Source organism: Nycticebus coucang, chromosome 14 (assembly GCF_027406575.1).
Source record: "Nycticebus coucang isolate mNycCou1 chromosome 14, mNycCou1.pri, whole genome shotgun sequence".
In the NCBI taxonomy this organism is placed as follows: domain Eukaryota; kingdom Metazoa; phylum Chordata; class Mammalia; order Primates; family Lorisidae; genus Nycticebus; species Nycticebus coucang.
Genome location: NC_069793.1, coordinates 63,559,724 through 63,631,812, shown reverse-complemented (window position 1 = coordinate 63,631,812; position 72,089 = coordinate 63,559,724). Strand labels below are relative to the sequence as shown.

Sequence of the window (72,089 nt, the reverse complement as noted above, 5' to 3'; positions counted from 1 at the left end):
TTTAATGAAGTCCCATTTGTTTATTTTTGTTGTTGTTGTAATTGTCATGGAAGTCTTCTTCATAAAGTCTTTCCCCAGGTTGATATCTTCCAGTGTTTTCCTTATGCTTTCTTTGAAGATTTTTATCGTTTCATGCCTTAAATTTATGTCCTTTATCCGTCTTGAATCAATTTTTGTGAGTGGAGAAAGGTGCAGGTCCAGTTTCAGTCTTTTACATGTGGATATCCAGTTCTCCCAGCACCATTTATCGAACAGGGAGTCTTTTCCTCAAGCTATGCTCTTGTTTGGTTTATTGAAGATTTTGTGGTTGTAAGATGTTAGTTTCATTTCCTGGTTTTCTATTGGATTCCAAATGTCTATGTCTCTACTTTTGTGCCTGTACCATGCAATCTTAACCACTATGGCTTTGTAGTATGGCCTAAAGTCTGGTATCGTGATGCCCCCAGCTTTGTTTTTATTACTTCTAACTGCCTTAGCTGTATGTGTTTTTTTTTTCTGGTTCAATACAAAACAAAGAATCATTTTTTCAAAGTCTTGAAAGTACGATGTTGGTATTTTAATAGGGATGGTGTTGAATCTGTAGATTGCTTTGGGAAGTATAGATTTTAACAATGTTGATTCTTCTCAGCCATGAGTGTGGTATGTTCTTCCATTTTTCAAGGTATCTGTGGACACTGTTAGCACATTCAAATATATCTCTGTGGACATTTTCCATACATGACTCCATTGTCTTTGTGTCCTTTATTGTATTAGGTACAAGCTATTCTCGTATTATCTTATGTGTCCCTGCTTCATACTTAGAAATACCCATTCTTTAAGAATCTCAGGTTATATGTAGAGAGTAACAGGATTCCAAAACCAATAGATGGTGGCAGCTCTACTTATTGCCAGTGTTAGTGTTATCGTTTCTGGATGGTTTCAATGAATAAAGGTTAGAAATGTGGAGATATAATAAAAAAGGTATTTTTTCCAGTCATAGTGACAAAGAATTAATTTTACTATCCATTTTTTTCCTAGACAGTTCCAACAACTTGACTTTTACTTTTCTAATCTTTAGTACAGTTAAGCCTACACCACATTCTGCAATGTAACAGTCTGATGTGGTTCATTTTTAAGCAAAGATGGAAGTAAAATTTATTAATTAGGTCTGAAAGACCCCAGGAGATCTTTCCACTGCTAGTCATTTCTTGATCATCTCCCCTTGTCCTCCCTCCAGCACAGACGTACACAGATTGTGCTAAACCTCAGCTGACAACTTCCCTTTCCACAAGTACACCCAATTATTTCTCACTTCTATTTTTTAGCATTCTGTTTCCTTTTGTAGGTGTGCCCCCTTCTCTGCTTGACAGATCCCTATTCACCTTTCATCTTCTTTCTTAGGTGAAACCCTTCTCATTTCCTCTTGCAGGGCAAGTAAACCCTTTCCTGAGTCCATATAACACTTTGTGTGTGCCTATCACAGTTTCATTATACTGTAATCATGTACTTATAGGCCTTTGTCCTCCAAAAGATTATATATAGTCCATTTTAGTATTGTGGACACAGATTCTTATACAAGGAAACACTGAACAAAATGCCTTGAGTTAGCAAGTGCATGGAAGAATCAAGAAAGTACTTCTTCTATCAGTCTGAGGGTATTTATTTTCTTGTCATATTCTTGATAATGTGCCTGGGTCAGAGGTCTGAGTAAGTGCTTTCTGGGCAAGATATATGTACAACTGTGTGGCCACATTTTTCTCACAGATGCTTTTTTTGTTTTGCTATTTCATCAGCCTTGCTTCTTCCCTGTCAGCACTCTTAGCATGGCCTCCATGATGGGCTTGGATTTCACACTGTAGATGATGGGGTTGAGCACAGGAAGCACCACCAGGTGCACATAGGTGACAAGGGCATGTACAATGTGGGGCAAGTGCCTTCCAAAACAGTGGATCATAGTTATGGTGATAACTGGAATAAAGAAGACAAATACAGTCATAATGTGGGAAACACAGGTGTTGAGGGCCCAGACTCTCTCCTGGGAGAGGTGAGACCCAGGACTGTGTGCAGGATGAAAGTATAGGACAGGATTATAAGCAGGGAGTCTATGGCACCTGTGGACCCTCCACATAGAGCCCATAGCGTATTTTGATGGTGATGTCATCACAGGCCCTTCTCATCACATCAGGGTGGAAACAGAAGGAATGGGACAGGAAGTTCTTGCTGAGCCAGAAGTTTAATCGCTTAATCAGAAATGGTACAGAGAAGAGGCACAAGGTAGCATGGGCCATGAATAGCCAGCCCAATCCTTCACATTATTTGTGAAGACAGCTGCATAGTGCAGGGGATTGGAGATGGCCACAAAGCAGTCAAATGACATGGCCAGGAGCATCGAGGACTCCAGCACAGAGAAGGAGTGCAGGAAGAACATCTGGACAAGGCAGGTGTTGAAGCCAATGGTCAAACCAGAGCATAGCCAGGTTGGTGGGAAGTGTGGACAAGGTGAGGCCCATATCGGTGAGGGCCAGCATGGACAGGAAGAAGTACATGGGCTGGTGTAGCCTGGGGGTCCTCCTCACAGCCAGGAGGATTAGGAATTTCCCTGTGAGAGCCACAGGGAAATGGAGGAGAAAGGGATGGAGATCCAGCCATGAATGGCCTCCAGGCCTGGGATGCCAATCATGAAGAAAGCAGGTGGCTGGAAGAAGGAGATGTTGGCATAGGACTGGGGAGAGAGTATCCTGCAAAGGCAGCTGAGAGCTCCAGAGAGATGTAAGGTGTGCAACCTGGGTACAAAAATAAGGACAAAAGACAAATATATTGGAACAACACCATCTCTAATATTAGGTGGCATGTCACACACAATAGCAAATATGATACGTGAAGAAGATTTAAAAATTACTGGAATGTTTTATAGCAGCACAATTCACAATTATAAAGGTGTGGAAAGAATCCAAGTGCTCTTCAACAGAGGAATGAATTAATGAATTGTGGTATATATATACCATGTAATACCACTCAGTCATAAAAAGATGAATTTTTTTTTTTATCTTTTGTAAAAAGGTGGATGAATTTGGAGAACAGTCTCCTAAGCAAAGTATTACAAGAATGGAAAAATGAGCATTATATGTGCTCAGCACTGAATTGAAACTAATAGATTAACAACTACATGCTTACATGAGAGAGATACTCAGTTAAATTCAGGTAGGGTGAGGGAGGAAAAGGGTTGTGTATGTTCCCACCCAATGAGTACATTTTATGGGCATATGGCACACTTAGTGGGTAAAAGGTACAACTACAACTCAGATTTTAACCTTACAAAAGCAAACTATGTAACCTCATATAAGCTGAAAGAAAAAATATAAATAAAAATAAATAAATAAGTCAAAAATGATTTCCATTTAAATGAAAAATGGAAAATAGTTGTAACTTTTTATTGAAAGCAGAAGTTTTGATTATGACAAGACTATTATCGTCAGAAATTGAATAAAGCAATTCTCTCTTTCAAAACAATAAATGAAGTGATTCTGAAAAGATTAACAAAAGTGCGATATTTTAAAGAAGGAACAATAGCTTCATAAAAATAAATTGCAAATATATTAGAGAAATCTGAAAGGTAGACAGCATGGGTTTGTTAGTTTTCTTTTCTTGGATTCAGATTCTACATCTCAAAACAAAGACACAAACAAATAAGAAAACAGAAAAAAATAAAGGTAGATCAATGAAAGAACATATGGAAAACAGCCACCCAAATCTCTTTAGCAGAGATTTAAAAACCCACTAAAAATAGTTATGTGTGTGAAAGTAAAGTTTATGATGATAGCCAGTTCTATCTATAATTGTGCCATAGGAAGGTAACATAATCAGTTCACACTGAAGTTAAGAATGGCCAAGAGCAGAAGGGGAATTGACAAGTATTGTTCCCACAGGACAGAAGATTCTGCCTATTTTGGTAGAAGATTTTAAAAAAATATGTAGTAAATTAAAGTTGCTGATGGTGTCAACTCAGCCATTTTCTGTTGTCTCTTATACAATACTTTTCAATATATATCGATGGAACTCACACCATTTATAAATGAATAAAAAACAAATAAATTCTAATATAGAATTTGTGCAGACATATTTGGTAAAAATTAAAAGGGATGAAGCAAATTAAATTTACATTGAATACCCTTTCAGATAAGGAATTACTAGAGGAAAGAAAATAATACTGTATGTTTTTCTAAATACTTTTCTTTCCTTTCTTTGCTTTTTCTTTTCTTTCTCCCTCCCTCTCTCCCTTTCTCTCTCTCTCTCCCTTTCTTTCTTTTTTTTCTTTCTTACCTTTCTTTCAACAGAGTCTCACTCTGGCACCCTGACTAGAGGGGTGTGGCATTATAGCTCACAGCAACCTCAAATTCTTTAGTAGAGACAAGCTCTTGCTCAGGCTGGTTTCTAACTCCTGAGTTCAAGTGATCCACCTACCTCAGCCTCCCAGAGTTCTAGGATTAAAGGAATGAGCCACCATGCCTGGATAAATACTTTAAAAAATTAAAACATAGGTCAAATTAAAATTTGTAATATTAGAATATAAAAATGAGTTGATAACAAAGAGAGGAAATGAAAATCTAAACAGTAGACCAAGGAAAATAACATGAGGCAAAAAATAGAAGCCATACCACAGCAGTTATGGTTCCAGCTGCATAAACCAAGGCTGATGGGTTAGAAACAGGCCTGGGCCAGCTAAACAACAATGACAACTGCAACAAACAAAAGCCAGGTGTTGTGGTGGAAAACTGTAGTCCCATCTACTTGGGAGGCTGAGGCAAGAGAATTGCTTAAGTCCAAGAGATTGAGGTTGCTGTGAGCTATGATGCCATGGCACTCTACCAAGGGTGACATAGTGAGACTTTGTCTCAGGAAAGAAAACAAACAAACAAACAAACAAGAAAGGAAGCCATGTTAACATTGAAAATATTCTTATTACAAGAAGTCTTACTATTTAAAGCACTCAGAGATATGGAGAATAGAACTAAGAATAATCAAACAAAATTAAATTTAAATGATGATAAAAGTAACTAGAAAGAATGCAATAGATATGCAGAATAAAAAGGGTTTTTTTACTTTATGCCTGAAGAGGCATAAAATAAAAATGAAAAGTAGAAGAAAAATATTTAAACATAAATTTTTTTTCTGAAAAGGAAAACAAAACAAAACAAACTGACTCTATATAGCAAAGTGCTATCTATCAGAAAAAGAAAAGAACTCTACTGAAGAGGCAAATATAGATATACAGTAGAACCTCTGTAGGTTGACCAGCCAAGGGACTTTAACAAACTGGTCAACCTACAGAGGTGGTCAACATAAGGAATGAGGTTTACTCATATGTACAAGTGGTGCATGTCTGGTCTATGAAAATTAGGTCAACTTAAGGAGGTGGTCAATGCAGGGAGGTGGTCAACTATGGAGGTTCTATTGTATTTAAGTGTGTTTATTATATTATAAGGATTCTCCCTGTAGGATAATATTTAGAAATAAACATATCCTATATCAAGCACACAAAGTGAACTCAGTGTGAGTTTAAAATGGCTTGCTTTTTTCCAGAGGCTTAAGGGACCTGGGCCCCCCTGGGACACACGCAGAGTTGGCTTGCCTGGAGTTAAAAATTCCACAAGCCCATTCTCTGAAGCTGTGCACCCTGTGAAGCCTGAGATCAAAGGGCATGCCGCCCTTCCTCAGAGATACGGGCCAGAGGGTTGACGTATGTTAACAACATATTGTCAGAGGTCTATAGGTGCTCTGCCCTGAGGAAAAGACACAGTCGTTACTTCATACTGAGTAAACTGAGTGAATGCTTGAAGATATTCTTCCATTAACTCTGTTCCCCCGTGACTACTTTCTTCTTTATGATTTTGTTTAGACCCCTGCCCAGAGATTAGTCAGTGTCTAGAAGAAGATGTTTACTGCAAAATTGATTGTGTTGATGTGGTAACAGGATATTTCCTTTCAAGTTGATTTCAGATAGGTAAATTGAGGTAATGGTGAAACTAACAGATAAAAGATTAAGTGTGTATGTGACTAGAAAGGTATAAAATCAAATCCCTAAATAAAGAACTTCGCTACACGCCATCTCATCCCGTGTCTGTTTCTTGACTTAATAATTACAGGAGTGAGTTTACACCCACGGCAAAGCTGCTGTTTGTTTGCGTCTCCAGTCACGCAAGACTCCCACAAGCATTGTGATGGAAACAACAAATATGAAAATCAGAAAGTTTCAGACTTATCCCAGAGACCTCTTAAGACCAAGAGACCACACATATACACAAGATCAATGTGTACAGAGAGTTGTGAAAAATGAGTGTAATGTAATCATTCTTAAATTAGAATGTTGTCTAGGCAGAAAGTAACATGCATCAAAGTTAGTATTTTTATTATTATTCATAATGTGGAATACTTGTTGAATACTTTTTTGAGTAATGATACTCAAAAGGAACCTTTTCAGAATGCCTTTGGGAACCAAGATGTTCAAGGTAAGAGCAAATGAATACAGATCTAAAATCAAATGAATTAATTAAAATGCTGCAATAATAAACCTAAATTTGGAGTATCAGAATAAGCTCAAGAAATATTTCTCTTTTAAATAGTATATTTTTCTCAGCTTATCTACAGAAAACGACTATAAATAAGAACAAATCAGTAGCAAGGAGAAGCCCTGATGCTTCTGTATGATCTCTAAAAACCATCTTTCCTTTATTTTTATTTATTATTAAATCATAGCTGTGTACATTAATGCAATCATGGGGCACCATACACTGGTTTTATATACCATTTGACATATTTTCATCACACTGTTTAACATAGCATTCCTAGCATTTTCTTAGTTATTATGTTGAGACATTTACATTCTATATTTAGTAAGTTTCACATGTACCCTTGTAAGATGCACTGTAGGTGTGGTCCCACCAATCACCCTCCCTCTGCCCATCCTCCCCTGAAACCATCTTTCCTTAAAAGGAGTCACATATCTTTAGAGGAATGACCAATTTGTATATTTAGGGAGCCAAACAAAGACAACCTGAGTCATTCCAAAAAGACAAAGAAGTCAATTTGAAGGGGCTACCTCTTTCCAAATATGGGTCAATTGAGGATAAATGAGAATGATGACTGAAAAGGATCTAAGCATAGTAAATGTGTGTTTGTGTGTGTGTGTGTGTGTGTGTGTGTGTGTGTAAGATAGATAGATAGATTGATAGATAGATATACATATGTAACCATATACACAAAATTCCTCCTTGGTCAGTGATGCTAGATACTCATTCAGTGTTTTGAAAACTGGTAAATAATCTGCATGGTGTAAACAAAAAATTGACAAGGGGAAGTTTTTCTTTATAGAAACATTACAGCTAATAAATAATAGTATCAATTTTTTATAAAGCTGGTGAAATAATGGGAAAAAATCATCAGGAAAAATCTCAATAAATGAGAGAAAATTGGGTATTTTACCAAAATAATGAGGTTAAGTCATATCCAACTTCCAATTTATAGAAAATAGTGGAGACAGCATGCAAGCAGCCATGCTAAGATACCAAGAGATGAGGTCAGAAGAAAATAAGTTGAAATGACAAAATTTTGGTTTCTTCCACAAATAAATTACAATAAAATAAAACAATATGGAAAATGTAAGGACAGAGAAATAATTTCAGTAAAGCTGTAGGATACAAAATCAACATACAAAAGTCAATAGCATTTCTGTGTGCTAATGCAATCAATCTGAAAGGAAAATCAACAAACCAATTTCATTTACAACAGCCACAACCCCACCCCAAATGAACAAATTAACCTTGTATAATGAAATAAAATTTACTAAACAAGTGAAAGACATCTACAAGGAAAACTATAACACACTGATAAAAGAAATTGAAGTGGACATACACACACAAACAGACAGATATTCTGTTTTCATGGATTGAAAGAATTAATATCATTAAATATCATCGTACTCAAAGCAATACGCATATTCAGTGTAATATCTGTCAAAATGGGGATTTCTATTCTTCACAGAAAGAGAAGAAGATAATTCTCAAATTGGTATGGAACCAGAAAAGACCCTGAATAGCTAAAGCAATCATGAGCAAAAATAACAAAGCTGGAGACATCACACTTCCTAACTTTAAATTATTCTACAAATCTATATAGAAAACCAAACATGATACTGACATATAACAGACACATAGACCAATGAAACAGAATAGAGAAGATAGAAACAAATTCATAAATTTATAGTCAGCTCAATTTTTGAGAAATGTGCCAAGAACATACATTAAGAAAGGTCAATCTCTTTAATAAATATTGCTGGGTATACATATGCAAAAAAAACAACAACAAAAAACAAAAAACAAATCCTTTCCTTTACCATACAGAAAAAAAATCAATGCAAAATGAATTTAAAACATAAATGTAAGACCTGAAAGTATGACACTTCTGGGAGAAAACATTGCAGAGATGCTCCAGGACACTTTTCTGGGCAAAGAATTTTGGGTAAGATCTCACAAACATAGGCAAAAGAAAGAGAAATAGACAAGTAGAATTACATCAAACTCAAATGATTTTGCACAGTAAACAATCAACAAAGTAAAGACACAACTTACAGAATGGGAGAAAATATTTGTCAACTGCCCATCTGACAAGGGATTAATAACCAGAATATACCATACAATAGTATTCAGCCATAAAAAAATTGAGACTTTATATCTTTTGTATTTACCCAGATGGAGTTGAAGAGCATTCCTTTTTAGTAAAGTATCACATAAATGGAAAAGCAAGTATTCAGTGTATGCAATACTAATATGAAACCAATAGATAAACAACTACATCCCCACATGGGAGAAAAACATAATTAAATTCAAGTTTGGGGAGAAGAAAGCGAGAAGAAGGGATAGGAAAGGAGGGAGGGAAATCATTAAGCTCTCACCTAATGGGCACAATGTAAGGATATACAGTGCACCTGCTGGGTGAAGGGTTCAAATACAGCTTGAACTTTACCTAACAAATGCAAACAATGTAACCTAATCATTTCTACCCTCATATTAATCTGAAATAAAAAAATAACCAGAATATATAAGAAATTCAAACAGCTCATTATCAAAACACTAAGTAATCTAAAAATATGGGCAAAAAACCTGAATATATATTTCACAAAAGAAGACCTACAAATGGCCCACAGGTATATGAAAAAATGTTTGAGATCACCATTCATCAGAGAAATGCAACTCACATTTGGGACAACATCTCACTTCAGTTAAAATGAATTTTATACAAACAGACAAAAATAAAGGGTGCAGAGAATGGGGACCACTTCTTTAGTATTGGTAGGAATGTAAATTAGCACAGCCACTATAGAGAACAGTAATGAAGGAGGTACCCCAAAACTGAAAACAGAACTACCTATCATCTAGCCATCCTACTGCTAGGAAATATAATATATCCAAAAGAAAAAAATCATCATATTAAAAAGATGTATTCACTTCCATTTTTATTGAGCACTAGTCGTAATAGCCAAAATACATATAGAATCAACCTAAGTGTCCATCAGCAAATGAATGATTAAAAATATGTGCCACATATATGCACAAGAGAATACTATTCAAGCATTAAAAAAAGAAATATTGTTATTTGAATATTTATTGGAACTGGAGGCCAATATGTTAAGTGAAACAAGCCAAGCACAGAAAAACAAATATTGCATAACCTGCAATATTTGAGCTCTCACTCATATGTGGGAGCTAAGAAAGTGGGCCTTACAAAGGCAGAGAGCAGAATGGTGTTTACCAGAGGCTAGAAAGTATAGGGGACATAGGGGAGAAGAGACAGTAGTTAATGGGGACAATCACAGTTGGATAGAAGGAACATGGTCTAGTATTTGTATTTGATAGTACAGAAGGGAGACTATAGTTAACAAAAATTTAATGTATATTTTAAAATGGCTAGAAGAAAAGAACTGGAATGTTTCCAACACAAAGAAAAGATAAATGAATATATGAGGAGATGGATATCCCAATTACCTTGATTTGATCATTACACATTGCAAACACATACCAAAATATCACAATAACACATACCAAAATATATGCAGCTATTATATTTATAAAGATATGTGAGACTGTGTATCTTTATCTATATCTATAAAATACTTGACTCTTGTCGACCAAAAGAAATGTGTGGACCTTGTGAGTATCTCATTTTGAGCAAATCAAATGTAAAAAGATGTAAAAAGTGAGCAGAGTAGTGAACAAAGTATTTTTATAGAATAATTGGAGGAATGTGAAAACTGATTTAATTGTTGATGACATTATTTTATTTTGGTGTGATTATAATATTGTGGCTGTGTTTAATATCTGAACATATTTGTAAAATATATAAGGTCTGACAATGAAATTTGAGAACTCATCCTAGAAAAAGTGCTACACACCTCATTGCTGAATATTACCATAGTCACCTGCAAAGTACTCCCCTTGGCCACCTGGTGACTGGTGATTGTAGTGATATTCAGCAATATCCTCTTTTTCTAGGATGAGTTCTCAAACTTCATTGTCAGACCCTGTATAGTGACATCTCTGATGGCCATTCAGAAAAATAGGTTCCAGAATTGCTCTGAAGAATGGACTAGGTGCTGGTGTCAGTACATAGCTTTCTCAGGGGAGTACCTCAAAGGTGACTGCAGTGATATTCAGCAATGAGGTATGTGACATTTTTCTAGGATGACTTTGCAAACTTAATTATCCAACCTCGTAGTACAACACAATGACTTAGAATGACTTCACAATAATTGAGGGGTAGGATACGTGTGGTGGGAATTATATGGTGCTACAGCTATGAGAATTGCTGTGAGCTGATAATTACGGCAGCTGGATGGGGTATGCACAGAGCCACTTTATCTTCTTTTTAATTATGAGTATTCAAAATTTTTTCATAATAAAATATTGGAAAAATCAAAAGTTTTCTTTTAGAAGAGGTAACAACATTAATGAAAAGAGTTTTCTAGTTAAATATGGTGATTTGCACAAAACATTTATCTCTACTCTCTCCAAAATCCCATTGAAGTTACAGCAAAAAATGAGAAATTGTTAACTCATAATGGCAGAAGAACAGGATGGGCTATGTGTATAAGGGATGCGCACAATATTGTGGTCTATGGATAAAAATAGGAAGAGTGGTAGGAGACTGGTAGATATGGAACATTAAGTCTTTGCAGAGAGGTTATACTCCAGATCCACATCAAAAGGACTAAGAAGTTAGAAATGATAAAGGCAAGAGGAAAGGGGCGGTGCCTATGGCTCAAAGGAGTAGGGTGCTGGCCCCATATGCCAGAGGTGGTGGGGTCAAACCCAGCCCCAGCCAAAAACTGCAAAAAAAAAAAAAAAAAAAAAAAAAAAAAAGCAAGAGGGAGGACTGGAATTGAGAAGATTAGGATTTTGTGAAGAGCAGCTATAAGATCCCCTCTCTTGGCTGTTCCTTCACTCTTGTAAAAGGCAAATTATTCTCTGGAGACATTCTACCAGCAAGGTTCTGGGTACACAGATGTGAGACAGAAACAAAAGTTGCATAGGTGAGACTGCCCAGCCTTCTTTTCCTCCCTATCTGTTTTATTCTGCATCACCCCATGGTCACCTTGGGGGCCCTCCGAGCAGGAAATGTGACAAAAGTGCCTGTGGAGAAAAGCAGGTTTAGAGAAGGAAAGTGGGGATGCTGAAATGGTGCTCAAATGATCTCAGAATGCCAGATGGAAAGAGAACTGGACACACTCACATCTACTCCCTCTCTTGAGAGATTGTAAAGGGAATATCTTCTTGGAAATACAGTTGTATGTTTCTGTTCATCTCTGACCTATAAACTCCAGGATGTCACAAAAGCAGTCTCGGTCAGCATTTCTTTTTTTTTTTTTTTTATTGTTGGGGATTCATTGAGGGTACAATAAGCCAGGTTACACTGATTGCAATCGTTAGGTAAAGTCCCTCTTGCAATCATGTCTTGCCCCCATAAAGTGTGACACACACCAAGGCCCCACCCACCTCCCTCCTTCCCTCTTTCTGTTCCCCCCCCATAACCATAATTGTCATTAATTGTCCTCATATCAAAATTGAGTACATAGGATTCATGCTTCTCCATTCTTGTGATGCTTTACTAAGAATAATGTCTTCCACGTCCATCCAGTTTAATACGAAGGATGTAAAGTCTCCATTTTTTTTTAATGGCTCAATAGTATTCCATGGTATACATATACCACAACTTGTTAATCCATTCCTGGGTTGGTGGGCATTTAGGCTATTTCCACATTTTGGCGATTGTAAATTGAGCTGCAATAAACAGTCTAGTACAAGTGTCCTTATGATAAAAGGATTTCTTTCCTTCTGGGTAGATGCCCATTAATGGGATTGCAGGATCAAATGGGAGGTCTAGCTTGAGTGCTTTGAGGTTTCTCCATACTTCCTTCCAGAAAGGTTGTGCTAGTTTGCAGTCCCACCAGCAGTGTAAAAGTGTTCCCTTCTCTCCACATCCATGCCAGCATCTGCAGTTTTGAGCTTTTGTGATGTAGGCCATTATCACTGGGGTTAGATGATATCTCAGGGTTGTTTTGATTTGCATTTCTCTAATATATAGAGATGATGAACATTTTTTCATGTGTTTGTTAGCCATTCGTCTGTCATCTTTAGAGAACATTCTATTCATGTCTCTTGCCCATTGATGTATGGGATTGTTGGCTTTTTTCATGTGGATTAATTTGAGTTCTCTATAGATCCTAGTTATCAAGCTTTTGTCTGATTGAAAATATGCAAATATCCTTTCCCATTGTGTAGGTCATCTCTTTGCTTTGGTTATTGTCTCCTTAGCTGTACAGAAGCTTTTCAGTTTAATGAAGTCCCATTTGTTTATTTTTGTTGTTGTTGCAATTGCCATGGCAGTCTTCTTCATGAAGTCTTTCCCCAGGCCAATATCTTCCAGTGTTTTTCCTATGCTTTCTTGGAGGATTTTTATTGTTTCATGCCTTAAGTTTAAGTCCTTTATCCATCTTGAGTCAATTTTTGTGAGTGGGGAAAGGTGTGGGTCCAGTTTCAGTCTTTTACATGTAGACATCCAGTTCTCCCAACACCATTTATTGAATAGGGAGTCTTTCCCGCAAGGTAAGTTCTTGTTTGGTTTATCGAAGATTAGGTGGTTGTAAGATGTTAGTTTCATTTCTTGGTGTTCAATTCGATTCCAAGTGTCTATGTCTCTGTTTTTGTGCCAGTACCATGCTGTCTTGAGCACTATGGCTTTGTAGTACAGACTAAAATCTGGTATGCTGATGCCCCCAGCTTTATTTTTGTTACTAAGAACTGCCTTAGCTATACGGGTTTTTTTCCGGTTCCATACAAAACGCAGAATCATTTTTTCCAAATCTTGAAAGTATGATGTAGGTACTTTGATAGGAATGGCATTGAATAGGTAGATTGCTTTGGGAAGTATAGACATTTTAACAATGTTGATTCTTCCAATCCATGAGCATGGTATGTTCTTCCATTTGTTAATATCCTCTGCTATTTCCTTTCTGAGGAGTTCATAGTTTTCTTTATAGAGGTCCTTCACCTCCTTCGTTAGGTATATTCCTAGGTATTTCATTTTCTTTGAGACTATGGTGAAGGGAGTTGTGTCCTTAATTAGCTTCTCATCTTGACTGTTATTGGTGTACACAAAGGCTACTGACTTGTGGACATTGATTTTATATCCTGAAACATTACTGTATTTTTGGATGACTTCTAGGAGTCTTGTGGTTGAGTCTTTGGGGTTCTCTAAGTATAAGATCATGTCGTCAGCAAAGAGGGAGAGTTTGACCTCCTCTGCTCCCATTTGGATTCCCTTTATTTCCTTGTCTTGCCTAATTGTATTGGCTAGAACTTCCAGCACTATGTTGAATAGTAAAGGTGACAGAGGACAACCTTGTCTGGTTCCAGTTCTAAGAAGAAAAGCTTTCAGTTTTACTCCATTCAGTAAAATATTGGCTGTGGGTTTGTCATAGATAGCTTCAATCAGTTTTAGAAATGTGCCACCTATGCCTATACTCTTCAGTGTTCTAATTAGAAAAGGATGCTGGATTTTATCAAATGCTTTTTCTGCATCTATTGAGAGGATCATGTGATCTTTATTTTTGCCTCTGTTAATATGGTGGATAACATTTATAGACTTGCATATGTTAAACCAGCCTTGCATCCCTGGGATGAAGCCTACTTGATCATGATGAATGACTTTTTTGATGATAAGCTATAATCTATTGGCTAGGATTTTGTTGAGAATTTTTGCATCTAAGTTCATGAGTGAGATTGGTCTGAAATTCTCCTTTTTGTTTGGGTCTTTTCCTGGTTTTGGTATCAGGGTGATGTTTGCTTCATAGAAGGTGTTGGGGAAGATTCCTTCTTCCTCAATTTTTTGGAATAATTTCTGCAGTAGAGGAATAAGCTCTTCCTTGAAGGTTTGATAGAATTCTGGAGTGAAGCCATCTGGACCAGGGCATTTTTTGGTTGGAAGATTTTTTTATAGTTTCTTTGATCTCAGTGCTTAAAATTGGTCTGTTCAGGAGCTCTATTTCTTCCTGGCTGAGTCTAGGGAGAGGGTGTGATTCCAAACATTGATCCATTTCTTTCACATTGTCAAATTTCTGGGCATAGAGTTTCTGGTAGTATTCAGAGATGATCTCTTGTATCTCTGTGGGATCAGTTGTTATTTCCCCTTTGTCATTTCTGATTGAGGTTACTAGAGATTTTACTTTTCTATTCCTCATTAGTCTGGCCAATGGTTTATCTATTTTATTTATTTTTTCAAAAAACCATCTTCTTGTTTCATGAATTTTCTGAATGATTCTTTTGTTTTCAATTTCATTGATCTCTGATTTGATTTTGGATATTTCTTTTCTTCTACTGAGTTTAGGCTTAGATTGTTCTTTTTCCAATTCCATAAGATCTCTTGTGAGATTGTTGATGTGCTCTCTTTCTGTTTTTCGAATGTAGGCATCTAAAGCAATGAATTTTCCTCTCAAAACTGCTTTTGCAGTATCCCACAGGTTCTGGTAGCTTGTGTCTTCATTGTTGTTATGCTCAAGGAAGTTAATGATTTCCTGTTTTATTTCTTCCTGCACCCATCTGTTATTTAACAGAAGATTGTTTAATTTCCATGCCTTTGGGTGGGGTCGAGCATTTTTGTTAGAGTTGAGTTCCACATTTAGTGCCTTATAGTCTGAGAAGATACAAGGTAAAATTTCAATTCTTTTGATTCTGTTGATATTTGTTTTGTGTCCCAGGATATGATCAATTTTGGAGAATGTTCCATGGGGTGATGAGAAGAATGTATATTCTTTATCTTTGGGATGGAGTGTTCTATAAGCATCTATCAAGCACCGTTGTTCTAGGGTCTCATTTAAGTCTCTTATATCCTTGTTTAATTTCTGTTTAGAGGATCTGTCCAGCTCTGTAAGAGGAGTGTTAAGGTCCCCTGTTATTATGGTATTATCAGATATCATATTGCTCACACTGAGTAAGGTCTGTTTCAAGAATCTGGGAGCATTTAAATTGGGTGCATAGATATTTAGAATTGAAATGTCTTCTTGTTGTATTTTTCCCTTGACCGATATAAAGTGACCATCTTTGTCTTTTTTGACTTTAGTTGCTTTAAATCCACATGTATCTGAAAATAAGATTGCAACTCCTCTTTTCTTCTGAATTCCATTAGCCTGAAAAATTGGCTTCCAACCCTTGACTTGGAGCTTGAATTTGTCTTTTGAAGCCAGGTGTGTTTCTTGCAGACAGCAAATTGGATGGCTTGTGTTTTTCAATCCAGTCAACCAATCTATGTCTCTTCAGTGGGGAATTCAAGCCATTAACATTTATTGAGATAATTGATAAGTGTGGTAGTATTCTATTCGTCTTATTTGGTGAGAGTCCATTGCTTAGTTTTATCTTTTGCATCAGTGTGGAGGTTTGGTTCTGTCCTTTAATTTCTGAGTTCTTACTTTGCTGCTGATCCATTGTGGTGGTCAGTGTGTAGAACAGGTTGAAGTATTTCCTGTAGAGGTGGTCTTGTTGTGGAGAATTTCCTCAATGTTTGTATGTCCGTAAATGATTTGATTTCTCCGTCAATTTTGAAGCTTAGCTTAGCAGGGTACAGAATTCTGGGCTGGAAATTGTTCTTTTTAAGTAGATTAAAGGTAGATGACCATGGTCTTCTTGCTTAAAAAGTTTCATTAGAGAAGTCTGCGGTCAATCTGATGGATTTTCCCCTGTAGGTCAACTGGCGCTTAATCCTGGCAGCTTGCAGAATCTTTTCTTTTGTCTTGACTTTGGACAGGTTCATCACAATGTGTCTTGGAGAAACTCGGTTAGAGTTGAGGCGACCTGGGGTCCGATAGCCCTCTGAAAGCAGTGTGTCAGAATCTTTGGTGATATTTGGGAAATTTTCTTTTATAATATTCTCTAGTATGGCTTCCATTCCTCTGGGGCATTCTTCTTCCCCTTCTGGAATTCCTGTAACTCGTATGTTGGAACGCTTCATAAAGTCCCATAATTCTGACAGTGAACGTTCTGCTTTCTCTCTCTTCTTTTCTGCCTCTTTTACTATCTGAGTTATCTGAAAAACTTTGTCTTCTACCTCTGAAATTCTTTCTTCTGCATTGTCTAACCTGTTGCTGATACTTTCCATTGCATCTTTAAGTTCCCTGATTGACTGTTTCATTTCCTTCAGCTCTGCTATATCCTTTTTATATTCTTCATATCGTTCATCTCTGATTTGATTCTGTTTTTGGGTTTCCTTTTGGTTATTTTCCACTTTATTAGCAGTTTCCTTCATTGTTTCCATCATTTCTTTCATTGTTTTCAACATGTGTATTCTAAATTCCCTTTCTGTCATTCCTAACATTTCTGTATAGGTGGAATCCTCTGCAGTAGCTACCTCATGGTCCCTTGGCGGGGTTGTTCTGGACTGGTTCTTCATGTTGCCTGGAGTTTTCTGCTGATTCTTCCTCATGGGTGATTTCTTTTATCTGTTTCCTTGCCCTAATTTTCCTTTCACTTCCTCTTGCTCTTTAAGATCTCGTGCCTGTGGAAGTTGCAGGCAGGTTTAGATGGATTGAACACACGTGACCACTTGCCGGTTTTCCACTGTTTTCGTCCTCCTCTTGGGGTCCAGAAGTCTCTCGCTGACTCCCTGTATCTTCTCAGGGGTGATGATAGGCAGATCCCACCAGCCAGAGATGCCTGGAATCCTATATCCCCAGATTCACGGTGCCCAGATGCAAGGAAGCTGTTATTCGGCTGCCATCTTGCTCCGCCTCCTGTCGGTCAGCCCTTCTTTAAATAGGGAATAGAACTACTGCCTCTTTTGTGCCAGACTGAGTACTTTTCCTTTCTCTGCTTTTTGTTCTAGCCCCACCCCACATTACTTCCACCTGAAGCTGAGGTGCAGGCAGCCCCATGGCTGGAAAGTAGAGAAGGGCCTGCACTTGGGCGCTACCCAGTTTACTTATCCTGTCTGCTTCCCTGCCACCCACATCCTTCTGGAGCCCAGAATACCTGTGGCAGAGGGACTGAGTTTTATGCCACTGCACCGGGACATATTGTCAGAAGTGTTAATCTTCAGGGAAGGCTAAACTTGGGCCACAGAGGAGTAACTCCACAGAGGTCTCTGAGAAGGAGAAAGTGCAGGGGGCTTTGGAATAAAAAATGTGTTTAGAGAAACTAAATCATGAGAGGAAAATGGAGTCCAGAATCACAGATTCTATAATATTCCACCAAGTTTAAATTATTTTTTCAGATTATCAGCTTCAAAAGTCTATCTGAATTTAGATCCATTCAGGATGATGCTACCGAAGCCTTCTCTTGAACTGACCACAAAATGTCTACAAGAGCTTGTAGTTTTTGCAGAGGGCAAAGATCTGAGGTGGTATAGTTGGGAGCCCTCTGGTAATCTAACACCTCCTGGGGAGACAGGGAAGGCTTCCAGAGAAAGTGGAGAGGGAACAGACTCCTCTCCAAAGACTCCATGCTAAATTCTTAGCTCCTCATTTGGGACAAGGTACAGGCATGTGGGATTGAAGCCCCAAAGTGGGACTGGTACAGATCTTGCCCACATGTCTAGCCTGGGACTGGCCTGCTGAATCAAACAGATTTAAAAGAGTGGGAACATGGACAGGGGAAAGAACATGAACTACAGAGCCAGTTACACTTGGGTTTAATTCTCTATTTCTGAACACATACAAGCTCTCTTTAGCCTTTCTTACTTCCTAGAGAGTTTCTAAAACAGTTCTGGCCTCAGCTCTTTCCTAAATTTACTTGAATCATGGTTTTCAACCTGGGTCTGCCTTCCTTCCTTCCTTCCTTCCTTCCTTCCTTCCTTCCTTCCTTCCTTCCTTCCTTCCTTCTCTCTCTCTCTCTCTCGTCTGTCTGTCTTTCAACAGAGTCTCTCTCAGTCACCCTGGGGTTGAGTGCTTTGACATCATAGCTCATAGCAACCTCAAACTTTTGGGCTCAAGTGATTCTCTTGCCTCAGACTTCTGAGTAGCTGGGACTACAGGCACCTGCCACAAATCATGCTACAGAGTGGTAATGACCAAAACCTGGTACAGGCATAAGAACGGCCACATAGCCCAATGGAACACAATGGAAAACGCAGAAATAAATGCACACATCTGCAGGGAACATATCATCAACAAAGGTGCCAAGAATATCCTCTGGAGAAAGGACAGTCTCTTTAAGATATGGAGCTGGGAAAACTGGATATCCATATACAGACAAATGAAACTAGACTCTTATCTCTCAGCAAGTACAAAAATCAAATAAGATTTTATTAAAGATTTACATTTATGACTTGAAAATATGAAACTACTAAAAGGATAACATTGCAGAAATGTGTTAAGACAGTGTTCCAGACAAGGACATCTTGAGTAATGGCCCCAAAGCACAAGTAACCAAACCAAATTGAACAAATGGAATGACATCAGGCTAAAAAGATTCTGCGCAGCAAAGGAAACATTCAACAAAGTGAAAAGACAGCCTACAGAGTGGGTGGGAATATTTGCACATTACTCATCTGACAAGAGATTAATAACTAGATTACATAAGGAGCTTTAATAGTTCAATAGGGAAAAATCCAATAACTTGTTTAAAAAATGGACAAAAGATCTGAACATATGTTTTTCAAAAGGAGATATACAAAGAGCTAATAGGTACATGAAAAAATGCTCGATGTCAGAAGTCTCTGGAAAAATGAAAATTAAAACTACAATGAGATATCATCTCATCCCAGTTAAAATGGCTTCTAACAAAAAAGACAGGCAATAATGAATGCTGGCAAGGATGTGGAGAAAGGGAGAAATAGTATACTCTTGTATACTATTGGTCAGCATGTAACTACTGCAAACACTCCGAATAATAGTATGAAAGTTCCTCAGTAAACTAAAATAGAATTGCCATATGTTCTAGTAATTCCATTATTATATGTATATATGCAAAATGAAGGAAATAAATATATTGAAGGGCTATCTACACTCCCATTTTTATTATAGCAATATTCACAGTAGCTAAGATTTGGAATCAACCTATGTGTTCATCAACAAATATGTGATATACATACATAATGGAATATTATATAGCTATTAAAAAGGATGGAATCCTGCCTTTTTCAACAATATAGATGGAACTGGAGAACATTATGTTAAGTGAAATAAACCAAGCCCAGATAGACAAAATTCACATGTTCTCACTCATATGTTGGAGCAAAATATCGAAACAATTGATCTCATGGAGGTGGAAAGTACAACAATGGTTACCAGGGGCTGGGAAGAATAGTGGGGAGGGTAGTGATAAAGTGCGGATAGTCAATGGGTACAAAAATGTAGTTAGATAGAGAGAATGAACAATATTTGACACCACAACGTAGTGACTATAATCAGTGGTAAGTCAGGGTATTCTTTAACTGAGAGGAGTGGGATTGGAATATTCCTGACACAATGTATTAACAAATCCTTGAGGAGATGGATATTTCAATTACCCTGATTTGATTAATACACATTGTGTGCCTGTATCAAACATCATATGTACCCTATAAATCCAGAAGGTACCAAAAAATGTTCACACAGTTTAAGAAAGGGGAAAAAAAACTGTGCTAAAACTGTAATACTTAATATATACCGATAATGTTTGTTATCTTGCATATTGTTTCTTGTATCTCTTATAATTGCAAAAGTCAAACATGACTTGAGCATTACAATTTTAATACAGTTTTTTCTTTCTTAAAATGTGTATGTTTTGGGGCATACTTTGAATATACTACTATTATGTTCCTATAATAATAAAAATTAAATAATAAAAAGATATGAGACCGTTTGAGCTATACTCTTGTGAACAGAATTAATGACATTATAAAAGGTGAGTTTGGCCCTCTATTGCCTCTTAGCCCTTCCTTCTTCTTACATGTGAAGATAAAACATTCATCCCCTCTATAGGACACAGTGTTCAAGGTGCCATCTTGGAATTTGAACTTCCAATTATTTCTGTACCCTGATATTAGACTTCCCAACCTCCAGAAATGTGAGCCAGTAACTTTCTGTTCAATATGAATTACTCTGTCTGTGGTATTCTGTTATAGCAGCATGAAACAGACTAAGCTAAGTACTAAAGTTTTTTGTTTTGCTTTGTTTTAATTATTACTGGTACTCTTAATTTCAGTCTTCATTCATTTATTATGGTACAAAAAAAGCTAAATTGATTATTTGTATGTGTGTTTTATCTTGAATCATATAACTTTTCTGAACTCAGTTTTTAGAATTTTTTAAAAAAATAGGGTTTAAAAAAATATTTCAATGTAGGGTTTTAAAAAAAATATTTCCATGTAAAAAATAGGGTTTTAAAAAAATATAATCATGTTATCTGCAAGTAGAGATATTTTATTTCTTCCATTTCATCTATCTTTTACTTCCTTTTTTGGTGTATTAATATTAGATATGGACTATGTTGAATAAGAGTGATGATAGTGAACCTAAAAGACTTGTCCCAAAATTTAGGGGGAAAACATTCAGTCATTCATCATTAAGTATAATAATAGGTAGTTGCTCATTTTCAAGTTGAGAAAGTTCCTTTTTATCCCTATTTTTCTGAGTTTTTTTATCACAAATAGTTGTTGAATTTTTTAAAACGAATTTTCAGTATCAATATCATCACGTGATATTTGTTTTAATGCTGTAAATGTGGTGAACTATTTGGTTTTTAAACACTGATACAGTCTGGCATCCCTGAAATAAATAATAATAATTTAAAATACATTTATAATAATAATTATTAATAATAATGATTTAAAATACATATTATAAAGTCTTTTAGGATATTTTTTACTTTAAAATTTTTAATTGTGGTGAAGTAAATATAACATGAAATTTACTATGTTAACTATTTTTAAGTCTACAATTCAGTAGTGTTAAGGGTATTCACATTGTTGTACAAGCAATATCAAGAACTTCTTCATCTTGTGAAAGTGGACTTCCATACATATTAAAGAACAATTTCCTATTTCCCTCTCCCCAAGCTCTGGTAACCACCATTCTACTTTCTGTTTCTGTGAATTCAACTACTCTCTGTATCTCATATAAGTAACATCACACTATATTTGTCTTGGTTTACATGACTATATTATTTCACTTAACATAATGTCCTGAAGTTTCATTTATGTTGTAGACTGTGTCAGAATTTTCTTCCTTTTTAATGGTGAACATTTCATTGTATGTTTATGTCTATACTATATTTTGTTTATCCATCCACCGGTACATGAACACTTGGGTTGCTTCCACCTTTTGACTATTGGGAATAATGCTGCATTAACATGGATATGCAAATCTCTCTTTAGGACCCTGATTTTAATTGTTTTGGCTATATGATCAGAAGTGAAATTACTGGTTATTAACCCTTTGTCAGATTTGTAACAAGCAAATGTATTTTCCCATTCTGAAGGTTGTCTCTTTAAATGTTGTATCCTTAGCTATGCAGAAGCTTTTCAGCTGAACTAAGTCCCATTTGTTTATTTTTGTTGTTGTTGTAGCTCAATTTATAATTGCTAAGATGTGGAAACAACTGAAGCGCCCATCAACACAGGAACAGTTAGAGAAACTGTATTCCATGGACTGTATATGTACACCATGGAATGCTATTAAGCCATTGAAAAAGATGGAGAGTTCACATCTTTTGTATTAACCTGGATGGAGTTGAAACACATTCTTCTTGTGAAAAGTATCACAAGAATGGAAAAGCAAGCATCCAGTGTACTCAATGCTAATGTAGATGAAGCCAGTAAATGAACTAACACAAGCCCACACAAGAGAAAAACTCAATTTAATTCAAGTTGGCAGGAGGAGGAAGGGGAGGAGGGAAGAAGATTGGTGTGCTTCCACCTAGTGGGAGCAATGTAAGGATATATGGCACACCTCCCAGGTGCAGGACACAACTAGGACAGGCAATTTACTTAACAAAAGCAAACATTCTAAGCTAATTGTTTGTACCCTCATATTAATCTGAAAATTTTTAAAAATTGAAATTGCTGGAATATGTATATAAGATAGTTATGTTTTTAATTTTTTGAGGAATCATCATACTGTCTTACCACTTTACATTTTTGTCAGCAGTCCCCTTTAAAATTTATAGTTTATCTTTTCAGTCTTAGCTCCTAATACAATTGTAAATCACTTAAAATCCATGCAATGCCACCTATTATTTCAGCTACTGCTATGGCTACTAGTTCTGTGCAGGTTCTGGCCAATTTAGCAAGGTGCAACTTTTCAGAACCTCATCTCAACCCTGTGCCATGCACCTCCCTTTTCTCACCTGGGATTTCTCCTTTGATGCTATGGCCTGAGTACTACGGGAACCTACTGAATACTCAGGCATAGGCAACCTGGCAGTACTGGGCGTAATGTACTGTGTGGCAATTTTTAACTATCAGGCTATGGGAGGAATAAGTATTTCTTATTTAGTTTCACAGGAAGAAGATTCTGAGAGGGGCGTTGCCTATGGCTCAGTGAGTAGGGCGCTGGCCCCATATACGGAGGGTGGCAGGTTTGAATCTGGCCCCGGCCAAACTGCAACAAAAAATAGCCAGGCATTGTGGCGGGTACCTGTAGACCCCGCTACTCGGGAGACTGAGGCAAGAGAATCACCTAAGCCCAGGAGTTGGAGGGTTGCTGTGAGCTGTGATGCCACAGCAGTCTAAAGAGGGCGATAAAGTGAGACTGTCTCAAAACAAACAAACAAACAAACAAACAAACAAACAAAACAAAGATCCTGAGAGATTTTGGGTAGTCCCGCAATATCAAGCACCAGCTGCCAGTTGTGTGGACAAACCCATGATGCATTTCTGTTTCATCTCCCTTTTCCCTGCTTCAAACCAATAGTCCCTGGCCTTTTTTTTTGAGACAGAGTCTCACTTTGTCACCCTAGGCAGAGCGCCCCACTAGCTCACAGCAAGCTCAAACTCCTGGGCTCAAGCCATTCTCTTGCCTCAGCCTCCAGAGTAGCTGGGACTACTGGTGCTGCACCCGGCTATTTTTAGAGATGGTGTCATGCTCTTGGTCAGGCTGGTCTTAAACTCCTGAGCTCAGGAAATCTACCTGCCTTGACACCCCAGAGTGGTGGGATTACAGGTGTGATCCACTGCAATTGGCCTCTGTTCCTGGCTCTTGTTCATTGGATCTGAGCCCCAACAGCATAGCTACACTTAGGCTTTGGTCTCAGGGGAATGAAGAGGAAGACACAGCCCATGCTTGAACAATATCAGCATCTTGCAGTGTCAGAAATCACCTCACTTCTGTTTCATGCCTCCATATACTCCTCTGCTTTTCCCCATTTACATTCCCCCATCCCCATGAGGCCTCAGTGTGACTATCACCTGCCCCTGAAGATTTCCCTCATCTCCCCAGCAAAGCTGCTTTCTCCCTCCCCTGTGTGACCACTGTACCTTGTTCATGGGGCCCTGTGGGTTTTGTATTAGTACATTTAGTTTTAGGTCTGATACCCACTGTGGTATCCACTGTTATTTATTTCTGTACTGCCTTCATGTTTCAAGGCCTGGAACACTGTAAATTATTCTCAGATGTTTAACACTGAGTGATATTAAAAAATGGACACTGGGCAAGAACTTTGGCACCAGCTGGGAGATTTGGTGGTGATTACTGTCGGAAAGAATTCGAAATATGCGACGCTGGTAATCCCTGGTCATAAATATGTATTGAGTGCAAATCTGTTCTTACAATAATAAAAGGGCCTCAGGAAATCTTTATCCCCAGAAACAAAGGAGTTCATATTCTTCTCTTATTTCTTATCCATCCAGGATAAATGATGTGTTGCTAGGAGATGGGGGATAGATGAAATTACTAGGGGATGGGAAACGTCCTAATTCACTGGGCAACCTCAGGCTGTGGCTCTCAAGGGGAATTGACTACCTAAACTGGTGCCCTCCATTGGCCAGGCCAACATAAACATGGCTGGGAACAGGGCAGTGTTTTTACAGTCCTCAGTCCCTGGAGACCATGTTTCACTGGGAAACAGTGATCACTTGCCTGAGACACCCAATTCCAGAGGCCTCTCACGGCAGGGGCTGCCTGGGACCACCTCTATGAGCTGATTCAGCTCCCCAAACAGGAAACCAAACACTTTTCCAGAACTCAGATCCCTCCTCCAGGAAGCCCTCCCAGATAAATAGGAACAGGAAACCAAACACTTTTCCAGAACTCAGAACAGCTTGTGCTCCCACCCCCTGCTGCTCCGGTTCTCTCTGTGTCTGCATTAGAGGCATGTGGTGTGGGGTAGGAGAGAAGACATCTCTTTAAAATAGTGTTTCCTGGGTTATAGCTTTCATGTGAGAGCCCCAAATTAGTTTCATAGTAGGGCTGAGTACATTGGGTACTTTTTCTTCTATTCTTGAGGTACTTTACTAAGAAGAATATGTTCCAGCTCCATCCATGTAAACATGAAAGAGGTAAAGTCTCCATCTTTCTTTAAGGCTGCATAATATTCCATGGTGTACATATACCACAATTTATTAATCCATTCATGGATGGAGCTATAACCCAGTTACAACCTAACAATAGGGGGAAGTGGGAAAGGGAGGGGAGGGAGGGGGGTGGTGGGTAGAGGGAAGGGGATCGGTGGGATCATACCTGTGGTGCATCTTACAGGGGTATTTGCGAAACTTGGTAAATGTAGAATGTAAATGTTTTGGCACAGTAACTGAGATAATGCCAGGAAGGCTATGTTAACCATTGTGATGAAAATGTGTCAAATGGTCTATGAAGCGAGCGTATGATGCCCCATGATCATATCAATGTATACAGTTATGATTTAATAAAAAAAAATAAAATAGTGTTTTCTGAACTAGGAATGAGCAGTGGCCATAGCCCTTCCCTTTTGGTTTGCCACCTTGTAAAATGTAATTCCTGGGCTGGCTGTGGAAACTGGTCTTTCTGTTGCCCTTCCTTCTTCAGTGCTTTGGTGCACGGATCAGTCATTTCAACCCTGTTTGATCCCAGCTCTTCCAGTCCCTATTCTACCATCATTTCCCCCATTCCTTCAGCCTTAGTCTTGGCACGTGTGTGTGTGTGTGTGTGTGTGTGCGTTTGCACGTGTGTGGGGCAGTGTTAGAGAGAAAGAGAGAGAGAGAGAGAGACACCATGCCAGCTGAGTTCTTAAACTCTGAGCTCCCAGACTGATGTAAACAGCTGAGTGCTTTAAGAAAATCTGTGTGGCTTGCTTGTCACAAGTACTAACACACACTTCTATTTCCTTTATACTACTATGAGGCAGGGATTGTTACCTTGTTCCTCTGTTCCCCTTCTGTAGTAATAATAAGGATGTATTTGAATTTATTCTATGAAAAAATAATTTACACCGTGTAAATCCCATTTACATCCCCAACCCTATGTGGCCTCAGTGTATATATCACCTGCTGGTGATACTGTGGTGAGCTTTGTCCATGGATCATTGCACATAACTCTCACAAAATCACTAAGGGTAGACACCATCCCTAATAAACAGATAAGGAAAGTCAGCCTCACAAAGCATAAATTGACTTGATGAGTCACGGAACTATCTGTTCCTTCCTTTGGACTATGTTTCCTTTTAGAGAGCCCATGAATACCTGTTGGCGTGGAAAATCCCCATCTTTGAGACCTGTTTTAATTTTTGGAAAGAGTCCTAATTTGGCAGGAGTGGGGGAAGGAGATCAAGTCCAAACAGGTGTGGCTACAGGGAAGAGGGCTGGCTTTCTCATGCGGCACAGAGGGCAGTTCCTGAGCAGGCCCCAGGTGTCAGTCTTACAGGCCCTTTGGAATTGTCTGTGGCTTCTTAATGGTATTCAAGAACATTGTATTGAAATGAGAAGGGATTTTTATATTATCTAATTCAATCACCGCTTTTTTTTTTTTGCAGTTTTTGGCCGGGGCAGATTTGAACCCACCACCTCTGGTATATGGGGCCGGCGCCCTACTTCTTTGAGCCACAGGCGCCACCCAAATCACCATTTTTAATAGCTAGTTCAAGGGATTATGTGAATTTAGTAAGGTCACCCCCTTATTGGCTGAACAGGTAATATAGCTCAGAGTTCCTAGATTCCCTCCCAGGACTCTGTAGGACTCAATATAGAGTCCAGGGCAGGCTAAACTTGTACTTCCATCCCCTACTGTTACAATTCTCTCTGAGTCTTCATTAGGGGCATGTCGTATGGGGTAGGAGAGAAGACATATCTTTATTTATTTATTTATTTTTTGGTGACAGAATATCTTTATTTTTTTTTAATTAAGTCATATTTATGTAGGTCATGAATACATTTATGCCTTCGCGGGATTCAATGTGTTGGTTATTTGTACAAATTAGAGCTCTTACATCCTACTAATTAACATAGCTTTCACCTCATTTACTTAATCACATTTGTGTTCAATAATTGATAGATTTGACTTGTACCATTGTAATATGCTCCATAAGTGTAGTCCCACCATTAACACTCCCTGTAATGAACCACCCACTCCCTTCCCATCCTCCTCCCCTTCCCTCCTTCATCCTGGGCTATAGTTGTGATTCATCTATCATATGAAAGTGTGAGTGATTATAAATCAGTTTTATAGTAGCACTGAGTACATTGGATATTTTTTTTCCATTCCTCAGATACTTTACTAAGAAGAATATTTTTCAGCTCCATCCATGTAAACATAAAAGAGGTAAAGTCTCCACTTTTTTTTTTTCTGCTCAACACTTTTATTTATTTATCTTTTTTGAGACAGTGTCTCACTTTGTCTCCCTCCATAGAGTAGTACTGTGGCCATCATAGCTAACAGCAACCTCCAATTCCTGGGCTCAAGTGATATCCTTGTCTCAGCCTCCTAGGTAGCAAGTCTCCATCTTTTTTAATGCTGCATGGTATTCCATGGTATACATATACCATAATTTATTAATCCATTCATGGGTTGATGGGCACCTGGGCTTCTTCCAAGACTTGGCAATTATGAATTGAGCTGCAATGAACAATCTGGTGCAAATATCTTTGTTGCAGAGTTATTTTTGTTTTTTTTTTTGGATATACATCTAGTAGTGGAATTGCAGGATCAAATGGCAGGTCTACATTTAGATCCCTGAGTATTGTTCACACTTCTTTCTACTTCGTACTAGCTTGCAGTATGTATTCCCTTCTTTCCACTTCGTACTAGCTGCAGAAGCGTTCCCTTTTCTCCACATCCACGCCAACATCTGTAGTTTTTGGATTTTGTGATGTGGGCTACTCTTTCTGGAGTTAGATGATATCTCAAAGTGGTTTTGGTTTGCATTTCTCTGATGATTAAAAGACATCTCAACCTTCCTAATGCAGCAATGTATTTTCATTGTTAAAAAGGGGTTGTGACCCACAGGTTGAGAACTGCTGCTTTAAAAGCAACTCAACACACCGTTTATGATTAACATTACTGTATTATATACTTACAAATTTGTTAAAGGAGTGGATCTTCTGTTAAATGCTCTTACCACATAAGGAAAAATCAACAACAGCAATAATAAAGGATGTGGGAGGAAGATTCTAGAGGTGATGGATTTATTACAGTGATTATAGTGATTGTTTCAGGTGTGTGTATTTATAGTCTAACACATCAAGATGTATACATTAAATAGTTACAGAATCGTTCATGTCAACAAGACTTCAATAAAACAATTACAAAAAAGAAAAAGAAAAATTCACATCACTTCACGAGGTAGAAACTGTGGGAGTAGAAACATATTGGGGTATCTTTCTGATATTCTTTTTTATTTTACAGAAAACACATGGAAACTTTAAAAGCAAACAATGTTGGGACTCTGACTAAAATATCTTTGGTTTCTGAAAGGAACAGGTTACCCTGTCACCCATGTTTCAGCTGGAAAAACAGATGTACACAAGGGGAAGGCACTTGTGGAATGCCTTTCCTTGCAGAGGAAGTCTTTTCCCAAGATCCATCATCACTTGCCTGGGCCAGTGCCTGCCTTGTGCATCAGACTACAGTTCTCATCAATGAAGTGTGAAAGAGCAGACTCAGAAGTCAGAGAGACCTAGGTTCAAGTCTGGACCCTGCCATTTGCTGTCGAGTGACTCTGATAGTATTACATAATTCTTAGTTGTGCCTCAGTTTCCTAGTCTACAAAATGGCCATCATCCCAAACGTTTATTTATTTATTTATTTATTTATTTTTATTAAGTCTTTTGTACATAGATCATAAATACATTTACGCCATTTTCAATGTGTTGATTCTTTGTACAAATTGGAGTGCTTACATCATACTAATCAGCATAGCTTCCACCTCATTTGCCCAGTTATAGCATTAGGACATTCTACACATGATAGATCCAACTTGTACTTGCAATGTGCTCCATAGGTGTGGTCCCCCTACTATCTCTTACTATCTCTCCCACCCCATCCCCTCCCATCTCCCTCAAGTGCTTGTTTTGAGAATTATGAAAGTAAGGTATTATTATAGCAGAGGATGAACAGTAAGCCCTCAATACTCAGTAGTGTTAAATGCAGTAGACATTAAATTCTAGATTTCTCAAAACTTTATCCATCCCACTCCCAACCCAGGTAGAGCAGGTACTGTATGTGTCCCATGTCTTACCTCCTTGGCCCACCTGTGACTTCATCTGCAGCTATGACAGACACTTTCATTCATTCTATTTCCTACTGCAGGTAGTTTCCCTTTCTCTGGGCTTTTCTACTTTGGGGCTTGTCACTGAAAATACAATGGAGTTAAAACTCCAGCAACAACCTTCAGTCAAAGGAGGATAAGAGTAGAAGCCTTTCTCCACTCTTTGGATAGACAATTACACCAAGCATTCTTTTTTTTTGTGAGACAGAGTCTCACTTAGTTGCCCTGGCATCACACCTCACAGCAACCTCTAAATCTTAGGCTCAAGTGAGCCTCTTGCCTCAGGCTCCCAAGTAGCTGGGACTACAGGTACCCTCCATAATGCCTAGCCACTTTTATTAAGAGATGGGGTCTTGCTCTTGCTCAGGCTGGTTTTAAACACTGTCTCGAATTCCTAGTGTTAGGATTACAGGCGGGAGCCACTGTACCTGGCCCACCCCAAGCATTCTTCACAGAAGTCATAGCAGAGTCAAAGGCTCACTGTCCACCATAGCACTCTTGGTAATGACGCTGTATTGAATTTTCTTCCTCACTGAATCACACTGTCTTTACCCACTCATTCCTGTTTACTAGATACATTTCTTAATTATATTACCTTCACCCAAATCAAAGTGCTTTACCCAAGCCCTTGTTTTTGGGACACCAAAATCAAGATACTATTTCTTATATAATTCACTGCTTCACTCTTAAGAGAATTCTCACATAAATTTTGCTAATATCCACCAGTTAAAGACTACCAGGGACATATTTGTAGTCAAATAAAGTTAGATTATTGGTTTGCTGCTGCTGAGATGATCATATCAAGAGGACCTTAACTTGTTTCAAAAGGAGAGTTAAGGAAGTATATTTATAGAGTATGATGGTCTAGTGTTAGTCATGAGTTAGTTCGGGAAGGAGGTTTTCGGGAGTGGGGTATTTTTAGCACAGATGAGTCCACCCAGAGTTGCTATTAGATCAATTGGTACTTGGCCTTGAAACATGTGGTCTGAACAAACTGGTGTTAAAAGAATATGAGCTTGGATAGTTTGTGAGGCCTACCACAGATTGGTCTAGTATAGTTGATCAATTTCATTTTTTATGTGATATAGTCTTTATGACTTTTCTTTCAACTTTCACTCTTGTCTTTGCAGCTCAGCTACTCACAGGGATGATTTTCCCTTTGTTCAGTTTTTAGTCAAGTTTATGTATTAGTCAAGTTTCTCCAGGGAAACAGAACCAAAAAGATAGATAGATGGACAGATGATAAAGAGATTTATGATAAGGAATTGGCTCACACAATTATCAAGCCTAGTTAAGTCCAAAATGTGCAGGGTAGACCACTAGGCTGGATGCTCAAGGAAGAGCCACATTGTAGTTAAGTCCTCATGCCACATTCGTTAGCAGAATTCCGTCTGGTTTATTAGGGCCTTCAGCTAACTGGCTGAGACCTACTTGCATTATGGAAGGAAATCTGCTTTACTTGAGTAAAGCCCTTTCATGCAAATGTTAATCTCATACAAGGAAACACCCTCATAGAAACATCCAGAAAATCTTTTGACCACATAGGTAAGCATTGTGGCCCAGTCAAGTGGACACATGGTATTAATCATCGCAAGGTCATATGATTTTGTCTCATGTGCCTGATCATAACTTTATTATTCCAATCAGTAAGTTCTTTCTAAATTATTCCAGATAGTCATAGAAAGATCTGCAAAGTATAGTTGGAAGTTTTTTTCTTCCCATTTCTGTATTTTTATCTGAGAAATTAAGTCTACTATAAGGTTATAGATAGAAAAAAGCAGCAGAGGAAATGTGACTCACCTAAGTGTGTACAGTGACAGGAACTCTTGTGTCTTGTCTTCCCCTTCCATTTGCTCATCCTTGGGCTCTGTGATGAGATGCATACACATTTGTAGTCCATCATGATGGAGCTTGAAGACTATAAAAATTGCCACTAAAAATAATGGACTTGTTACAACCGTGGGAGTTCTACCATTAAAACTTTATTACTTTGGACTAAATATCATTCTCTTTGAGTGTCTTTAAAAAAAAAAACAAAAACCTTGATAAATAATTTTAACACAGCATATTCAAAATACAATCATTTCAACATGTTCTTGATATAAAACCAATGATGAAAATTTTACATTATTTTTGGTGATATTTTTATTGTAATAAACATACATAATATAAAATTACATTTTAAACATTAAGCATATAATTCATTGGCTTTAAATATATTCATACTGTTGTACAATCATATGCACTATCCATTTCCAGAAGTTTTCCATCATCCCACACTGAAACTCAGTACTCAATAAGTAATAATTCCCCATCTCCCCTCCCCTCAGCCCTTGATAACCTGTGTCCTACTTTTTTTCTCTATGAATTTGCCTATTCTACGTAATATAAGTGGAATCATAAAACATTTGTCCTTTTGTGTCTGGATTATTTCATTTAGCATGACTTAAAGGTTTATTTATGTTGTAGCATGTGCTAGAGTTTTATATCTTTTTTAAGGTTGGATAACATTTCATAACATGTATGCATCACATTGTGTTTATCCATTCATCTATTGATGGACATTTGGGTTGTTTCTGCTTTTTGGTTAATGTGGATAATACTGCTATGAACATTGGAATAGAAGTCTTTGGACCATTCTTAAAAGTTAAAAATCTTAGGACGGGGAGGGGAGGGAAGAAAGGAATAGATTATGAACAACTTGGGCTGTAGTGGGAGAGAGTAAGGAATTTGAGAGAAAGAGATGAACTACTTATTAAATTGCTAATATGACAATGTTCTTATGTTTATTGTCAGCTTCATTCAGCATCTTTGCAGTTGCACCAATAATACCTGTTCAGAACACCTGCACCACTGAGAAAGATGACTAGGGAACCTCTCATATCTATGATTCTGGTTTATAGGATTCTACAAATGTAAAAGCAACAAGCATAACACTTAGCAGAACTTAAAATTTTATTTTATCTTCTACTTAAGTTAAAACTCAGACAGTATTATATACTGTACATTAAAAATGTTTGACAGGTGCAGGGAACACTAGAAAGGGAAGACATCATTGAGACATAAGACATAAACAGACAAAAACGTTCTCCCTGCATCTGGAAAGAAGGCAATAAGACCACGAGAAATGGTTATAAAACACGAAGAATAATTTGAGTGTGTTGCTCACAGCTAGGGCAGGGTTATCTCTCAGCACAAATACAAAGCCATCAATCTTAGCACACAGCAGAGAGAAAACAGAGGATTCATATAGGCTGAGGAAATAAACGGCAGATGTCACAAAGGAAGCAATATAACATGGTAGTTTAGTTAACTGTATTCAATTATCAAATTTAATTTCAAATCTTGGCACAGCACCCACAAGTTTGTGATTTAGTTAAGTCCTCCTGCTAATATAAGCTTTATTTCTTGCACCTGTGATGAGAAGACAAAAAATGGCCTCTACCCCATAAAGTTGTAAATATCATATAAAACCATACAGCACGCATAATAGTTCCCAGAACATTGTAAGCACACATGATATGTTCATAGGCATTATTATTAAGGGTTTATATAAACATCTAGGTACCGTATAACAAACCAGCTGTGAGGATCATAGCAAGCCCTGCCTTTCATAAATTATCAGCTCAGTTTTCCCCATTTAAAAGGTTGTACATATTAGCTAAATAATACCTCCATAGTGAGGACATTTAGAAAGTAGGGACAAAACAAAATAATTAGTATTCTGAGTACATTTCCTCCAAGGCATACTGTATTTTTCAAGTAAGTTATAATTATGTATCTTCACTGTTTTTCATTACATTATGACCATATTTTGTTTTATAGCAGCCTTTAAACCACATAATATTCCATTGTGTATTATTCCACACAATATGCTATGAAGTAGATGGACCATACTTTAGTTATTATTCCAGCCAGAAAAACGCACTAATGTGCTATGGGAAACTGGAATTAAGCTAGTGTTAGGTAACATTATATAAATCAAGCAGTACAATAAAGTGAGGTACACGGGTAAGGGTCACTTGCCTTCTGCATTCTGAAGGTCTTTGTCACAGCTGATCTTGAATAAAGCCAGTACCCGTGTTCTGATCTGCTTGGTCTTGGCACCATAGATGATGGGATTGATCACAGGAGGCAGTAGCAGGTAGACATCACCCATGAGAACATGCACAATGGGATCAAGGCTATTTCCAAAACGGTGTACCACTGAGAGGCCAATCAGTGGCCCGTAGAAGGCCAGTACCACTCCAATGTGTGATACGCAGGTTCCAAAGGCCCGGGCCCGCTCCGCCTTTGAAGGCAGTTGTAGAACTGTTCTTATTATCAGAAAATAGGACAAGGAGATAAACATGACATCCATACCCATGACCAGCAGAATGGCAGTAAGACCATAGACCACATTGGGCAATGTGTCTGCATGGGCCAACTTCATCAAATCCTGGTGCACGCAATAGGAGTGTGAGAGCACGTTGGAGTGGCAGAAGGCCAGTCGTTTGATGAGCAGAGGCAGTGGGAAAAAGAAGAGGGACCCACGGACCACAGCCACCATGCCAATCTGAACTGTTACTGTATTGTTGAGCACTGCAGCATGGCGCAGTGGATGGCAGATGGCCACGTAACGGTCAAAGGCCATGGCCAGCAGGATGGTGGATTCTATGGCTGAGAGGGCATGGATAAAGAACATCTGGGTAATGCAGGCCTCAAAGCTAATCTCCCGGGAGTCAAACCAGAAGAGGGCAAGGATCTTGGGCATAGTGGATGTGGACAAGGCCAGATCGATGGCCGCCAGCATGCAGAGAAAGAGGTACATGGGAGCGTGCAGGCTGCGCTCTGACCTGACGATAAAGACCACAATGCAGTTTCCAAACAGAGCCACAGCATACATTGAAAGGAGTGGGAAGCCCATCCAGAAGTGGGATTCTTCTAGTCCTGGGATACCGATAAGCACAAAGGTGGCATGTGTGAAGTTGCAGGAACTCATAGCTGGCACTAAGGAGGTGGGACTGGGTGAAGGTGAAGCTGTACTGGCAGCCTGCAGGGACATGGGGCACAATCAGAGAGTGTCTCAGACACCTGGGAATCCTAGCTCTTTCTTCTCTTCTCTTTTTTCCCATTCTCACTTAGGCTCTTTCATAAGCTCTGAGGCCCCCTTCTGAAGGAGGAAATGTGACTGCTCAATTTATTTTTTAATCACTACTTTCAATGTTCATTCAAATTGTTAAAAGGGAACCTTGGGCAACTAATGCTTATCCCCAAATGTTGAACTTCCAGACTCCCTCAGATGCTTCATCCTGGTCCATATCTTCATTGTTTAGATACTGGGTATCCCTTTTGGGGACCGCTTAGGACTGTCTTTGTCTTTGTCACCCCTTCCTTCCTACCTCTCTCTCCTCCTACCCTTTTTCACTTACTCATTTATTCTATAATTAATTAATTATTTTTTTGAGACAGAACCTCAAGCTGTCACTCTGGGTAGAGTGCCATGGCATCACAGGTCACAGCAACCTCCAACTCCTGTGCTCAAGCGATTCTCCTGCCTCTGCCTCCTAAGTAACTGGAACTACAGGTGCCCGCCACAACGCCTGGCTATATATATATATATATGTTTGGTTGTAGCCATCCTTGTTGCTTGGTGGGCTCAGGCTGGATTCAAACCCACCAGCTCAGGTGTATGTGGCTGGTGCCTTAGCCACTTGAGCCACAGGTGCCAAGCCTATAATAATTTATTTATATGACCTACTATGTACAAGGCTATTTTCTAGGTGATGCTGATACAGAGATGACATTTACCTTGCTCTCTAGATGGAGAGTGGAAAATAGACAAGTAACCAATATAATAGAAGACTGCAGTAAATGCTAGCATAAGGTGTTCATTTAATGAAAAGGAGGAGAGACATGATCAGAGGAATCTTTTTGGAAAAGATCCTTCTGTTTAGTCTTAAAACATGAGTAGGAATTAGAAAAGGGAATAATGGTTGTTCCAAGGCAGCAGGGATAAGAGATACTTTGCAAATGTTCAGGATTCCAGGTCCTCAGATCTAACATCAGAAAGGGGAAAAATAAACAACAGGTATTAAAAAGAGAGAGAGAGAAAACCTGAAAAGAAAACAAACAAAAAATATGAAAAAAAAAAAACAACCCACCAAAAGTCAATCTTGTAAGGATTAAAGGGAACTCATCAGGGTTCATAAAATCAAAGGTAGTGGCTTCTTCTGGTGTCTTCTTCAGAGACAAGGTGCTAGCAGGACATGTGGCCTCCGGTAGATCCTAGCTGTCTGGTATGGTCCCTGTAAAAGCTCTTCCTTTTGCTCCTGAATGGTGGGTTCCTAAAAAGCATCTCCAAGGCCACGCCCCTTGTGCCCAAAGACAGCTGAGTCTTGGCTTTGGGAGAGATTTACTGATTATACAATCATGTTCCTAGTGCCTTGTCTTTCCTGGAACCTTCACCAACAAGTCATTCATGTCAAAGGAGATATTTCTTTTCTAGACACCCAGTGTTGCTTTGTCTCTACTCTCTACCCCGACTTAAACACCTGGACTCTGACTGCATCAGTCTCTGCTAGGTACTGTATGTGCCCTGTTCTTTAGAGCTAATTGTCTCTAAAGAACCAGCAGCCTGTGTGCAAGCAGTAGCTCAGACTCTTGGCAATAAACTCTGCAGGTGTTTTCATTGATGGTATTCAGGTTAACCTGTTTATTCCTCCTAGGATGCTTCCTCATGCCTCACCTGGGTCCTTACTGCAGCTGAGAAATACCCTTCAATTTGGTCTTAATGGAGCAGGTTTAGAAACCAGTGATTTTAAAACACAACATGATAAAATGAGTACTTAAAGATTTGAAAAAATGGAGACTTTACATCCTTCGTATTAACCTGGATGGAAGTGGAAGACATTATTCTTAGTAAAGCATCACAAGAATGGAGAAGCATGAATCCTATGTACTCAATTTTGATATGAGGACAATTAATGACAATTAAGGTTATGGGGGGGGAAGCAGAAAGAGGGATGGAGGGAGTGGGGTGGGGCCTTGGTGTGTGTCACACTTTATGGGGGCAAGACATGATTGCAAGAGGGACTTTACCTAACAATTGCAATCATTGTAACCTGGCTTATTGTATCCTCAATGAATCCCCAACAATAAAAAATTAAAAACAAACAAACAAACAAAAAAAGCTTGGAAAATGAAAAAGAAAAAAGATTTGAATTGGATTCTTCCCATCTTTCTACTGGATAAGCAAGGCAGAACAGATACAGGGTTCAAAGGTGACAAAAGCCATACTTTTGTCTCTGTTTGTTTTTCTCCCTCCTTAGAACTTGTGCAGACATAACATCTATTCTCCTTGACAAATATAAAATCCCAAATTTGGCTCCCATGTGGCGTCAGAACATGAAAAACCTTTTTTGAGGCGCATAATTGCATCCTTTAGTGAGACACAAGATAGTCTGTATTTTGTATCCATCCATCCATCCATCTCTGTGTCCATCACAGATAGCTTAGGGAAGTGGATGCAGGAAAACAAACAAACCATGCTGAAAATTATGAGACTAAGCTGAGGAAACTTTCCTGGCGAGAGCCCAGATCACAAGACCACTGTGTCTAAGAGACAGAGGGCGTATAGTGAAGAGAAGGGCAAGCATGGAGGGGAATGAAGGAAAATACTGTCACATAGTTCCACTTTCTCATGGACTTTGCCCACAGTACTGCACGTAGTGCTGAGACAAGAAGGATCTCCGCTGGCCACAGAGTTAGGTACTTTTTGACCCCTTTCTCAGTAGAGCACCTTTCCCACTTTACTGGCACCTGCACTTCCTTACCTAACTCTTAGACTTTGGGTCATCTCTAGCTCATCTCCCAGGGTCCCTATCCCCGAATACCACATGTTTCATTCTCATGTTATCTGGCCTCCTACCCAAAGTGACTCCTTTTTAGACCTAACTTCTTTTTGTGTTTGAATATAGCTGCGACATTCACCTGCCTTTCTGGATTGTTAGCTAAGGCTCTGTGACGTGTTTTCCCAGCCCCTGAAAGTGTGGATAGAACCATAAAGGGCTTCTCCCCCCGACCCCCCAGTCATAAAGCAGTTTTGAGGGTCTTCAGGTCCCTTAGCATGTCAGGAGCCTTGGGCTGCCAGACCTAAGGTGAAGGTGCACTCACCTGAGAATATGCAGTCGTCCTACTGAGAGAGAGCAGCTGCAGCCGGTTTCCCTTTCTGGATCAGACTGTTTTATATATAGTGCTGCTTGGAAGGCCCATGGGAGAAGCTATGAGAGTATGAGCTGATGCTCCAGGAACTCAGCAGACAGAGGGACAACATCTCCATGACTACATGTGTGCTGCTCCCACAGGCCCCCCACTGTTCCTGTCCAGGGGGAACAAACTCAAGGAGCCCGCTGCCTCTACCACAACTCCTGTGCTCACATGTGTAGGTCTCTCGACAACCTGTATCCACTCTCCAGACTAAATCAAGCTCCCACTGTCAGCCATATAGTAAGGAAAAGCAGCAAATGCCACAGATTTTTATGAGAACCTGAGAGGAGGTGTTTATGTGGTCATGGCATGAACCTCAAAAGAGGGTATTTCAGCAGAGAGAAATCATGGGGGAAAGAAGCAGAATTCTCTGCAGAAGAACTGTTAGCAGTGTGGCTTCGCTGGAACTTAGTGGTAACCCCAAAAGGAAAGAGAGACATTGGAAAGGTCAACGAATGTGAGCCAGCATCAGGTTGTGAACTGAAGGACTTGGGAGGTGAACACATATTTTTAAGCAGGGACATCATAACCAGATGTGTATGTTAGATGGTTATGCTAGAAGCCATTGGAAGGGTGAATTTGACGAGGATAAGACTGGGTATGGTTATGAATTTAGCTATGTAAGACAGAAACTGGAAATACGTATTTTTTCCTCATCCCTCACATTCAATTATTCAAAAATCTTGCCTAGTTTTCCCTCTAAAAATATCTCAAATATTTCCTCTTATTTCCATCTCCACCACTACCATCATGTCCAAGTAGCTTTAGCAGTGGCCATGTAACTACTAGTCCTCTGGCTTTTAAGGAAGTCCTCGATTCATTTTGAGCTTGTTCACCTTGGTCAGTGCATAACATTTTCTCTGCAACCCACTCATTCTCAGAGTGTCCAAATTGCCCACTTACTAGTAATGCAAGTTTCCAGGACTGTTGGACAGTAGGACTGTCCCCAGGTTAGCATGCATGGGATAAGGTGGGGAGAAAAATCTGTAGAAGTTCTATGACTATCTCAATTGCCTGGTCCTTTTCTTTTCACATTTATATGCATTTGTACTCAATACTATTATGAAATCAATATATAACCACCCACATGTTCATACACAAAAGTTGCCTGGTCCTTAAGTTCCTTCATCTCTTTCCCATTTTTAGGACTCTGAGTACCTCCATTCTTCTTCTCCAGCCCTGTGTTTTCTTTTTCCTTCATACCTCCCTTTCTCTGTACCCCATGTAGTATGTGGAAATAAACAAACAAAATCTAGTCTGTAAACCCTCATCAGTTCAGCACTCCAATCTTTTCACCTTGGACCTGTCTGTAATTTCTTCAGATTTTTGTTTTTGCTGCACTGTCAGTTGGGGGTATGTAAGAAAGATGATCCATGGGGTGCAGGTGAGAGAAGAGAAGAGGGCAGAAACACATTGAAATAGATGGACAGTTTGTTCAAAATATAAATCACCTCTTTAAAATGGCCTCCTAACATCTTTTGTTTTTACTTACATTCATTAGTGTCTTGATAAGGAAAGTTTTATGTTGGAAAGAGGGTGAAGGAAGACTGCACAAGATTAAGGTGAGGCTGTGTTAGGCCATATGAATCAAAGTCAACTTATCCTACAGAAGGGCAGCACCTGGGCGAATATTCTCCAAAATGTGTATCCTCCTGAAAATATATCTGGAGAAACTAAGAAGAACCTTCTTGTTGAAGAACTTCGTTGTCTTGTGTGCCATCCAGATCCTTACATATCAAAGATGCTGCTTATTTATTCATTAGTTTAGTCAAGATTAAAAGCTACTATGGGCCAGACACTACAGATAGAATTGTGGAAACAACAGTGAATAAGACCCAGTCCCTGATCTTGAGAAGTGAGTTCAGAGCCTCCTGTAGGGGAGAAGGGTACAAACAGCACAGAAAGGGGTTGCAATGAGAAAAAAAGACAAGGTGCTACAGGAGAACTGGGAAAAGACACCAGGCACCCTGGGGAGGCCAGGAAAAGTTGGAGTCACTTCCACCCGAAGTCAGAAGCAGACAGAGAGTGAGAGTGCTATGGGCAGAGGTAAGAGTTCATGCAAAGGGCATTCAGGATGAAAGAAGTGTAAGTCATCTGTTGTACCTGGAACATTATACAGAGGGGAAACAATGAAGCTGGAGAGCTAAATAGAGCCAGATCACGTAAACATTTTATTAGGTTTTGCCATGTGGCAGGCTATGTTTCAGGGGATGGGAGGCAGCATGAATGAAACAAATTCCTTACCCTCGAAATCTTTATCTTATGATGGGAAGACAAGAAAAGAAATAAACACATATGCTATATACCGGGGGATAGAAGTGCTAAAAATTGAAAATGAGGCAGGTAAGGATGAAAGTGAATACAGATAGGGATTGAAGGAGACGTGCTGTCATTATTATTATTATTATTATTATTATAATAACATCAATGCTCTGTAGTAACTTGAACCAGTACACTTGAGCCAATACCTGCATGAAGTGATGGGGTAAACTGTGTGGGTCTCTGGGGGAAGAACGTTTTAGGTAGAGCAAACAAAGTGTGAAGTCTGATGTCAGAGCATTCTTAGTGAGCTTAAGAAAATATTTGGAGGCTATTGTGGTAGAGGGGATCATGGGGAGAGTAGTAGGATATGAAGTTGGGATGCTGGAGAGAAGTCAGATCATATAGATCCTTATAAGCTGTTACAATGACTGTAAATCTTCCCTGAGTAACACAGGAGGCCATTGAAGCATGTTGAATGTTATCAGCCTGTGTATTGAAACAATTATTCTAACTACTATAGGGAGAATAGAATATAAAGCAAACACGGATGGAGAAAGGTCCACGAGAAGGCTATAATGATATTTCAGGTCCAAGATAACAGCTTGTATCATGGTGGTATCAATAGGGGAGGTATGCAGTGGTTGAGTTCTGGCTATCATTTTTGGGAAGGAAACATCATTAGGATTTGATGACAGTTGGATGTAGCATAGGAGTGACAGGAAGGCATCAGGTATAACTAAAGTGTTTTGACTCAATAATCTGAAAGGTAGAATTACTGAGTGAGGAAGGACTGTTGTGACCCTGTATTTATTTCCCTTGATTAGAATATTAGAATAGGTTTTGGACATGTTGAGTCTAAGATGATTATGTAATATTCAAGTGGAGATATTAGTATATAGGACATTGGATGACTCTTGAGTAGACATTAATTGGGAGTTTGTTAGCATATAGATGGTTTTAAATATGTGTTTTAGATAAGATGAAGAAAAATGGGAGTATAACAAAAAGGTCTGAGAACAGAGTCCTGGGATATTCTAACACATGGAGATAAAGATTAACGGTAATTAAGACTGAAAATATTGTTCCAAATATGCTGGGAATTTGACATCTTCCTTATTAGTAAGTAGCCAGTGCTGTCATGACTTACTAAATTCCCTGTAGATAGGCATAACTACTTTCTACTTTCTTCTCAGACTTAATGCCAACTATAGGGTCTACCTTAAATAAGTGATATCAATGTGTCTTTGAAATAAAGGCTTTCAAATTTTGTGAATTAATAGATATACCCACTGTAAAAATAGTTAATAGTTTCTGGGTTAAACCATTAAGTGATAATTATGTCACAAACTTAAAAACTTGTAGGTAAATGACACAAACTGTCATTTATTTGCAATTCATAGTTATTTTCTGTTTCTGCTGGGGCAGAAAGTTGAGGGAGGGCTGAAATTCTGAAATGTGCTTGAGTTGAAAAAAATCATAAGGTGGAAATTAATTTGTGAGGTTTGAAGATTTTTGATTTGGGCTTTTCTTCCCTAATTTGATTGAAAATTTCCAGAGGATAGAGTTTTGTTTTGTTTTTAAATTATTTTTTAACTTCTTTATATTTTCTAGTACAAATTACATGGATGAAAGTGTATATAAGTATATATACTAGTTATAAACCTATGTATTCTAGGCAGCAAGCCAGCATTAACCTTTAGAGAATGAAGGACCGTGGAGTCAATCAGTGTGGATGTGCTCTGTCACCTACTAGCTGTTTAAACAAGCTACTTAACATTTTATGCTTCGACTTTCTCATTTTATACCTCAATAATAAGGTAACAGAAGTAACTACCTTATAATGTTTTAAATATAAAATGTGTTAATACATGTAAAAAAAACCATAGAATCATGACTTGACAGAGGAAATAATCAATGTTAGTTCAAATTATTGTTAGTTAGAAAATACTATTTCTCATAAAGGAGTGGCATTTCATAATGTGTCTTTCTGACTGTTGCAAAGCAGACTAGGTAAGAATAGAAAGGCTACTGGCAGGGATAGGAGGCACCGCATTTGGACCAAGCAGCGGTAAGGAGAAGTTCTAGACTCCAGGCTTTAGGTTGTTCCAAGTTGTCTGCTTCCACCTCTCATCTGTAAAGCTAAGTGGTCAAACTAGCCAATGTTTTAAATTTTCAGCTTTAAATTTGAATGATATTTTAGCTTTGATGGGCACCAGTTTTTGTTTGTTTGTTTTTAATTGATAACATGACTTGGAGTAGACCATCTTGCAGGGTCCATCTAGTGCTAGAATTCTATAATTTTGTTTCTTTGTAATGGAGAACTTTTATCACAGCTCTACGTATCTGTTTGGTCTTCACACTGTAGATGATGGGGTTCATTACAGGAGGGATCAGCAGGTAGGTGTTAGCAATCAGGGTGTGTACATAGGCAGGGGCCCGTTTCCCAAATCTGTGAACAAAGGACAGGCTGATCAAGGGGATATAGAATACAGCAACAGCCACAATATGGGAGATACATGTGCTGAAGGTTTTTTTCCTCTCTTCTGAAGACGCAATGCTGAGCACAGTCTTAATGATCAAAACATAAGAAAGGAGGATGAAGACTGAGTCCACTCCAACAGTAGAGACCATGGCAGTCAGCCCTACTGCACTGTTGATCCTGGTGTCTGTGCACGAGAGCTTCATCACATCGGGGTGGAAACAGTAGGAGTGGTGCAGCACGTGGCTACGGCAGTAGGACAGCCTTTTAAGAAGCGCTACCATTGGTGTCAGCATAAGGGTCCCCCTGATGACAATTGCTACTCCAATTTGAGCTATCCTATAGTCAGTTAAAATGGTGGCATACCTTAGGGGATTAGAGATGGCTACAAACCGATCAAAAGCCATGGTCAACAGCACTGAGGATTCCATGACAGTGAAGAATTTAATAAAGAACATCTGGGACAAGCAGGCATTAAAGCTGATCTCCCTGGCATTGAACCAGAATATACCCAGCATAGTGGCCAGAGTGGATATGGACAGGCCAAGGTCAGTGGTGGACAGCATGGAGAGGAAATAGTACATGGGCTCATGGAGGCTGGGCTGAGTGATGATGATGAAGAGAATCAGGCTGTTTCCCGAGAGGGCAGTTACATAGAGGAGGCAGAAGGGAATGGAGATCCAGGTGTGGAAGGCTTCCAGCCCAGGAACACCAGTTAGCAGGAAAATGATGGAGGGGGATGTGGTGTTCTGCAAAGCTGACATGCTGGATTAAAAGTACAGAAGAAGATGAAGATCTGAAATTAAAAGCTATACCTGTGTATTAATCATTAAAAATTATTTTAATTTATGTTATTTTATTGAACAGAAAGCTCACCAAGGATGGCTACATAATGTGAGTATACAAAGGACTCACAATCGATAAAAAGAAAGTATTACTTTAGCTGCTGTAGTAGGTAGCTTTTTAAAAAATTTGCCTCAGTCTACAATTTTTCTTAGTTGACAGCTGTGTTTGTACCATATGACCTTTCCTCTCATTCCTCTAGCCACAGATGACTGAACTAAAAATAGACACTTTACCCCAAATTGGCCAATCATATTTCATCTTCTCTGAAATTTTAAAATTTTAATGAAGAAGTAACAGATTCTTTTTTCTGTATAGTTGACACCAGAGAAAAACACATTGGAGCAGAAATGTGGCATTGACCATGAATGTGAAAAGCAGAGAAGCTTACAGACAATTTGGGAAGCCGGGAAATATTGAGAAAGAGATCATTTGTAATACAAAGTAACATATATGGAGTCACAATGGCTCAGCACCGATAAAGTAATATGCAGGTGCTTTTAGCTTCTGGCCATTAAAGAGACCCATATGATGTGTTAGCTGCCATCATAATTGAGAGACATGGAGAGTTAGGACACTGACTTACCAGGAGGTGTAGGGACAGACTGCTGCTCCCCACTTGATATAATGTGCTGCCATGTTCAAATATAGCTCTGTCTTCTATCTGCTTAAAGATAATTTCTCCAGAATGTATTATCTCCATTTTGTTAAGACATACTTCTTAGGAGATACATACTATAATGCTACTGTTTTGGTTTGGAGAGAAAAAAACACAACTTTATTGCAAACATTCTGCTTTTTTGTTTTTATTGAGTAGATAATTGGAGACTAGGCAGATAAGTATGCATGAGATGGAAATTTTAGGGTAACTGTTCTTCAGGGTTAAAAAAAAAAAGGTATCGCATGGCCGATGGAAAGGCTTGATAAAGGAGATCATGGAGGAAAAAGAACCTGCAAGAACCTAGACCCCCTCACTCATTCTGATAAAGTTGATCTTTGCAATCAACTAAAGAAGTCTTAGTAAAATAAAAAAGAAAGAAAAACATTTTATCTGAAATTAACAGAAAACTAGAGGGAAAAAGGAAGGTGTTAAGTTTATGAGGTGGCCAAATAAGTAAATTGTAACTTTAGACCGAAGTTTACAGTAAGGAAAGTGTCCTCAGGATGGTCATGCAGAATGGAAATGAGATTAATAGTTAATAATAATGTATCATATATTTCAAAACAGCTATGAGAGGGGATTTTAAATGTTCTTACCACAGAAAAATCATAAATATTTGAGGGGATGGGTATGCTAATCAGTTTAATTTGATCTTTCCACAATGAATACATGTATTAAAATATCACATGGCATCCCTCACAATTATTTTTTAATTAAAAATAAAATAATTTTAAGAATAAAACAAAGCAACAATAGAAAAGAATTAACAGAAAAGAGGCATTCAATAGTTTTGTAGTCTTTGGAGAGCCTTTATAGAAAAGGTAGTACTTGGAAGATTTCTGTGTTTTATATAAATCAAGATAAAGAAATCCAAGGCTTTTAGAATACTACATGTAAAAGTGTTGAGCACTTTGATTGCAATATTTATTACAAAATACACTTGCAATATTTTTGTGTTGTCAGAGGCATTTACTGTGTAGCTACTCTTTGCATAGTGCTGTGTTAGAAACTAAGGGATTATACAAAAAATACTCCTTTTAAGGAGTTTGTAATTCAGTAAGAGAGAAAGATCAGAAATGTTTTGCAATAATTCAATATCTAGCAGGCAATGATGAATAGGAAAACTGGTTATGGAAGTGGAGAGGAGCTTTACATATGTCAATTAATTCTGGCTATAATGATTTTTTATTTCCTATGAAATGACTGAGTTGTAGTTTTTGTCATAGAGTTGTAGAAAATTTTATAAGTGATATCTAAAAACATTAAACTTCTCTAGTGTGGATGTGTGGTTGTTCATGTACTAGTTTCGTGTTAGTATTGAGTACATTGGAATCTTGCTTTTTCAGTCTTGTGATACTTTACTTAGGAGGATGTTTTCTAAATCCTTCCCTGTAAATTCAAAAGATGTAAAGTCTCCATCTTTCTGTATGGCTAAATGGTATACCATAGTATATCTATACCATGGTTTATTTACCCAGGGTGGTGGGGTGTGTGGTAAACTCTCCCCTATCAGGTACAATGTAGGGATGGGTATATGGCACCCTCCTAGGTGAAGGGCTCAACTGAAATTTGGACTTTATCTGAAAAATGCAAAACAATGTAAATTAATTGTATATACTCTTATTTTAATCTGAAATAAATAAATTAAACTTCTATTTGAATAATTTCTTTTTTATCCTAATTTCTTCATAGCTCCCTTTATATTATTTCAATAATTCAGTTTATTCATTGCCTATTTTTGGTCTTCTTTGAAGTTTTTTTTTTTTTCTTCTTTATCTTGCTGAGATATCATATACCAAACCAAATCAAGGGTATGGTTTGGCCTGATATGTGTTGAGCCTAGCAGAGAACTCAAATTCCTTCTTCCCCTTCACTCTACCACCATTTCATTCCACACCCTTGTCTTGTTCATTCTGGGCTCAGAGGCAGAGTATTCCTGATTCCTTTTCACAGCCAATAACTCCACTTAAGCTCTTGGCTATCCATCACTAATGCTTAGTTAAGTTCAGTAGCAAATATAGACAGCAAGCTCTCTGAGCCTTGAAGTGGGTACCTGTGAACGACTACAACAGTAGTGGTTTGGTGCCCGAGAAAACCAAAAAGGTGGTCAGGAGCTGAAAACCTCCTGGTTATTAGGTTGAAAGCCTTATCTTTAAATAAGAGTTTAGTCAATCTTATTGAAATGAAAAGTGACTAATTTTGAATACCTATCACATGCCAGGCACTGAATTAGGCACAGTACCTATCAGAAGAGTTGTAGACAAAAAGAGAAATGCCTCTACTTCTGGAATGTACCAGGATAGGTGTATCTAAGAGATGAGACAGAGAAATAGTGTGGAGGGACAGATTCTGAGCATGTAAGTATGTGAACGTGCCTGCTTGAGTATTAAGAGGAATCAGTTTGAAGAAATATTAACAGACGACATGATTTATGACTGCGAAAAGTTTTGACAGATGGATGAAAGCTCACAAGGATAAGACACAGAAGAAGGACACCAGTTTGTTGGACGACTATAAGAGAATTGGCACATCAGAGCTTTAAATGTAAGACTAGGTGCTGTCAGAGATGAAGCTGTGGGTTAAGATACAAAAATCTTAAATTCCATGGAAAGGATAATGAAGTTAGATTTTAGCAGCATCAAAAGCCAGGCATTTCCAAATACTTTATGAATAAATAAATAAATCATTCACCATCTCTAAAAATTTAACTCCTACAAAAAATTCCTTTCCTTCTTTAGTATTTTATTTAGTACTTTTGGTTCCTTTTTTGCAATCTAAAATACTCAAGTTTTACTCCAACTCAATGATGACAGCTTCCCACACTTCTATATAGATATTTTCAACACACTCAGTTCAACCAGGATACATTGAACAGCTCTCATAATTGGCCTCTGGGCTTAGCGAGGGATATAGGACATAAACTCTGTTTCCCCTCAATTTCCTGACACATCTTTTATTAAGGACAGAAAAAAATTCTTTAATGAACAATCTGCTTTTGTTTATTGTTCCTTCTCCTTTAGAAACAATCTGTATTCTTTCTCTAGTAACTCTCAGAATATCATCCAAGTGATGTCATCAGTGACTTCCTAAATGTCAAGTCCAAAAATTTGATTTCAGGTTTGTTTTTCTCTCTGTCATCTCAAATTTTGGCAATGTTGACTTTCTCCTCTGTTACATGTTCTCCTTCATTAGCTTCAATGATGGTTATTCTTTTTTCCTTTTCCTGTCTGTCAAACAATGTTTTTTTGTCTGCATTATGTTTTGTGTCTGTGTTATGTTCTAAATGATTCTGATTTTCTTCTAAGAAATTCCTTTTCTTTTCTTGCTTTCCATATACTTTCCTTGAGATGTAATAGTTATTCCCATGGCTTTAAATAGCACTTATATCCCCAAATGACTCATAAATCTGCAGTCTAATTATGGCATCTCCTGAGTTCTATATTTTAAAAGTTAGCAAAATCTTTAAAGCTGTGGCAGAGTCTCTGGGCTTAACCTTGAAGGTAGTAATGAAACATGGAAATAGAGTAAGGCAATCAAATCTGTAATTTTGAGAAATGACTAGCACTAGTTTAAAGGAAAAAAGAAAAAACTTTCTGCTTCAAGTGTTGAAAAAAAGGCAAATAAAATAGTTTATCTACCCCTGAGGGACCTCTCTACCCATATTCCCTCAGCCACTTTAACCTCAATATGAACTAACCAAATTCCTTCCCTCTTCCATTTCAAACGTGGCTCTTCCTCCTCTGTTTTATTTATCAGAAAATGGCATCAAATTCTTAGTAAATCATCTCATTGGAATTGCTCCCCCAAAAGGTCTTCCTTTCTCTTATCCCCTATAAACAAATATTCATTATTTTTCAGAGACTCTACTCCTGAAATGTCAAAAACCAGAAAAGACAACAGTAGGTCTGTATAAGAATGCTAAATAATAACAATTTGGTGGCAGTGGGTACTTTAAGCTGAATTTCATTGTACTTTCCTTATACTGAAATAACCCCAACTTCCTATATGAAAGACTAAAGAGGAACTAATGGATAATAGTAGAATTAAGCATCAACATTCTCCCAGTCTACCTGTTTGTACTACCTTCACCTCAAATCTGTCTAACCCATCCCCTCTGATCTATGAATACATGCACTTACATTTTTCCCTTGGTGAAATGAGCTATAGTCAACTAATTTTTGGGTCCACTAAGCTCCTAATGATGCTCTTCTTTCATTGCACTGTTAGGAGCTGTAGCTTGTGGCTTGTGGCTCTTTAACTGTCAAATTAGACCATATAGCATCATCATTATTCTCCAACCTCTTGCCATAGGCAGGGCAATCATGTGTGGCCAACCTGGGTTCAGATTCTTGCTCAAACACTAAGTAGATTTGAGATCTCAGACAGCAATATGAGAATACTTGTAACAATGGCTACCATTTTTTGGATACTTGTTCTGTGAACATTATTGTGATAAGTGCTTTATAAATATTCTTTTAATTCCTACCATGGCTCCATTTGACAAATATTATTAGATTCCTTTTAAATTCACTTTTCTTGTAAAGAAACTGAGTAACTGTGCATCAGAAGAATTATAAAATGTGCACAGGTTTACCCGACAACTAGTAAATGTCATAGCTGGGATTAACCCAGTTCTTTTTAATTCCCTTGCTCATATTTTCAATAACTCTGGCTTCGATAAAATCTCCAAGTAATGTGGGCTTCCTTTGATCCAGTTTCCTCATTTATAAGATGAGATACGTACTGTGTTAATATAATACTTGGTGTATAGTGGGTGTTCGAAATTTGTAATTTTTCCTTTTTAGTAAGAATCACTTAGGATTCTTAGAATCACTAAGAACCTCACTTAGAAATGAGGTTCACCGATCATGATAAATATATTAGCATGCTGATTAAACCATTTGACTGATAACAGGTTATCCACTCCATAGCAGGCAGAACAAAATGAGCATTCTCTACATATTTCCTGGGAATAAATAATTCTACAAATTTTACTATCCTCAGCCCACCATCCCATTATCTAATCTAATTCTCACTGTGAGGAATTTCTTCCCTGTGGATAAGAAAGCACAAGTCATCTAGAGTTAAGCATTTTCACTGAACAAAACAATTTTACTTACTGAGCCCATACAGCGGTTCTGCGTGTCCTTCGCAGGCTGATTCAGAGGCTGAGGAGGCTTTAGATTCCAGGGGAGGGCCAAGCTTATAAAGGGACTTACTCCAGCCTTGTTGGAGACAAGCACAGAGCTAAGAGGTCAATTCCTGGTGGTGGCGCTAAATCACTATGTCTCCAGGGTATGTGGAGGTTCCCAGAAGACTTCTTTTGCCTCATACCATTTTTTTATATTTGTTCCATTATGCAATTACTTATTGTGGCTATGTGTTTTATGGCTGTGTGCTTTTTGTTTGTGTCCCATTTTATTGAAGAACATTTTTATTTAATGGCTGTATTGACATATAATTCACATCCTATAAAAATCCAACCATTTATGATGTATAATTCAATAGCATTTAGTAAAGTCACAGAGTCGTGCAAAAACTATCATCTCGATCTAATTTTTGAAAATTTTCAGCACCCCCAAAAGAAAGCACATAACTATTAGAAGACACTCTGAAGAGGATTTTTTTAAGAAAACGCAATGCTGTATCAAATTTTAAGAGGAATCTCCTGTTACAATTGTGAGTGACACCCAGCCCCATAACTCTTCAGCATTTGTCGTTATTCACAGCAGCATGGTTTCACTAGCCTACCCGTGGTTCTTAGCAGCAGCGGCCTCTCTCTTACCATTAGGAAAAGTAATTTATTTTTTCATTTGTTTGTATATCCAGTAAATATTTCATGAGGATGTCCTCTATTCCAAACACCAGGCTAAATGTTGGAGATTGGGGAGAAAAAAGTCCAGGGTATAAAATAGACCAAGCAATAATTACTATACACATTAATCAGTGATATAGTTATCTTAGAGGCATGAGCTAAGAAGTTGGTAAATGTAGTGGGTAAAAAGCTTAGTCCACAGCTTAGGTGTGCAGAACATACAATTTTATTTCTTTTTGATAATCTGACCCAGTTTTCTTTTGCACAGTCCACTATGCAAAAGAAAATGAATCATGATAATTTGGAGTTCTGCTACTTATGTTCAAATTTTGACAATCTTGTATTATACCAAGAAATTGGGGTAGGTGAGTTGTGGATTTGGCCGGTGATGTCATCTGTTGCTGTTGTTAGTCTTTAGTAAATAGTACGCATGGCTTGCTATAGATCACTCATCTCCTCTCCTTACGTTCTCTTAACATCCTCCTATATTCACACCAATTCTGGACTACTTTTGGGCATATGGGTCTTTGAGTCATCATTGATTTCTGTGTTTTAAATTCTGCATTCAATTCAATGGCAAATCTTGTTAATCTCTTTGAAAATGTAACTAGAATTTGAATGCTCCTCATCATCTCCAGAGATGTCACCTTTATCGAAGTCAGAATTCTCTTCCATTTAGATAGTAGTTTCTTAATCATACTCGCCACTTCTATTCTTTTCTCCTCCTCCCATTAAGTCTGTTTTATCACTGAAAATGTCATGGCCTAGAATATTTTATTCTTTATACTGTAACAAAAACAATAAACAACAACAATGAACAACATTTTATTGTGCATTCTATGTCCAAGATACTATACCAAGTGTTTGTGGTAGGCAGAATAATGGCCACAAAAGGTGATCTATTTTATGCCTGGAACCTGTGAATATCTCACTTTCCATGACAAAAGAAACTTTCCAGATTTGATTAAAGTTAAAGACTGCAGATAGGGAGATTAGCCGGGGTAGCTGGGTGGGTCCAGTCTTTTCACATCAGTCCTTAAAAGTGAAGACCCAGGCAGACAGCAGAATGAGTATTATTTGAAGCACTGCTGCTGGCTTTGAAGATGGCAGAAGGTGGCCATAAGCCAAGGAATGTTGGTAGCCTCAAGAAGGAAAATAAAAAAAGAGAGCTTATTTTCCCTTAGACTTTTTATAAAGTAATGCCATTTTCGACTTATACAACTCTAAGACAGTATTTGGTAGAAGAATCTATTGTTAGTGATTTATGCAGTTAATAAGGACTAAAGAGTTTAAGTAACTTACTTAGGTTTCTCATTTAGTAAATGACACACCAGTATATAAAGCTTGAGCTATTTGACACTCTTTGTTTCTAGAGTCCTCATCTGTTCATCCACCACTACTTCTATTTCAAGTCATCTAAATTTAAGAGCATGCCCACATGTTTATGTGGCAGAATGAATGTTAATGAGTTATTTGTTTATGGTTATATTTTGCAAAAAATTGTTTACCATTATGTCTCTTCTCAGTGAACTTCTCAAGACCTTTGAGACATTTTCTCTACTAGGTCAAACAAATTTTTTTTTTTTTTTTGAGACAAAGTCTCATTATGTTGTCCTCGGTAGAGTGCTGTGGTGTCACAGCTCACAGTAACCTCAAACTCTTGGGCTCAAGGGATTCTCCTACCTCAGCCTCCCAAGTAGCTGGGACTATAGGCACCTGCCACAATGCCTGGCTATTTTTTTATTGCAGTTGTCATTGTTGTTTAGCAGGTCCACGCTGGGTTCGAACCTTCCAGCCCCAGCCCCGGTGTATGTGGCTGGTGCCCTACCCACTGAACCATGGGCACCAAGCCTGGTTGAACAAATTCTAAATCTGTGATTGCTTTCCCATCAGACTCAAAAACTATTTGAGAATGATCACATTTATTTTTTCCTATGGCTGAAAAAATGTTACTGTTCTCTCATACAGGTGGAACTGCTATAGTGGTATTATGTAAATGCCGTGCCAGAGATTAGTACATGCACATGGAACTGGTGTGTTCACTGGTCAAAGTGTACTAATACACAAACTGCTACATTTACTTCAAAACGTAAGCCTTCTTTCTTCACTACTCTCATGCTAGCCTAACAGAACGTAGCTGGTAATTTAATTAAACTGCCTGAAAGTCTGAGCACGATGTTCCTCCATAAAATTACATAGCAACATACCTTATTAATACGTCAATATAAACATCATTGACTCCCGGAAACATATTACAGTCTGTGACATCATTGGATTTCATATTAATGTTTCTGAAATTTGGTAATTCAAACAGGAAGGAAACAATTGGACACAAGAAAACTGTGCTGTAGGGAGATGCAATAAATCTCATTTATTGAATGTCAACATTTCGCTACAGTAAACAATGAAATATTCTTGCCTATCAAATCAGCAAATATATTTTAAAACTTAAAATACACAGTGTTGTGTTGCTGTGTTACAGTGGACTAAGCGCTGTTTTACAATGTTTATGTGAACTTTCTGGAAGTGGATTTTCCAGCATTAAAATGTCCATAATATTCTATTTCTAAAAGTTTATTGAAAGGAAAATATTGGAGATACAAGCCACATTTTATGTACAGGAAATTTTATTGTGGTATTATTTTGCCATAGTTAAGATATAGCTAAAAGTTTTCAATGATAAAGAATATATAAAGTATTTATATTTAGTTATAGGATGTTGTGGAACCTTTAAATTCTATGCATGTAGAAGGTCATGCGGATAGTCATGCTGGATCAGGACATAGGAAAGCAGGTTTCAGGGATGAGAGTATTACAAGCAAATAGAGCAGATTCTAAATGAAACAGAGTTCAATACAAGAGCAAGAGGCCAGAAGCAAATCAGGTAATCCAAGTTTAATGTATTTGAATTATATAATAAAACTTAAAAGCAAGCAAACAATAGTAACTGAAACAAAATGATGTTTGCATGCTATAGTTTGTATGTATCTCTCAAATTTCATGTGTTAGAAACTTAATACTGAAATTAATATGTTGATTGAAGGTGAGGCCTTTGGTAGGCAATTGGGATTATGTAAGATTATGAGGTTAGGGTTCCCATGAGATGATTGGTGGCTTTTTAAAAAGAAGAGAAGGCATGTGGGTTGATACACATGCTCTGCCCTCTTTCCTCATGGTGCCCCGTGCCATGTTATGATACAGCATGATAGCCCTTGCCAAACACTGGCACAATGCTTTTGGACTTTCCAACTCCAGAACTCTGTGAGTTAAATAAATTTCTTTGCTTTATAAATCATTCAGTTTGTGGTATTCTGTAACAGCAACAGAAAATGGACTAAGACAATGCATCAACATTTTTCCACATAGACTACTCTTTACAAAAAATATTAAGGTCCTATATTATCTACTGATCTTCCATGGTCTGATGAAAGCCTCATTCATCTCCTTTTTTGGATCCAGCCATGTTGAATTACTAGCAGTTTTCCTATCCTGTTGATTTGGCCAACACTGACTACTGAATTCCAGTGTATATAGCAATATAGCTCATCTTTACCTCACCCTAAGAGTTTCTTCTGGCTGTTCTTATTATTGCTATTTTAATTTTCCTTTCTGTTTCCACTATGCCTTGTACATGCTTACATTAAAGTTCTTAACCCATTCGTCATTCTGAAAGCCTTGTTTATACATTATATATCTGGCATTGAGCAAGATCCTGAGGATATAATAGTTATCACAATAGACATAACCCCAGATATTGCAGAGTTTGAAGCCTAGTGGGATACAAATAAGTACATGGGAAGCCAAAATATACTGTGGATAGGCTGTGCTTAGTGGATCACACCTGTAATCCTAGCACTTTGGGAGGCTGAGATGGGAGATTGAGCCCAGCAGTTTGAGACCAGCCTGAGCAACATAGTTAGACTGTGTTTCAGAAAAAAAAAATTAGCCAGGCATGGTACCCCAGACCTGTAATGTTTTCTGCTCATGAGGCTGAGGTTAGGAGGATCACTTAAGCCCAGGAGTTTAAGGCTGCAGTGAGCTATACTTGTACTACTTCCCTCTAACCCTCTAGCCTGGGCAACAAAGCAAGATACTGCCTAAAAAAATAAAAATTAAAAACAAAAGTACTGTATTATAATTACTGTAAAAGGGGCATCAACAGAGATCTTTACCATTGAAGGACTAATGGTCTTAGTATCACCTAGAAGCTTGTCAGAAATGCAAAAAAAAATTAGATCTACAAAATCCTAATATACATTTTTACAAGATACCTAGGATATTCATATGACTTTCAAATTTGAGAAGCACCAATATAGATCACAACTTAGTCTCCATGGTCAAGGGAGGCTAATCAATAATTGCTAAAATGGGACCCAAGGAAATGAGAAGGCATAACACTAAATTAATGATGATTAATAATATGTTTTGAATGAGTGCAAAGTATACTGTGCTGAGAACTTCCTATTGATTAATATTAGGTCATCTTATTTATTTTACAAAATAAACCTATACAGCAGTATATTTTCCCCATGTTTAAACAAACATAGGTGGGATAATTTTACAGTTAGCCCAAGTCACCAGCTGGTGGTAGAGCTGAACTTTGTTTGGATCAAGGCTACCTGAGTCCACATACTTTGAATTGAACCAATCCTACGTTGACTCTTGATGGATAGGTAGATGTAGAAAAAGTATTTAAAATATTTAAGTCCTGGGACAGGCCAGATAGAACAGATACTCAATTAGTCAAAATAAGCACTGATCATTTAGTCCTTTATCTGTGTATCCATTGATTATTAGGCCTTGGCTGATGAATTGTTTAAATCATTTAAATGGTTTGCACTTAAGAAGAACTTAGGATTTTGCTGATCATATTCTATTTATTGCATCTGTGTGCAAGAGGCCAGTCTGCACATGTCTGTGAGCATGTCTATGAGCCGGGACAAGTGCTTCTCAGATTGGAATCTTAGCATAGATGGCAAGATTTTTACATTTATATCCCTATAAGAGTCTAGTCTTTGGCTTCTGTAACTCAGAAGCTTCTATTTAAATTGTGCATTTTCCCCATGGAGTCTCACACATCGTAAGGCACATTTATCTAAGACTGTGAAAATCTCTCCCCTATCATTGAAGTGTACTGGGGAAAACAGTATTTCCATGATGTTTCTATTAGTCCAGAAGATAACTGAAAAAGGGAGCATATTTTCTCTGAGTCTTGACAAACTCCCGGAAAGAAATGAATTTTTCTAGATTTTCCTGGAAATCTATAATTCTCATGACATAAGAAGAAAAAAAATTAAACAGAACAAATTAGGGATATGCTTTGCAGCAACTCTAATGGAAATAGTTACCTCATCCTCATAACACCCTTTTCCTCTAAATTTTCTGATTTGTAGATAAAAATGGAAGCTGAATTTTGCAGGGTTTAAAAAAAAATTTTTTTTTTTTAGAGACAGAGTCTCACTTTATGGCCCTCAGTAGAGGTGCCGTGGCCTCACACAGCTCACAGCAACCTCCAACTCCTGGGCTTCAGTGATTCTCTTGCCTCAGCCTCCCAAGTAGCTGGGACTACAGGTGCCCGCCACAACGCCCGGCTATTTTCTGGTTGCAGTTTGGCCGGGGCCGGGTTTGAACCCGTCACCCTCGGTATATGGGGCCGGCGCCCTACGGACTGAGCCACAGGCGCCACCCAAAAATTGTTCTCTTTAGTTCTCTTACTTTTCAGTGCCATAATATTGTTTGCACTCAGCCTTCCAATTGCAGCCTATCTACTCAGATAGCAGGCCTCTGCAAGGCAATGTCCTCTTGACACAGCTTCTTATGCCAAGAAACATGTTTAATTAGCTGGTGTTCTTGAAATTTACCAAATCTTCTAGCTCACTGCTAATTGTCACAGGCTGGATTAATGGAAAGGCTGAAAGCCACTTACACATATCCACAGCTTTAACAGACACGTCAAACATGGTTCATTCTCCACCACAGGGGTAAACATACTGGTAGCAGTTTACTGTCAGCTATCAGCAGCCTTGTATCTCCATAAACTAGCAAGGAACACACAAGGGACTCATAAAGTTCTGGAGTCTTCCTTTAGTCACTTCCTCTTAAGCTGTCATTTTAGGTTAGCAACAAATCTCAGGATATTCAGGATGACCAGGGGAGGGCTTGGGCTCTGAACCAGGTAATCACTGCACTAGCTTCAGTTAATGTAGTTAACTCAGCGACCCCTTTCCTCTCTGAGTTCTGTGTCTTAGGATTGCTGTGAAACTGGCAAATGACAGCTGAGCAAATTTAGCTGTTAATGACAATTAACATCACTTTTTCCTTACTCTGGCCCTAGGGAAAGATTTATCCTACAGCTGTTTGGGTGTTAAATTGCTCTTCAGAGAAAACAGTAATTGTTATTCCTCTCTAGGACTCTTTTTGGGGGAAGTAGGGGTGAAAAGAGACTGAAAAGATACAGCTCTTTACAATCTGTTATTTGGAGGGCAAAGGGTTAGCAGGACACAGCTGTACAGAGTTATCCCCTAGGAATTTATTCTGGTGCTAGGGAAATGGCTCTTAGCAGATAGCTTCTGGGAATCTTATAAAGGCTCTCTTTCTCAAATCTGATAGCTGTCCTGTTTCTGAATTTTCTTTCTATGGATTCTTCTGGCACAAGTGGACCTCTTGTCAGGGGGCAGGACTGATCAAGGACTGATTCCCCAGCTTTGGTAGAGGATCTTTCTGCAAGTAAGTTTGTGAAGTTGAAATGATCTCTCTCTCTCTCTCTCTTTCTTTCTGACTCTGTTGCACAGGATGACTTTTCAAAGGGCAGGATTAAATGATCTCATTTTTCCAGACCCCCCAATTTTTCTATGCACAAGGTTATTATTTTAGTGCATTGAAGAATTGTACAAATACATCTGGCATTGTATAATCTTCAGATAGTTTATACTATAAAACCAACACAGAATAGTTCGGAGTAATTTGGTGAGCCTGAACTCAAAAGTATACATTAAAAAAATTCATTTATAATGTCAATTTAAAAAGATTGAGATCCTGTGTTGTCCTGGGAGTCATTTTTTCCTTGGTCATGCCTCTTCAGTTTTATCAGAAGATGCTTTTTTTGTCCTTTCTTAAATACTACCATTTCCCAGGGCTATTTCCTCACACTTCTCCCTTAGATTTGTTACTCCAAGATATTTTCACTGCTTCTGTGACTTCAAAGACAGACATCCATTTCACAATTTGCAAGCTGTATTGTCCCTTTCTTTCCCTGGGATGTAGATAGGTAAATGTCTTGATTTTTTGAAAAGTCACAGGTGAAACAGTGAGGCTGGTCCTCCAACTGAGGCCCAAAGGCTGACTCTAAAATCCATATGTTTTGTGTTGCATTGCCTCTCAATTCAAATTGTCCAGCCATCATCATTTTTTAAAATGAGTACTCAAAAAGGGTTCCTGTATTGAATATTTTTCTCTTTTTCTCTCCTCAAATGCCTGGAGAAATACCCTCTTGAACACGCCTCTGTAAGCAGTTCTTTTCACCGAGGTTAAGCATCAACCTATTAATTCATAGGTTCTAATGAAGGTCACCAAGTGAACTTTCACTCAAATATTTTCTTTCCTGAAGACGTGTACAGGTTACAAGGGTACATGTGAAACTTAGTAAATTTAGAATATAAATGTCTTAACACAATAACTAAGAAAATTCCAGGAGGGCTATGCTAACCAGTGTGATGAAAATGTGTCAAACGGTCTATAAAACCAGTGTATGGTGCCCCATGATCGCATTAATGTACACAGCTATGATTTAATTATAAAAACTAAAATAAATAAAATACTACATCAAATATTAAAAAAATAAACTAGTCCTTATTAGACTATCAAAAAAAGTAATAGATATCCTAATTATCCTAATTCGATTAATTCACATGGCATGCCTATATCAAAACATCACATGTACCCTATAAAAATACGCAACTATTATATACCCATGATAATTAAAAGTAAAAAGAATTGTTTTAAATGCTAGTACTGTACTAGATCTTTTCCCACAATAAACCACAGATTTGTAGGCATTTTCAAAAAAAAAACAAAAACAAAATGAAACCACCAGATCTAATTCATCTATTGCATACAATGACCCTTGGTAGGTATTTAAATATTTCTTGAGTAAATCTGTGCTTGAATAAATAAAAGAGGAACACACATTCATTAAAAACAAAGCGTTTTTTTGTAGATAAAAATACAGTGTTAGAAAATTGAGGACAAGTACCAACATAGAGCAACTTCTTCAGTCCTATAGAAGTGTGGGCCTGGGTGAGTGTACACTCATATTGCCGAACAGAGGAGGGAGATCCTCCCTCAGTCAATCCATCCTCAGTATCTTTTTGCAAAAATGGAAAATAAATCAACTTGCTTAGATAACTCAGCTGCAATTATTATCCTCGAGCTTCCAATGATTTCCTTTGTTCTTGTCGAGGTTACCTTTCAACCACCTTTCTTTTCTCAGGTGGAATTTCCCTTAAACATAATCAGTTTCTCAACTACCCCTTGTAGATCTGGTATAGATTTATTGGTTATTTCTGAGTATTTATTTTTATGAACAGCTGTGGAGTATTCAGTCAAAAATATTTTACTAGAAAATGTTTAATATTATTCTATTTTTAGTGAGACTCAGAGATTTTGCTTCAGAAACTAAGAAGTGAAGAAAAGCAGGGTGAATTGGCTGTTGTGTTGCTTATGGTTGCCCAGAAATATCCTATCTGCCCATGTGCATAGAGTCATAGAACTAGAAAATTTTTCCACTATTGAATCTAACTTCCTATTTTATTTATGTGCATGTAAATATGCCAAAACATAGAAGTAGGAATTAATGGGAATTTTGCTAAAACCGAGTTTTCTTCACACAGTTTAGTTCTCTGTCTCTCCCCCTAGTTCATCAAAGTTTACACAAGATCAAATCTAAAACAGTAATTGACTATGCATTTTCATTGAAGAACAGGACATGGTTCTCTAGTAATCCTAAATTGTATGATCTGTAGAGAGAGTAAAAATATTTTTTTCTCTATTATTACAGGACATGATTCTTTCCCTAAGGAAATATGCTCCCCTCACTCATCATGCCATCCTTCAACCAGAGCATTTTTGACCCAGCAATCTTCTTCCTTACTGGCATCCCTGGCCTTGAAACCTCTCATGCCTGGATCTCCATCCCGTTCTGTTGTCTCTATGCCATTGCTATATTTGGGAATGGCATGATCCTTTTTGTCATCATCACTGAGTCTAGCCTCCATGAACCCATGTACTATTTCCTCTCCATGCTATCCTTCACAGACCTAGGTCTGTGTCTCTCTACATTGGTCACCATGCTGGGCATTTTCTGGTTGAATGTTCGAGAAATCAGCTTTGATGCCTGCATTGGCCAAATGTTTTTCATCCATGGCTTCACATTCATGGAGTCCTCAGTACTCCTGGCAATGGCCTTTGACCGCTTCATTGCCATCTGTAACCCACTGAGATATGCCACAATCTTAACCAACTTGAGGATCATCAAAGTGGGCTTTGCAATCGTTATTAGGGGCACAATGGCTCTAGTGCCCTTACTTTTGCTTCTCAAGCATCTGTCCTTTTGCCATAGCCATGTGCTCCACCACTCCTATTGTTTCCACCCTGATGTGATGAAGCTTTCGTGCTCTGACACCAGGATCAATAGCGCGTTTGGCCTGGCCATTGTCATCTCTACTGCTGGCTTGGACTCTGTCTTGATCCTCCTGTCTTACATTCTGATTATCCGCTCTGTGCTCTGTATTGCCTCGCCAGAGGAGCGGAAAAAGGCTTTTGGTACCTGTGTCTCCCACATCAGTGCTGTTGCCATCTTCTACATCCCCATGATCAGCTTGTCACTGGTGCACAGATTTGGGAAGCATGCACCTCCCCTTGTGCACACACTCATTGCCAATGTTTATCTGCTAATCCCTCCTGTAATGAATCCCATAATCTACAGTGTCAAGACCAAGCAAATTCGCAAGGCTGTGCACAGAGTATTTCTTTCTAAGCTAATTTAGGAAAGTTTCAGCGTACTTTACAAAATCTTCCCTGACTAGTGTTCGATCATTCAGTGCTATGAGTTACTACTATTCTTTGAAAAAGCTTTTTTGTACATGACTTCTCTCTATCCTGATAATCTACTAACTTACTATTTACACAGTTCTAGACTGGTTTCTGGGAGGGCAGGGACTATGTCTTCAGTACATCTGACCCTATCATGAATAATGAACTTGGCACAGTATAGGACCATGGTTAAATATGTATGCAAGAATGGACAAATAAAACCATACTTTGGGGGTCTAGAAAGTCTCATCACCTCTAGGGTATATGGCTATCCAAGGTATGTCTCATATAATATAGGAAATGTCTAGATCTTAATCATTTTTAGGTTTATTGGCATTGATTATTATTCCCCAGACTGGATTATTTGTGTGTGAAGAATATGCATAAGCACAATAAACAGGAAGCACTTGTGAATGAAAAGAGTGTTTCTTAATTCTTAAAAGAGTCCTTGAGGTTACTTTGTTAAATGAATTAATATTTTAATTCTATAAGACCTAGTTATTTATCTTCTAATTATGGGTCCAAAAGGAAAAATGGGCAGGAATGTGAAGATACGTTGTGATGTTCAACACATCACTATATATCACAGTGAAAATATGGAAACTGCGTGAACAGATGAACAGTTACTTTAGAATGTTTTTTTTTTTTTATTAAATCATAGCTGTGTACATTAATGTGATCATGGGGCACCATATACTGGTTTTATAGACTGTTTGACACATTTTCATCACACTGGTTAACATAGCCTTCCTGACATTTTCTTAGTTATTGTGTTAAGATATTTACATTCTACATTTACTAAGTTTCACATATACCCTTGTAAGATGCACCATAGGTGTAATCCCACCAATCACCCTTCCTCCACCCACCTCCCCCCTCCCTCTCCTCCCTTTTCCCCTTCCCTCTATTCTGGGTTATAACTGGGTTATAGCTTTCATGTGAAAGCCATAAATTAGTTTCATAGTAGGGCTGAGTACATTGGATACTTTTTCTTCCATTCTTGAGATACTTTACTAAGAAGAATATGTTCCAGCTCCATCCATGTAAACATGAAAGAGGTAAAGTCTCCATCTTTCTTTAAGGTGGCATAATATTCTGTGGTGTACATATACCACAATTTATTAATCCATTCGTGGATTGATGGGCACTTGGGCTTTTTCCATGACTTAGCAATTATGAATTGGGCTGCAATAAACATTCTGGTACAAATATCTTTGTTATGATGTGATTTTTGGTCTTCTGAGTATATGCCTAGTAGAGGAATTATAGGATTGAATTGCAGATCTATTTTTAGATGTCTAAGTATTCTCCAAACATCTTTCCAAAAGGAATGTATTAATTTACATTCCCACCAGCAGTGTAGAAGTGTTCCCTTTTCTCCACATCCACGCCAACATCTCTGGTCTTGGGATTTTGTGATATAGGCTAATCTTACTGGATTTAGATGATACCTCAAAGTAGTTTTGATTTGCATTTCTCTGATGATTAAAGATGATGAGCATTTTTTCATATGTCTGTAGGCCGTGCGCCTGTCTTCTTCAGAGAAGTTTCTCTTCAAGTCTCTTGCCCAGCCTGCGATGGGATCACTTGTTCTTTTCTTGCTTATACATTTGAGTTCTCCGTCGATTGTGTTTATTAAACCTTTGTCAGAGACATAACCTGCAAATATCTTCTCCCATTCTGAGGGCGGTCAGCTTGCTTTACTGTGTTCTTGGCTGTGCAGAAGCTTTTTAGTTTGATCAGGTCCCAGTAGTTTATTTTTGAAGCTGCTTCAATTGCCCGGGGGGTCCCCCTCATAAAATACTTGCCCAGACCGATTTCTTCAAGGGGTTTCCCTACACTCTCTTCTAGTATTTTTATAGTTTCATGTCTTCAGTTTAAATCTTTGATCCAGTGAGAGTCTATTTTAGTTCACCCAGCACCATTCTGTTATATAGGGAATCTTTTCCCCACTGAATGTTTTTAATTGGCTTGTCAAAGATTAAATAACAGTAAGTAGCTGGATTCATCTCTTGGTTCTCTATTCTGTTCCAGACGTCTACTTCTCTGTTTTTGTGCCAGTACCATGCTGTTTTGATTACTGTTGATTTGTAGTATAGTCTGAGGTCTGGTAGCATGATTTCTCCTGCTTTGTTTTTATTTCTGAGTAATGTCTTGGCTATTAGAGGTTTTTTTCTGATTCCATATAAAACAAAGTATTGTTTTTTCAAGATCTTTAAAGTATGACAGTGGAGCTTTAATAAGGATTGCATTAAAATTGTATATTGCTTTGGGTTGTATGGACATTTTAACAATGTTGATTCTTGCGGCGGCGCCTGTGGTTCAAGCCCCATATGCCGGAGGTGACAGGTTCAAACCCAGCCCTGGCCAAAAACTGCAACAACAACAAAAAAAGAAACAATGTTGATTCTTCCCAGCCATGAACATGGTATGTTTTTCCATTTGTTAACATTTTCAGCTATTTCTTTTCTTAGAGTTTCATAGTTCTCTTTATAGAGATCTTTCACGTCTCTATATGTAATGTCTTTGTTAGATAAACTCCCAAATATTTCATCTTCTTTGGCACTACTGTGAATGGAATAGAGTCCTTAACTGTTTTTTCAGCTTGACTATTGTTGGTATATATAAAGGCTACCGATTTATGAATGTTGATTTTGTAATCTGAGATGCTGCTATATTCCTTGATCACTTCTAAGAGTTTTGTAGTAGAATCCCTGGTGTTTTCCAGATATACAATCATATCATCTGCGAAGAGGGAAAGTTTGATCTCTTCTGACCCTATCTGGATACCCTTGATTGCCTTTTCTTCCCTAATTGTGGTGGCTGAAACTTCCATTACAATGTTAAAGAGCAGTGGAGACAATGGGCAGCCTTGTCTGATTCCTGATCTGAGTGGAAATGATTTCAATTTAACTCCATTCAATATGATATTGGCTGTGGGTTTGCTGTAGATGGCCTCTATCAGTTTAAGAAATGTCCCTTCTATACCAATTTTCTTAAGTGTTCTGATCATGAAGGGATGCTGTATATTATCAAAAGCTTTTTCTGCATCAATTGAGAGAATCATATGGTCTTTGGTTTTTAATTTGTTTATGTGCTGAATTATACTTATAGATTTACGGATATTGAACCAGCCTTGAGACCCTGGGATAAAACTGACTTGGTCATGATGTATAATTTGTTTGATGTGTTGCTGGATTCTGTTTGTTAGGATCTTGTTGAATATTTTTGCATCTATATTCGTTAGTGATATTGGTCTATAACTTTCTTTTCTTGTTGGGTCTTTTCCTGGTTTGGGGATCAGGGTGATGTTTGCTTCATAGAACATGTTGGGTAGTCTTCCTTCTTTTTCTACATTTTGGTAAAATATTTGTTAATTACGAAATACAGTGTAACAAGTTAAATACTTACACAGATATAAACCATATATTGTTAAGATAAAAGATGGATTAATATGCACAGAGTACTTAGCACCATTTGTATACATATTTCATGTGAATATACACAGTCACATATACATATGAAATAGGTATGTATAGACACATCTCACATTTTAAAGTACTTATCTTTCAATAGTTGGATATTGGTTTATTTATAGTTTATTGTTTTATACATATGTTATAAATTCTTAATAAGGAAATATTTTTTAGGTAATATTTCAATTCGATTTCAATTTAATACCTCCTCAAAACAAACACACCTCTTTTTTGCCCTTCATATTTCATAGGATCTTTCTTCCCATGGATCTTCACAAATCTGGCTTCACACAGCCCAATGGATATGCTCACAGTATGACATCCATCCATTTTCCATTTGCAGCCATCACTATTCTTAATGTGGTCCAGCACTCCTGCATCAGAACACGTGATAGTCTTTTCTAAAGTGCAGATTCCTGAACTACACTAAAAAATTACTTAATCAGAAATTCTTGAGATGAAACCCACTGATTAGCATTTTAGTCAGACATCTATGGTTTATCATGCATACCAGAGTAACACTGTTTTGGGGTCTTTTCACTTCTGGGGATACTATCTATTTCTGAAAAACACCATGAATGTCTTGCCTCTAAGTCTTTCCTTATTTTGCTCTCTCTGACTGACAGTTCCATACCCTTTCTTTTCCTATCTTTTTTTTTCCCTTTATTTTTTAGGTGCCATTAATAAATCTATGTACATGTACTTTAGGTAATCAGGTCTCTCTTCCCTGACTGGCCTGAAACTCTTTGAAAACAGGTATTATACTTCAGGGACTGATATATCTTGACCAGTCCTAAGTAAAGCACTTTATTAATAATAGTTACTTAACATATGCTTACTGAATTAAATTTATTTCTATACAACTTTACATACATTCTTATATATTTTGAGTATCTTCATTTTCACTAACAAGGTGGGAGATACTAGGGATAAGGCCATGTCCAGTGATAGCAAAGAATCCTTCTTGAGGGGTTTACTGATTCAACACATATAAATTGAAACAATATTTTAAACCAGTTATTTCTTATGAATAACCTACTGTGTACAAAACATTGTATCATATGCAAAAGGAGTTACAGATGGTGGTCTCTCTTTTTCTCAGGAAGAGCTTGAACTAATGGGAAAATAATCAATCCAGGAAATACTTAGCTAGACAAGAAAAATACTTAGAAATTTACTGTTTAGTAGAGAGGATATAATAGCATTCACTTCTATACAATAACATTGTAAATACAAATAATTTAAATTCACGGATTCTCAGGAAAAGTCTTGGAAAAAGAAGATCAGCAACCATATTTTGGGGTATGTTTTAAAATAAATGTACTAGAGAATGTTTTTGTGAAAGCAACAATTTTCACTCATGGTGCAATGAGATGATTAAGCATCAATTACAGAGAACTTTGCATAGTATGGTTATATGTAAATCAATAAAATCCACTTTAAAGTATATTTTTCCTTTATTTATAAATTAATACTACTTACATATAATTTTCTAAGTAAAATTATTTCTATTTTAATCTTACATGTTATACTTTTCACTTTTCCTACTGTCTGGGTTATGCTTTGAATTCAACATTATTCAGTACAGACACTTATACATTTTACTTTTATTTACAGACCTGAGGCAATGCTAAAAATAATAGTCTGGATCATCTCAAGTAGAATTCAGAAAAGTAGGTAAAAGAGTGTTCTGCCAAGACTATATGAGCTCACTGAGGTTTTGTTTGAGAAGGTTATTTATTGATATTTCTGTATAACTGATGTATTCCGGCTTAGAGGGATTTTTGTACCATTCAGGTTGATATTGATATCAATTGTAGCAATTGATACGGTATATTAGAAATCCTCAAATAAGGTGCTTGACTTCTTTAGCTTCCTTACATGGAACTGTAGAAATCAATTTTCCTAGAAAAGAGGAAAAATTACATTGCATGCTGAGAAATTTTTATGCTGTTTAGATTCAAGTGCTTTAGAATGCCCAAAAGATCTTCCACAGCATTAATCCTGCCTTCCCACTTGGCTTCAGCTCTAGCTATTCACTCCCCCATTGTCCTGGCTGAATGTGTTGTTAGCCATATCCTGTCCTTCCTGTGTCCTGTGCTCTCTTGTCTCCTGGTAGACCTGGACCTGGACTTTCCTGCAGGATAAATATAAATACATGCTCTTCCGTGCTGCCATCATAAATATTCCATGTTGCAATCAATGAGTTTTTATGTTTCTTTCCTCACTGGGTTGTGAGCCCTGGAGAGAAGAGAATCTGTCCTATTCTCTGGACTACCAGTACAAACTATTGGAATATGACAGAGAAAGTATTTATAGTTTTTTTTTTTTTTGATTGAGGAGAGCAGAATCAGAGAGGTTTCTAAAAAATGTGCAAAATTCACCCAATTGATGACAAAAGAAGATAAATTCATCATTTTTGTGGGAAAGTAGTATGAGGATGAGGGGTGAGCTTGTGTTTTTTCAGGGAGGGTGGGTAATTTTAGTCACAAATTTACTTGTAACAAAATGTTATCAGGGCATAAGAATAAAGAACTATACCCCCAGTCTCCAAGTGGAAAGTATGAAGTTAAGGGTCAGTGGAAGTATAAGGAAGCTGTGAAGCATAATGAGCCCTGGGGAGCTTCATACGCTGAGGGACTCACATATCTCTCCCAGGAGCTGTCTCATTCAGACACTCAAGCAGCCTGAGGTGTGGCTCCTTATATAGACCACCTGTGCCTGAGTAGACACCTCCATGCTCCTCAGCCCTTCCTGGAGAACAGGCAAGGACATATCTCTATACTTGTAAGGTAAAGTGCTGCATTCAGAGGGGAAACATTAGGTTTTACACACACTATTTTCCTATAGGGATGAGAACAATTTTATTAACTGCAAAAAACTCTATGAGAGCTTTTTTTTTTCATAAGAAAAATTGAGTAAATCTCTTTTCTAAAATCTATATTTTTCTGGGGACATTTTATTCTAACCAAGGAAGTTCAACTGGTCTATGAGCCATCTGTCTTGATGCTTAGCGCGGTTTGCTAACATGCCCATGCAATCATGAGTTTTCTGGTTAATTGTGTCATATATTTCAGAACTGCCACCTAAAGCCAGTTGCAACTACCACCACCATCCCCTGCCACCATCATCCTTCTCCTTATTTACTAATATGAAAGGCCTCCCCGTCCCATGTTCTAGTCTGCATATTGAATGTTTTATAATGCTCTCTTATTTAATCATTACAAATTAATACCATTGGTGAGCTACCAATTTCATCAGATAGTGAAATGTGATGTAAGTGCTTATTTGGAGAACTCTAGATAGTTTGTGGCAGAGACAATATTGAACCAAGTTTTACCCAACACTATAAACACATAACTGACTTTGAAAAGAGAGACATTACAAGATAGCCTAGCACAGAACTTATAGCATGTTATCATAGTGGGACTGGAAGATTACTGTCATATAAGAAGGAAAGAATTATTGTCAACAAATGGAAGGCATATAAAAGTTAATATTCCAGTACCAGGGTAGAGTCTTCCACTAAAAAAAAAAATATATTATGCAGTTTGTGTGAATGTGGATGAGTTTAGTGAGATTTCTCCAGTAGTCACATATGTAATTTCAGGAAACATAGCACAATCTAAACAAAACTAGAAATTGCTGAGGTTCTGAGACATGTTTGGAATCCTTGATCAGTTGACAACTTTCAGATTGAATTTATGTCAACAAGTATATATTGTATACTCAAGCTGTTCAGAACAGAGTTCTAGGTATTGGGAATATAATGATGAATAAGCAATGTTCCACCTGCTAGTGGCTTAATTTAGTTAAAGAGGAATATTTTTAAATAATTCATGATTATATAATGGAATAACTGCTATTCTAGATATACAAAAATAGAAGAGGATATAACTGTAGATGAAGCAGTAATTTCTACTGACTCACAGGAGGTGATGCCAGTGACTGCTTCCTGAAATAAATAAATTCATAACTTTTAAATGGTTCAGTTGATTAAATAGTAAGTCTAAAGAATTAAGTCTTATTCAAAGAAGAGGTAACTACGTGAGCACATTGGTTTGAAGTAGTTCGTTTAATTTAGTAATTTGGTGAAGTAGGGAAAAATCCAGGCTGATTATATCAAAAGGGTGGGTATAGGGAAGATGGTCACTGATGAAACTGGAAGATAAGGATGAATAATCAAGAAACATTTGAGAAGTGGAGCCTATAAAGTTTTAGAGCTTAAATAGTCTTGACAGTTGGGGTAGACAGAATTCTGAAAGGGCTCTAAAGATTACTACCCATGCTGGTATACTGGTCTCATAAAAAAAACCCATTCCTTGGGTGTGAGTGGGGCCTGTGAATGTGATGGGATTATACTCCTCTCCCACCCCTGTGATTATGTTACTTTACCTGGCAAAGAGTTTGACAGCTTTTTTTTTTTTTTATTGTTGGGGATTCATTGAGGGTACAATAAGCCAGGTTACACTGATTGCAATTGTTAGGTAAAGTCCCTCTTGCAGTCATGTCTTGCCCCCATAAAGTGAAGAGTTTGACAGCTTTAAACAAGGTCCCTGATTACTTGACTTTGAGGTGATCAAGAGAAAGATTATCCTGGGTAGGCCCAACCCCATCCCATGAGCCTTTAAAAGAGACAAAAAGCTGTAGGGAGATTCTTCTGCTAGGTTTGAAGAAGTCAGATGACATGATGTGAGATGACATATAGCCTTTAGGAGCTAAGAGTGGGTCTCACCCCCAGCCAGCAAGGAATCAGAGACCTCCGTCCTTCATCTGAGGAACTAAATTCTGCCAAAATCTGAATGAGCTTGGAAGAGGACTCTCAGCTCCAGCAACCGCATATGTTTCAGGCCAAAGCAGAAACCTGAATGAACTACAGGTATGAACCATTAAAGAAGGAAATGAAGAGAGACAGCTCATTCTATGAGTTGTTGGTAAAGAAAAAGACATACATGTAATAGGGAGGCAGGGCAAGAAGGAGGTTTTTTTTTTTTTTTTTTTTTTTCCAGTTTTTGGCCCCAGCTAGGCTTGAACCCACCACCTCCAGCATATGGGGCTGGCGCTCTACTCCTTTGAGCCACAGGCGCCACCCTTTGTTTTTAAATTATGTTTGGGTCGAGGAATAAATCAGCATATTTATAAAGATCATGGCAATGGTATAAATTCTTCACTCTTTCAAAAGTAGCAAATAATTTCATACTTGATCCCTGTTACCTTTTCAAAACTACCTTTTCATACTTTGTATCTCATATTTTAGTGGCATTTCTAAATTATATGATACTCCATTGTCTTTGGATATGCTTAGAATCTTTCATGATGATTTTTACCTTCTACTTCTGTACAAGAGTTCTTTACTCACTAAAAAAATCCTTTGACACAGCCACCACACAGTTCTAATATATATAACTTCTTTTTATATATTTTTAATTTTAATTTTTCTCTTTGAGTGCTAGTAGCTAATATTTGGTGAGCTTTTACCATAGTGAGCTATTCTGCTGATATTTTCACATACATTAACTAGTTTAATCCTCAGAACTATCCTATGAGGTATGCACATCATTGTTATTTTAGAGATGAGGAAATAGAGGCACATATAGATTAGTAATTCATTACCCCGCTGGTAAAAGCCAGAGAATTTTAACATAGCCAAAATTTAGAACATGCAGTTGTAGTACAATTGGCTTGAGGTATAGGATAAAAACTCATACCATCAAAGTATCCAGACTACATATTGGAAATCCTCTATATTCAAATAATTATGTTTATATACAATTGTCTTAATTTCTCATACTTGTTATGTGGGATAAAATTTACTTTTGTATAGTTCAAGTTTTGATATTGAGAGTCAACTTATCCAGGTTATTATTACAACTGCTAACAGTTAGTAGGGGATCAATTAATGTTAGTTATTTATTGGAGATTTTGATCTGATTATGATTCAAAGAGTACCTAGGAGATGAACAGAGGATATTTTAGATGGGCCTCTGGGAACTAAAGCAATTTAATGACTGTATCAGAATAAGTGTATATACTGTTTACTGTTTTTCTAAAATTTTGCACAACCTTTTGGATGCATTTCAACATATATTTACTGACTGCCTGCCACTTGAAGTCATGAAGTTATGGGCTAAAAGTCCATCTCCACCACTTATCAGACATGTGAACTTAAATAAGATGAAAGGTTGGTCCCTTTGTTTTGTAGCAATTCTGTGTCTTCAGGTAATTGTTTATTTCCTGCTTTCTGCTTCCTTATTTAATGTGGTCTTAGTCATTTTATTTTTTTTGAAACCAATCTTCATGAGCTCTTTATATAATAAAGATGTTATCCTTCATAAATATTTACCCAGTGAAATAATTTCAGGTCAAATGCATACTAAATGAATAAATAAATACTGTTTATCATTGCTGGGCCCTCAGCTTAAAGATTCTGCAGTTTGAGTTCAAAATGTCAACTTTGCAGAATACCACAGCATCTTCCATTATTTTCCTGCTAACTGGTGTTCCTGGGCTGGAAGCCTTCCACACCTGGATCTCCATTCCCTTCTGCCTCCTCTATGTAACTGCCCTCTCGGGAAATAGCCTGATTCTCTTCATCATCATCACTCAGCCCAGCCTCCATGAGCCCATGTACTATTTCCTCTCCATGCTGTCCACCACTGACCTTGGCCTGTCCATATCCACTCTGGCCACTATGCTTGGGTATATTCTGGTTCAATGCCAGGGAGATCGGCTTTAATGCCTGCTTGTCCCAGATGTTTTTTATTCAGTTTTTCACTGTCATGGAATCCTCAGTGCTGTTGGCCATGGCTTTTGATCGCTTTGTGGCTATTTCTAATCCTCTTAGATATGCTTCTATCTTAACTGACCTTAAGATAGCACAGATTGGAGCAGCAATCATCACCAGGGGGACAGTAACCCTGTTTCCTATGGTGATGCTTCTCAAGAGACTGTCCTACTGCCGTAGCCACATGCTGCACCACTCCTACTGCTTCCACCCCGATGTGATGAAGCTCTCGTGCACGGACACCAGGATCAACAGTGCAGTGGGGCTGACTGCCTTGATCACCACTGCTGGGGTGGACTCCATCTTTATTGTCCTTTCTTATGTGTTGATCATTAAGACCGTCCTCTGCATTGCATCCCCAGAAGAGAGGAAGAAAGCCTTCAGCACATGCATCTCCCATATTGTGGCTGTTGCTGTTTTCTACATTCCTTTGATTAGTCTGTCCTTTGTTCACAGATTTGGGAAACGGGCCCCAGCCTATGTACACACCCTGATTGCCAATGCCTACCTGCTGATCCCTCCTGTAATGAACCCCATCATCTATAGTGTGAAGACCAAACAGATTCGCAAGACTATGCTACAAGTTCTTCATTGTAGCATGACAAAGAAGTAGATGGTCTTTTTAATTATTTCTAGTGTTTGTCATTGTATAGATGAGTAAAGTATCATTCAGAGAGGTTAAAATGTTTAGACTCGTGATTGTGTTTAAATTTTCCCAAACTTTAGTTCTATACAAGAAGACTATGGAATAATATGAGCTGGTGATGCACAAGTGTATCACTATTTTTTTCTCAGACAGTCACAGTGATAATAAGAGCATTTCTTTTTTTAAGATTAAGGATTTTCAATGACTCAGACAACCAGTGACCCAGCTTCGTTTATTAATGCGGAATTATTTTTTGTCACTGGAAAAAGAGGAGGTGTCTGCTTATTGATCTAATTTCTTTACAGAAGTGAATTGCTTTGCTTGCTCACAAATGGAAATAAAGAATGAATTAATAATTTCAAATAACTGAATTTTAGCAGCTAAACCTACCATAGACAACTGGTAGTGCCCAGAGTTACTTAATTCTTACAAATACTCTTACTATTCTTTGTCTCTGGCCACCCTGACCTCTTTATTTAATAGCTAATATAATCAAACACATTTTTTTTTTCCCTGTTCATTACCTAACAGTATTTGTTCAAATATTCATACTTTTAGCCCTTTCAGGAAAATTTTTAGCATAAACATTGTGTGAAAAATAACTCTTCTTAATTCAATTCCAACCTGCCTAATTTTTTCAAAAATACTAATGTCATGCTTACTGCATAAGAAATGTGTTCTTCTTTTTGGAAAATATCATCACAAAATAATTTTTCTTTGAAGTCTCAAGATTAATAAGAAGTAAATACAGACATATTTTAGTCTGGTGGGATTTATAATGCTATATTTGGATCTCTTCCTCAAGGAAAGTTGATGTGGATATACTAGTCAGGGTCTAGGTTGGAAAATAGAAATCACACTTTATATTAACACAGGGAGAATTTAATACAAAGAACTGGGTAACAGGTAGTGAAGCAACAAAAAGGGCAATGAGAACACACACAAATACAGAAATAGTACCTGCAGGAAGCTTCTTTTACTTGTATGGTTGGAGAACAAAGAGAAGAGTTTTAGCCTATTAAAACTAGACTTTTGGTAGAGGTTCCTCTCAGAGCTGACACTTGGAGCTCTCATGAGAGGGTGCTGGCCTACTAGCAGCCTCCAGTCTCCTTATAGCATCCCCCAATTAACAGTACACAGACGGAAACCAGTTGCTAAATGATGATTATGAATGATGAGTTGAATCCTTTTTATCATAAGCAGAGTCTGTAGAATGGTGGGTTTGAAGCTGACATGACCAATAGTCAGCATAACTGGGTAATGTGCTTGTGACACAAATAAGCTCATTATGGCTATGATGGGGTTTTATTTGGTATTCCAGCCTGGACTGTAGATAATAACAGCAGTAAGTGTTAAATAGCCAGCCAAGTGCTTGCACAGTTCACCAAGTATCTTTACATACAACCTTCTAGAAGACTGTCAGTTGACACTTTTTGGGCCTTTTAGCGGGTTCTCTCTCCTTTCTACCAAATCTCTTATTCTCCTAGACAACTCAGGCCTCCTGTGCAATGGTCAGAAATAAAGTTCCAGGTTGTGTCTGGTCAACTTTCGTTTTGGAGCTGCTGGCTGCTCGGAGACTCTTGGTGGCTTATTTGTCATCTTTGGCAATTTTTCTTGTT

General features: G+C 37.8%; 3 protein-coding genes and 2 pseudogenes across 3 annotated transcripts; 2 read left to right on the top strand and 3 right to left on the bottom strand.

Annotated features, from left to right (window-relative positions):
- Positions 1-1,768: 1,768 nt before the first annotated feature.
- On the bottom strand, positions 1,769-2,830 carry LOC128564508 (olfactory receptor 51I2-like; annotated as a pseudogene).
- A 30,139-nt stretch (positions 2,831-32,969) lies between these two features.
- Positions 32,970-48,859, bottom strand: LOC128565315 (olfactory receptor 51E2). The gene is made up of 2 exons (XM_053561688.1): positions 48,781-48,859; positions 32,970-34,200 (listed from the first exon to the last, which is right to left on the bottom strand). Exons 1-2 carry the CDS (start codon positions 48,787-48,789, stop codon positions 33,187-33,189), a joined length of 1,023 nt encoding a protein of 340 aa, XP_053417663.1. The 5' UTR covers positions 48,790-48,859; the 3' UTR covers positions 32,970-33,186.
- LOC128565316 (olfactory receptor 51F2-like) lies at positions 41,970-42,920 on the bottom strand. The gene has a single exon (XM_053561689.1). The coding sequence runs from the start codon at positions 42,918-42,920 to the stop codon at positions 41,970-41,972; it is 951 nt and encodes a 316-aa protein (XP_053417664.1).
- A 9,714-nt stretch (positions 48,860-58,573) lies between the features above and the next one.
- LOC128565755 (olfactory receptor 51F2-like) lies at positions 58,574-59,518 on the top strand. The gene has a single exon (XM_053562465.1). The coding sequence runs from the start codon at positions 58,574-58,576 to the stop codon at positions 59,516-59,518; it is 945 nt and encodes a 314-aa protein (XP_053418440.1).
- A 9,967-nt stretch (positions 59,519-69,485) lies between these two features.
- LOC128564506 (olfactory receptor 51F2-like) lies at positions 69,486-70,437 on the top strand (annotated as a pseudogene).
- The last annotated feature ends 1,652 nt before the right edge of the window (positions 70,438-72,089 follow it).

Excerpts from the sequence above, each read along its gene's own strand:
- LOC128565316 (XM_053561689.1), bottom strand. The coding sequence starts at position 42,920 with ATGTCAGCTTTGCAGAACACCACATCCCCCTCCATCATTTTCCTGCTA.
- LOC128565755 (XM_053562465.1), top strand. The coding sequence starts at position 58,574 with ATGCCATCCTTCAACCAGAGCATTTTTGACCCAGCAATCTTCTTCCTT.